General features: G+C 41.4%; 1 protein-coding gene and 1 long non-coding RNA gene across 2 annotated transcripts; one reads left to right on the top strand and one right to left on the bottom strand.

The window, feature by feature from the left end:
- The first annotated feature begins 11,610 nt into the window (after nt 1-11,610).
- Nucleotides 11,611-49,063, top strand: LOC125118664 (uncharacterized). Its single transcript, XR_007132868.1, has 3 exons — nt 11,611-12,051; nt 14,168-14,245; nt 47,542-49,063. It is a non-coding gene; the product is annotated as an uncharacterized LOC125118664 (long non-coding RNA).
- A 19,773-nt stretch (nt 49,064-68,836) lies between these two features.
- On the bottom strand, nt 68,837-69,373 carry LOC125118026 (protein FAM156A/FAM156B-like). The gene has a single exon (XM_047764202.1). The coding sequence runs from the start codon at nt 69,371-69,373 to the stop codon at nt 68,837-68,839; it is 537 nt and encodes a 178-aa protein (XP_047620158.1).
- Between the last annotated feature and the right edge of the window lie 2,716 nt (nt 69,374-72,089).

Raw genomic sequence — 72,089 nt, 5'->3', positions numbered from 1 at the left:
TTCACTATTTCCCACTCGATTTTATAGTCGGAGTTCTCTGTTAGGACCACAGAAAGTACAGTAACTTTCTTCTCTTTGCAGTGGAGCTGATTTTCTAGTTCTTGGGGCCCTGAGGGTGGCAGGGATCAGCTGCCTGCTCAGGATGGGGGGACCCTCCAAGGTCATGTGCCAGTGCCTTCCTGCAGCTCCTCAGGTGTCTGCACAGGGTGCTGTCAACCCCTGGAGGCACCCAGACGATCCAGTTCCTGGAAGGTCCGGGAGAGTGTGTAGGTTCTACCAGCTACACACTCAGCTGTGAGGATCCCCTTCATTCACTACAACTCCTCTAAGCAGAACACACCTAAGTATGAAATGAAGCGTGTGTCTCTGATACGTAAGGTCAAAGAAAAAGATGGAAATGGCACCACCCCCCTACCCCACAGCCACCCCAGTCAGAGGGTGGAGTAGACTCCTGGGGCCGTGGCCTGGATCCCTCCACACTGATGTGTCCCTAACAGGGGTGCAGTGTAAACGGCTCTTCCTCAAGCCTGGCTCTTGAGCTCATGTGAGCAGGGCAGACACGGTTTTATTTCCCCAAGAGCCAGAGAGGTAAGTATCAACCCACTGCCTTCCACAGACAAGGAAATAAGCTCAAAGAGGTTAAGTCGCTGATGCAGTGGAGGGTGGATCTGGGAGTCACGCCCCGGGTCTGTCAGACTCCTGAGCCAGTCTTCTTTGCCGTCACTTCACAACAAACTTGGTTTGGGTTTTTGTTGCTGAGATGCAGATACTGTTCCATGATGGGCAGGTGACGTCCAGGCACCCAGCAGGGCAAAGGCACCGTGAACGGCTCTCAGACCCTCTCTGTGTCGCCTTCAGGGGAGCTGCTCTGAAGCCCAGAGACCCGGAGTCCACTGGTGGGAAGGGCCTGCCTCAGAGCCAACAGGCAGGCAGGACGTTGACTTTTCCTGTGGAGAGGCACTGCACCATGCCAGAGAGGCTTTGCCATCACCCCCCCAGGCCCGGTTACGGCCCAGTTAGGACTCGACCCCGTCTCCCTCTGTTTAGCAGATACTAGGAATTGAGAGGCGAGCAGAGGCAGAGGAGGTGCTTTCAGTGGCCGCATGGCCTCTCGGGAGGTGACCCAGCCGCCATGGTGGTCTGGAGCCCAAAGACTGAGAATGGAAAATGGCTGCGCTGGTTTTGCTGTCGGTGCCCTTCAGCCTGTGTGTCTGTAAACTGGAAGATCACGGTGCCTCCCTCAGGAACCTCCCCACCCTTGACCAAACACCCACAACCCCTCCCCCTGATACTTTGGCAGGGGTCAGCGCCCTCCTCCGTGTTCCTAGGTTTCTAGGACTTAAATCCCGCCATCACTCACACAACAGGTGGCTGTCATCTGCTTGCAGGTTCCAGCCCACATCATCCCTACATCCCCAAACTAGGCCCAGGAGGCTGAGATGTAGTGTCTTGGCAGTGCTGAGACTGTTTCCTCAATGAACAAAGGACCCTGACTCCAGGTCTATTGTTAATAAAGGCGGCTCTTCTTGAGCCAGTTATTTCTGTGTAAAATGACCCGGGAGAATGGGGTAACGAGGACATCTGTGGAGTCAGTCTCTTCCCTGTGAGGGGAGGAGGACTGCATCTGTCATACCCGCCTCTTTCCGGAAACTCCTAATACACGCGGCCCCAATGTCTACTACACACGTGTGTGTCACTCTGGTACCTCCATTGCCCGCAGTTCTGCCCTCACAGTTGAACCTGGGTCACGATGCTTGGAGCACCTGTACTGAACGTTTCCTAAGCATCAAGCGGCCAGTGCTCAGCGTGGGTGTTGCAAGCATGTAGCCAGTGGATGGGCTGTTGAATGAACCTGGCCAAGGCAGATCTGGTGGGAATGCTGGGAGAAGCTGCCACAGAAGCAGCCACGTTGAAGAAAAGGCTGGAGAGCTTTTTTTCCCTTCTTGCCTCGGGTTTATCTGAAGCTTTCACCGTCCCAGAAACAGATTTGTGTCCTCCCAGTTGTAGGAGACAGCAAGTCAAACTTTTAACATTTTTGGCTGACACGAAGGTCACCTTTCCAAGGCCTGGACCCCCCCCCCCCCCCGCCCGGGGCCTAGAGGAAATAACAAACACCAAAGTCCGGTGCTCATGACAGGTACCCCCTCACATCAGGCAGCTCAGCAAAGCAGCCCAGGGATGCAGTGAGCTAACCCTCTGATGCGGGATTTCTTGGTCCTCTTTTTGGCCACACCCATTGCACCTGGAATCTCCCAGGCAGGGATTAAACCCTTGCCGCAGCTGTATCCAGAGGCACAGCAGTGACACCACCAGAGCCTTAACCCGCTGAGCAACCAGGGAACTTCTGGGTCTTTTCCTCTTAACTTAGTAAGGAACGGTTACCTCTCACACCTGTCAGTGGCTCAGTGCTGCTCTATAGCATGGGTACATCCATAGTCACCGAACATGCAAGGATCATCATCCTACCGCTTCGTCCACCCTTCAAACGAGGCTTTCACTGCATATCAATGAGGCAGGAGCTCACTAGTGAATCTCATGGCTTCCCCCACTGTTTCAGACGTCCAAGACCACCCTTGCTTTTGGTGAATCCCTAGGAGGGCTCACAGGACCCAGCATACAGTCATCCCCATGGCTAGGAATCAGTACTGCAAAAGGATAGAAAGACAAACAGCCAGGGGGAGTGGTGCACTGGGCATCATCCAGAGGAAACCAGCGTACGCTTTCGAGAGTCCTTTCTCCCTAGAGTCACACAATCTGTCCCTCCAGCAACGAGTCATGACAGCTCCTTCAAGCACTGTCTGCCAGAGAAGCTCATGAGAAACCAGGGCCCAAGCTTTTAACTGGGGACTGGTCCCTCGCACACTCTCTGCCCAGCACGTACCAGGATTCCAGGGTCCCGGGAGGCAAGCAGGCGTTTAGCATCGAACATATTGTTTGGACAGTTTCGGAAGAGGAACCTACCCTTCTCAGGGAGGGAATGGTGGGAAACCACCTGAAATCCAAGTTCCCGGATGCAAGGTAAGGTCAACAAGCTGCAGTTTCTAAGGATTATCGGTTCGAGCCTGCTACGTTTTATATATATGCATATATATGTGAGTGAAATAAGTCAGAGAGAAAGACAAGTGATGCATGTTCTCTCTTACATGTGAAATCTGAAAACGTCTAGGTTACAGAAATAGAGTTTATTTATTTATCTTTGATAGGCAAGAAATAGATTTATTAAGATAGGACGCTTATGAGAGATGTAAGCAGGCAGGCATGGAAGCTCTACCAGAAGTAGAGTTTGGAAGGGTGCTTGCGAGGGGCTGGGGGAAATGGTGGTCAAAGGGTACAAACTTCTAGCTATAAGATGAATAAGTTATGGGGATCTAACGTAGAGCATGGTGACGATACTTAATATTGTATTATGTACTGAAAATTAAGTGGCACAGTGAGTTAAGGATCCAGTGTTTTCCCTGCCATGGCTCGGGTGGCTGCTGTGGAGTGGGGTCGAGCCCTGGCCCAGGAATGTCCGCTTGCTTCAGGAGCAGCCAAAAACAAAACAAAACAAACAAATAAATGAACGAAAACACAAAGAAATAAAAGAAAGGAATAGAAAAGAATGAGAGAAGAACTGAAATGTTATCACCAAAAAACTTTTTAAAACCATAATGATGTGAGCGGATACAGTGCTAACTAGCCTTATTGTGGTAATCATTTTGCCTTTGTTACCCCGAGGAAAACAGAAACATCCTCACCTCATGCCCCTTCCCCTAATCCAGCCTTTTCCGTTTACATTGCACCTGCCACCTTTGATGTGCTCTATGTGTTTACTGAGCACCTTAGGAAAGGAGAAACTTTGTCAGTTTTGTCCTGTCAGAAACTCCCAGATGCACTCAGGTACGTGATAGGTGCTCAGAAAACACTTGTTGAAGGATGGCTGCGAAGCAGTCCTTTACACATATGGTTCCAGAGATTATACACCGTTAACACCCAGCGACCCAAAAGCTTAGAAAAGACACACCCGGGTATATAAGCACATCAAGGCTAAGGCTCTGTGTACTATGGCTCGCAAAACCCACTCAGATAAAATACCTCTTTCATCAAAAACTCCCGCGAACCCTCAGAGATAGCAGCTGTACCCAAACAGCATCTGTAATGTCAGACGTAACGGTACGCATCTCCAAACTGCATGACACACGTTACCTCTCTATCAATCTCAGAGACCTCTCTCTGCACTTTACACGAATCGGTGCGACTGACGGTGTGGAACCACAAGCTCCAGACTGAAGGCTAAACAAGACGGAAAGAGCTCAACGTGAAGACAGCACGGTCACGCCGCACAACCAGCGACTGAACCTAACCTCGCCACTGACCGGAGCAGCTACGAAGCCACTTCTCGGCAGTCAGCTGCGTCGGACAACTCGGAGAAAAAGCACAGAGACAATCCCCGCCCCCCGTACACGCACGCAAGCCCGCAAAAGGGCGGGGACGCAAACGCAGACGTACACCTCTCACCCCGCCCTCCAACTCTGTGATCACCGTGCCAGTCCCAGACAGGCTGCCAATCGGAACCGAGCCGACCACTAGGAAGGGTGGGAGTAGCGGGCTTACGGAGCGGTTTGGACCCCGGAAGAGCAATCTCTCCATGGCCAATCACCGCCCAGGATACTTTCTGACCCTGTCTCCCATTCCCGGGAGCCAATCTGTTGCCCCGTTGCGATCCCCAGTTGGCTGTGACCATATGGAAACGAAGGGGTGGATTTGGAGTCGGTACAAAGATGGTTGAATCCTGAGACTCGCTGTCCACTCGTGCTCGAATGCCACAGGAAGAGAGCGCGGAAGGAATGGGGTTGTACCCAGCGGCGCCATGCTTGCCTCTCCGGGAAATGCGGTTGATGCCCTACGCGGCGAAAGGGTACCCTCGTGTTGTCACATAATGGATTATTCCAGAACGGACCCCTCCTACCCCCAGTGGTACCTCCCTGAGGGGGATGGTCTCACCTCCGCCCCTCAGTGGTACTTCCCATGACGGATGTTTCATCTCGCGCGCCCCTTGGTGGTGGGATAGGGGAAGAGCAGATGCAGACGTTCGCGTACCATTGCACGTTAGTCCCCAAAGGCAGGGAGGGCCGAGATAGGACGACAACCCCACAACTCAGTGGTGTCTTGGACTTGGGGAAAAGGCTTCCTAAACGGAAAACTTCCTGCTTTTAGTGGTACCATTAAAGAGGGAGCCTTACAAGGGGTTTTCTCTGTGCCGGGCATTGGGCTTGCTTGTGCCTCCCCCGGGTAATACTGAATAGGTCTGGTGGGGGAAGCCAGCCAGTTCCTCAACAGGCAGGACTGGGCTCCGAGATCCTGGTGCAGGGCAGGCCTTTGTTCTTGAATGTGATTACAAGTGAAAAGGACAGCAGGACCGTCTGTACTGTTCGGAAAATGGCCATCTCCCAGGGGTCGCAAGGACAGTGAGTACGTGAGATAAAGTCCATGGGCTTTGTCATGTACCCTGTTGGAATCCTGGGCCCGTCTAGCTATGCCTCGCAGAACAGCTAGGTGTGGAATACAACTCGGAGAAAAAAGGACAACCTGAAAAATCACCGCGGCCACACACGCATGCACGCACAAGCACACAGAGCTCTCAAAATTCTAACTCTGCGACCAGTACCAGAGAGACGGCCAATGGGAATGTGGCACGTGGGACTTAAGGCCCCGCTTTGGGACCCCGAGACCTATTTTTGGCCTCTCGTCGTGGCCAATCGATAACCCAAAACGAATCTTGATCCCGCATCCCGGAGCCAATCTCCTGCTCCGACGCTGACCCCAGTAGGATGTGACCATTTAGAAACGAGGGGGTGAGCTTAGAGCAGATACAAAGAAGGCTGCAGCATGGGACTCGGTGTCCGCTCCGGCTCGAATGCTGTAGGAGGACAGAGTGGAGCAAAGAGAGTTGGACCCAGTGGCACCATGCGTGCCTCTCCCAGGAACTGTGGCTGATGCCCTAGGTGGTGTAAGGGGACCCTCAGTGTTGGAACATAACGCATTATTCCATAATGGAGCCGCCTCCCTAATGGTACCTTCCTGAGTGGATGGCCTTACCTCCGCCCCTCAGTGGTACATCCCAGGACAGAACTGTTTCATCTCGCGCGCCCCGTGGTGGTGGCATCGCAGAAGAGCCCATTCAGATGCCCTTGGACCATTCCAGGCTGATCCAGAGGGAGGGAGGCTATAGCTAGGATGAAAACCTCACAATCCGCTGGAGTGGTGGACTTGGCAAGAAGTCTTCCTAAACAGATACTTACCTCCCTGAAGTGGCACCACTATAACAGGGAGCTTTAACAAGTGTTTTCTCTGTGCTGGGCAGCGGGCTTGTTTATGCCTCACTGGGTCATACAGAACAGGCCTACTGGCGGAAGCCAGCCAAAGTCCCTCAAGGGGCAGGAGGGAGAAAGGTCCCGACTGGGCTCCGAAGTCCTGATGAGGGGCAAGCCTCTGTCCTTGACTGTGAGTACTGGGGGAAAAGGACAACGGGACCTTTGCTTGTTAGGTAAAGTCCATCTCGCAGGGGTTGCTATGCCCCTGAGTATGGAGATAAAGTCCACAGGATTTGTCACTATCCTGTTACCTCTGAACATGTCCTCTGGCAGAATTCTAGGCCTGTCTAGCTCTACTTCTCTGAACAACTTTGAATCTCTCTATTCATTCCTTCCCTCCAAGGATGCGTCAAACTGAATTATGGGTGTCAGGAGAGGAAAAAAAAAAAAACCTCTCATGGAGCTTACATTCTTTTGAAATCATACAGCCCCCAAAGGTACGTGATTTGTCAGGTGTTGGTAACTGCTGTGATTAAAATTAAATCAGAATCGTCAAATAGAGAGGAGGGGGCCTATCTAGAAAGAGCAGTCAAGGAAGGTCTTTCTAAGATTGTGACATTTGAGCAGAAACCTAGAGGAGAGGAACATCTGAAAGAGATGCCCGCCCCTTGCCCCCCCCCCCGAGTTCGGTACGGGTCACTGGAAAAGTTCCGGGGTGTAACTCAGTCTATCATGTGTGAGAAGGTGAGGAGGCTGATTTGGCTGGCTCAGCATGATGGAGGGAGGAGTAGGAGATCTGGTGAAGGGGTCATGAGGGCCAGGTCCTGTAGAGCCTTCTGGGCCATGGTGAGGACTTTGTCTTGAGCCTCCAGGGGCCTTTTTTGTTGTTGTTGTTGTTGTTGCTATTTCTTGGGCCGCTCCCGCGGCATATGGAGGTTCCCAGGCTAGGGGTTGAATCGGAGCTGTAGCCACTGGCCTAAGCCAGAGCCACAGCAACGCGGGATCCGAGCCGCATCTGCAACCTACACCACAGCTCACGGCAACGCCGGATCGTTAACCCACTGAGCAAGGGCAGGGACGGAACCCGCAACCTCATGGTTCCTAGTCGGATTCGTTAACCACTGCGCCACGACGGGAACTCCTCCAGGGGCCTTTTAGCAGAGAATTCCCGTGTGTCTCTCTGAGGCCAGAGGCCCAAGTCGCCCCCTTGATGAGGTGGAGCTCTTGGTTTACCCCAAAGAAGAGCCCCCTCCCCAGCCTCTCTGGGGAAGCTGAACATGCTTTCCTGGAACTCAAGGGGAATCCCCCCAACTGCTCCCCATGAATATCCATGTCCAAAGATGATATGCTCATGTGGGGAAAAGCAAGGGCCCTCATGGTGTGAGCGAGGTCACACCCTGTCCTGTACAAAAGCACAGGAGGGAAACGAATAGAGATTGGAACAGAGAGTAGAAGAAGAATAAATATAATCAACGAAACCGAATGTTGTTTCTTTGAAAAGAGCAGTACGAATTCATAAAATTGTACCCAGAGAGACACAGAAAAGGATAAATCCTGCCTCATAGCACAGGGTCCTATATCTAGTCACTTGTGATGGAACATGATGGAGGATAATTTGGGAAAAGAACATATATACATACACACACATACTTCTGGGTCAGTTTGCTGTACAGCAGAAATTGACAGGACAGTATAAATCATTACAATAGAAAAAATAAAAATCTTAAAGAATGATAAAAAGACACAACAATATGAGGAATGACACAGATGTAAACGTAAAATGATCTAACAAAATGGGGACACATATTGTGTTCATAGGTTGATAAATGCAATATAATTGGGATGTCAACAGTCCCCCAAAAGATCCATCAATGTCATACAATTCCAACGTAAAATGCCAACAGGATGTTTTGGTACATATAGACTGATTACAGACTTTCTGTGGTAAGGCAAAGGCAAATGAACGAGAATAGCCAAATTAATTTTCGAAATGTAAATTGGAGGACTAACACCAACTTTAACATTTACCATGCAGCTTCAGCCAGCATATGTTAACAACTTAAGTGTCCAAGTAAGGATGAATGGGTAAAGAAAACGTGGTGACATACACAATGGAGTATTATTCAGCCATAAAAAGTAGAGTCCTGCCTTTTGCAACAACATGGATGGACTGTGAAGGCTAAGTGAAAGAAGTCAGAGAGAGAAAGGCAAATAATGCATGTTCTCTCTTACATCTGGAATCTGAACAAAGTCGAAGTCACAGAAATAGAGTTTAGAATGGTGCTTGCCAGGGGCTGGGGGAAATCGTGGTCAAAGGGTACAAACTTCTAGCTATAAGATGAATAAGTTATGGGGATCTAACGTAGAGCATGGTGACTATACTTAATATTGTATCATATACTGAAAATTAAGTGGCGCAGTGGGTTAAGGATCCAGTGTTTCCCCTGCCATGGCTCGGGTGGCTGCTGTGGAGTGGGGTCGAGCCCTGGTCCAGGAACTTCCTCATCCTTCAGAGCAGCCAAAAACAAAACAACACACACACACACACACACAGAAAGGAAAAGAGAGAAGAACTGAAATGTTATCACCAAAAAATTCTTAAAACCATAATGATGTGAGTGGATACAGTGCTAACTAACCGTATTGTGGTAATCATTTTGCCATATATGTGTATCAAATCATGATATTGAGCACCTGAAACTTCCATGGTTTGAGTCGGTAATACCTCAATAAACCTGGAAGAATAAAAGAGTCTCTGGTTTTTCAAGTGGGATTGCCTTTGCCTTTAAGCTGTATTCTCTGTCCCCTTGACACATCCTCCTCATTCCTTGAACTTTTCCTTACTGCTGACATGACAAGTGGAGCCAGCCTCATTTATACTCTCCCTCCTCAGCCTGGGAACCCAGCATTTAGTGGAGAATGGACTTTGGAAGCTAGGATCTGGGACGGGGTGTACTTATTGCCATTGGGATCTTGCTGCTTCCACATCTACATGTAAGTATCTGTCTACATGTGCACACTTATCTACTGAAAACCAGGCGTTCTCATGGAGAACTTCAATTCCAGCAGAACACCTCAGAATGTGTTCTGCTTTACTTCTTTTCCATATCAGAAATTCCCTTTTCCAGAAGGGGCAGACGTGGCGCCCACTATCCTCAAACATTTGCTGAGTTGATGAATTCCCAACGTAAACAAGCCATCCCTCCTCCACTGAGGTCCTCCTCACATGCTGCACTGACCCATCCCTTGGCCTTGACGTCCTCACCCCACTCAAGCTTGAATCCCTGAGCCAGTTAGCCTGCACCCTCGCCCAAACCCAGGGGTATTCTCCTTACTGCCTTGCGCTCTGACTCTGCAAGTTGAATGTCCCTACACGCCTACACTTGTCTTGCCCTCAAGCACCAAATGGCTTTAGGACTGAACGGCTCAGGCCCAAGAGAGAGGGAAGGAAAGAAATGGCAGAGACAGGGAAAAGGTGAGTATATCCTCATATGATCAGTTAAACAAGGTGAACTGGGCCAAATCCAAGCAATATGATGAAGCCAGTGGGTTTTTTCTCACTGTCCTCCATCTTCTCCTTCCTGCCCCTCTCCTTTGCCCCAGTCCCTTTCTCATTCCTAAAGCCCTGCCCCCCATCAAGAGTAGAAACGTTATGAGGGGCAGGACTCCCGTGTTATAAGCGATGTTGGCTGTTTGGCTGACATTCAGTGTGGATGGTGTCCTCCCTGTGGCTCTACCACTCAAGCCCTCTGTCTCTCATGACGGACTAGAAGGTTTCACCCCTCTTCGGTAATGTCAAGCATAAGCAGGGAGAAGGTGCAAGGCACACCTTGGAGCCCCGGGTCCTTCATCTGTGAAACGGGGAGGACCACAGGTTGTGGGACAAAGAGCCAGAGCAGCACCAGACACCAGTTCAATGAGTGCTCAGAGCCAAACCCAGTGCATCACAGGACTCCTTCTTGAGATCCAGAAGCACCTCAAGTAGATGTCCTCGCCAGGACTGTTGCATCTGCTCCTTCTTCCGCCTGGAATGCTCTTCCTTCAGGTAATCCCATGGCCTTCTCCCTCGCTTTCTCCAGGTCTCTGCGCGATCGTCACCTTTCAGATAGACCTGCCTTTGCCTTTGTTACCCCGAGGAAAACAGAAACATCCTCACCCCGTGCCCCTTCCCCTGATCCAGCCTTTTCTGTCTACATTGCACCTGCCACCTTTGACGTGCTCTAATGTGTTTACCGAGCACCTACCTCTATGAAAGGAGAGGCTCTGTCAGTTCTGTCCTGTCCGAAACTCCTGGAACAGTACTCAGAAAACACTTGCTGAGCCATGGCTGGGAATCAGCCCTTTACACACCTTGTTACACAGGTACTGTCCATGATGGCCATTGGCCCCATTTAATTCATTATGATACATAGTGCAACTCCAGAAGAGAAGTGACTTGCTCAAGACACACAACCAGCACGTGGGGTTCCAGGCTTTGGAATCCTATCTACCAGGTTCCAAACCCCTCCGTTCCTGGACAGAGACTTTAAGGCCAAAACGGTAAGAGACGTTACTCCTGACACCCAAACCCCAAACAGCTGAGATCCTCTACGCCTTTGGACAAAGCCTTCCCAAAGCAGCTCAGAGACTTCATAAGTTGGTAGCCAGACTCACAAATCGCTCAGACACCTCACAGTCCGGGGTGCACACGCCTACAGAGCAGTCTAAAACCCAGTGACTCCAAAGCTCAGAAAGCGCACACCCAAATATACAAGCACACAAAGCCTAAGGCTCTTTGAACCATCGCTGCCAAAATCCAGTTAGATAAACTATTCCGTTCACCAAAAACTCCCCAAAGCGCTCAAAGACATCACATGCACCCAACTAGCATCTATGGTGTCGGGCGTAGCGATACATAGCTTCGAAGTGCATGACACACGTTACTTCCCAGGGAGAGACACCAAACAAACTCAGAGACCTCTCTCTGGACTTGACGTGAATCTGTGCGATTGACCATGGGGAACCACAAGCTCCAGAATGTGGGCTCGACAAGACTGAAAGAGCTCACGTGAAGACAGCACCGTCACTCCGCACAACCAGCGACTGAGCCTAACCGCGCTACTGACCCGGGCAGCTATGATACCCCTTCGGGACAGTCAGCAGCATAGACCCGCTCGGAGAAAATGTAGCGTGAAATACCCGCACGCGCAAGCGCACGCAAATGCACGCACGCACGCGCAAGCGCAAAGACGCATACGTTCACCTCTCACCCAGCGCTTCAACTCTGCGACCTCGGGGGGCCCCCCCAAACAGACGGCCAATCGGAACTGGGAAGACGACTACGGAGGGTGGGAGTAGAGGACTTCCGTCGCTGGTTGGGACAACGGAAGAGCAATCTCGCCCTGACCAATCATCACTCATAATCCTTTCCGACCCCTCCCACCGCCTCCGGGAGCCAATCCCTTGCCCCGTTGCCGTCAGCCCCAGCTAGAGGTGACCATATAGAAACGAAGGGGTGAACTTGGAGTAGGTAGAAAGAAGGCCGCATCCTGATGTTCCGTGTCTACTCGTGCTCGAATGCTCCAGGAAGACAGAGAGGATACAGTGGGGATGGACCCAGCGGCTCCACGAGAGCCTCCTCCGGGAACTGTGGTTAACGCCCTCCGCAGTGTACGTGAACCCTCAGTATTGGAACACGATGGATTATTCCAGAACGACCGCCTCCTACCCTCTAATGGTACCTTCCGAGTGAATGGTCTCACCTCCGGCCCTGTCAGTGGTACGTCCCATGACAGGTGTTCCATCTCGCGCGCCCCTTGGTGGTGTCATCGGGGAACAGCCGATGCAGATGTTAGTGGACTCTTCCAGGGCGGTCCCCAAAGGGAGGGAGGGCCAAGTTAGTATGAAAACCTCACAATTCGCTGGAGTCTTGGGCCCGGCGAAAAGTCTTGCTAAACAGAAATGTACTTCTTTGTAGTGGCACCAAGCGTTTTCTCTGTGCTGGGCATTGGGCTTGCTTGCACCTCCCTGGGTAATATAGAATAGGTGTAGTGCGGCAAGCCAGCCAGGGTTCCTCAAGGGGCAGGGGGGAGAAGGGTCCCGACGGGGCTCTGATGCCCCGGTGAGGGGCAGGCCTCTGTCCTTGACTGTGAGTACTAGGGGAAAAAGAGAGCAGGACCTTTGGTTCTGTTAGGAAAAAGGCCCTCCTGGAGTTCCCGTCGTGGCGCAGTGGTTAACGAGTCCGACTAGGAACCATGAGGTTGTGGGTTTGATCCCTGGCCTTGCTCAGTGGGTTAAGGATTCGGCGTTGCCCTGAGCTGTGATGTAGGTTGCAGAGGTGGCTCGGATCCTGCCTTGCTGTGGCTCTGGCGTAGGCCGGTGGCTACAAGCTCTGATTGGACCCTTGGCCTGGGAACCTCCATATGCCTCGGGAGCAGACCTAGCAAAGACAAAAAGACAAAAAGACAAAAAAAAAAATGCCATCTCCCAGTGGTCTCTCTGTCCCTGAGGACGTGAGATAAAGTCCACAGGATTTGTCACCATCCTGTTACCTCTGAACATGTTCCCTGGCAGAATTCTTGGCTTGTCTAGCTATGCCTCCCTCAAGAACTTTGCATTTGTTTATTCATTCCTTACCTCATTCATTCCTTCTCTCCAAAGTATATGTCAAGCACAATTATGGGTGTTGGGAAAGAGAAGAAAAACAACCCTTGCTCTCATGGAGGGTCTATTCTATTCAGCCCCCAAATGTATGTGATTTGTCAGGCGTTGGTAACTGCTGTGATTAAAATTAAATCAGAATCGTCAAATAGAGAGGAGGGGGCCTATCTAGAAAGAGCAGTCAAGGAAGGTCTTTCTAAGATTGTGACATTTGAGCAGAAACCTAGAGGAGAGGAACATCTGAAAGAGATTCCCCCCCCGCCCCGAGTTCGGTACGGGTCAGTGGAAAAGTTCCGGGGTGTAACTCAGTCTGTCATGTGTGAGAAGGTGAGGAGGCTGATTTGGCTGGCTCAGCATGATGGAGGGAGGGGTAGGAGATCTGGTGAAGGGGTCATGAGGGCCAGGTCCTGTAGAGCCTTCTGGGCCATGGTGAGGACTTTGTCTTGAGCCTCCAGGGGCCTTTTAGCAGAGAATTCCCATGTGTCTCTCTGAGGCCAGAGGCCCAAGTCGCCCCCTTGATGAGGTGGAGCTCTTGGTTTACCCCAAAGAAGAGCCCCCTCCCCAGCCTCTCTGGGGAAGCTGAACATGCTTTCCTGGAAGATTATGTGGACTCAAGGGGAATCCCCCCAACTGCTCCCCATGAATATCCATGTCCAAAGATGATATGCTCATGTGGGGAAAAGCAAGGGCCCTCATGGTGTGAGCGAGGTCACACCCTGTCCTGTACAAAAGCACAGGAGGGACAATGTAACAGGCACAGAGAAGACAGAAGGAAAGATAAAGCATTAGAGAGACAGGGACGTAGAAACTATTTCTGGGAACACAGTGTCCCCACTTAATTACCACCCTCGCGTGGCCTGCAGCCTTGTCACTGGATGTGGTGTCTGCTCTGCAGGGGATGAGAAGCCCCTCCCGAGGGACTGTCTCTAGGGAATGACTCAGCTGCCTGTGTCCTGGCCTCAGTCACATTACCTTGACACACATCAGGGCCCTCTGCCCCTCAGGACAAAGACATGTTCCCGTTATAGGCTGGTTCATGATGTACTCAAGTTTCCCCACCTCCCTTCTAGCCCTTGACTGGCCTCCTGTTGATCTCAGTGCCAAGAAGGGCTTGAGGGGGAAAGAAGAGTGAAGGATCTCTGCATTTTTGGTGGGTCCTTGGGCGCAGTGATGAATCGGATGTATTTCCCAACCTGCTTGGAGGCTCACCTGTACTTTCACCACCCTCTCCACAGGGAATGTGAGAGTTCCATTCCATACACCAGGAGTCAAGCAGGGTGTTTGATCCAGAGACACAGAAACATATCCTGACGGTGAGTCGGTCCCAGGGTCCTTGTTGTCTCAGGCCAAATCTCCCCCTGCCCATACTCCCACAGCCTGGCCTGGGCTGTGCCGAGCCTTTCCTGCCTCCTCCCAGGAGCCCGAGTTTGCACCCATTTCCTCCCGTCCTCTTGAGCTGAGAACTCCCACCCACCCTGGCCTCGGGCTCCCCATCTGCTAACGGTGACCTCCTCGTTGGGGGTTGGGCAGAGTAACTGCGTGAATATGTGTACATAGGTTTTGTCCCAGGCCCCCTAGCAAGGGTAGGAGTGATGCCAGAATATATTGTCCTTATCCTTATCATTACCGTGGTCTCCTGTGAGGTGTGCATGACTGAGGACGTGCCCTCCCTGAGGATGGGGACCCTAAGCTTTCATTTCCATGGTCCCAGGGCAGGCATGGGAGACTCACAGCAAACGTGAGATCTCACGCCTTCTTCTAGGGCCTGTGAGAGTGAGGCCCATCCTGCCTTCCTCTCCAGAACATTCTGGATTCAGATACGTGAACAGCTCAGAGAACCAACCCTCTGGGAAAAAGACACCCCCCTCCTAAACAGTTCAGAGACCTCATGCCCTGATACAGAGTCCCCCAAAGAGTGCAGACATCTCACATCCTAGACACCACCCACAAACAGCTCAAATACATTACACCTGGCTGCACAGTCCCCAAGCAGCTCAGACAGTTTTTTTTTTTTTTTTTTTGGTCTTTTTGCTATTTCTATGGGCCGCTTCCGCGGCATATGGAGGTTCCCAGGCTAGGGGTCTAATCGGAGCTGTAGCCACCGGCCTACACCAGAGCCACAGCAACGCGGGATTCGAGCCGCGTCTGCAACCTACAGCACAGCTCACGGCAACGCCGGATCGTTAACCCACTGAGCAAGGGCAGGGACCGAACCCACAACCTCATGGTTCCTAGTCGGATTCGTTAACCACTGCGCCACGACGGGAACTCCCAGCTCAGACAGTTTTGAGTGTGGATGCAGAAAAATTAGGATCCCTCAGACAAGGAGAGGCAGTCACCCCCCACGGGTTCTGCAAGGGTTAAGTTGTAAAACCCCTGCAGTTGCTGACCAACAGTGCACTCCGAAGGAATTCTGGGTGAAAAACAGGATGAGGCCCTCTGTGCTCTGGACAAGCAGGCCCTTATTTAGTTATGTGCATGTCTCAGGAAGAAGTTCAGTGACCCAAGATTCTTCCATCCACAGAAAAGCGTGAACCTCCTTAACCTTAGCTATCTGATTTTTGTGGTTAACAGGAATCTTTTTACCAATATGCATGCTTGACTGCTAGCATTTTCTAGCCCCAGATCATCTCGGTTTCTCCCCTACCTCTCCAGAGCTAACCGAGGAGCTGTCTCCCAGGCTGTAGTCCTCAGGACGACTCCGAGTAAAACTTAAGCCCACAACTCTCAAGTTGTGTGTTTTGCTTTATGTGCACACTACTCCAGGCAACAGGTCCCCTTCAGCTTAGAGGCCTCACACACCTCCCCCCAGAGCCTAGAGGCTGCACTCTGGGACACAGAGCCACACATCTCCAGTTCTGGGCTGCTGTGTGGGCAGTGACAGTGAGTCTTTGTTCCAACAGGCCAGGGGAGACACCTGGGGAGTTGCCATACCCCCAGTGTCCTCAGTCTTCCCAGTGCCCAGCGCAGAGTAGGCAATCACCGGATGTTGAATGACTGTGTTTTGACTCAGAAATTCCTCTTAGTCATGTATAGTAAACATGCATTCACAGAGCTGTGTGTCGAAGGAAGGTAGCAGTGATCATTAAAAACCACTAAATGTCCATTAATAGCCAGTGATCATTGGATGACAAGTGATCAGCGATGGTTTCATATTATATCATGGAGAACACTCTGTCCATCAAAAAGGATGAGGGGACTAGTGTGTACTGATCAGAGGCATCTTTTTCCCGGCATGTTGTGGGTTGTAGGGAAGCAAATGTGGATGTTCACAGTGGGGCCTAGTGTGTGTGTGTGTGTGTGTGTGTGTGTGTGTGTGTTTGTGTGTGCGTGTTTGTTCTTGTTGTTGAAATACAGAGTAATATGTTTGAAAGAAACTAGGAAATGCCCATAACTAACCCCAGCTGCAAGCACAGGAAACAGAGAGTATGAAGGAATGTCATGACCTGTGTATTCCATGTACTGATGTACTAATGGAATCTTTCACAGCAACCCCATACTCACCTATCACTGAATAACTCTTTATAAAGCAAAGTCACAGAGCATTTGAGTGAGGGCATCTGCATGGTGTCCAGGACAGTGTTCTTAAACTCACATGCCCCAGAGCCAGGCAGTTAATGTGCAAAGGAGAACCCAGCTCTGGGGAAGGTGAGGAAGAGCAGCACACGGTAAATATTCCCTACCAATCAGCTTCCGGAGTGGGTACTAAAGAAAAGATGGGGCTGGTGCAGACTCCAGACCCTCACAACAACCTTCTCATCATCATGAATAGTAGTAATTGTCAGAATAGCAACATCTACCCTGACAGGACCTCAGAAGTTTCCCCCAACCTCTTCATCTCAGTATGGGCGCACGTGCACACACACACACACCTGCCTCATGAGAAAGATAATGGATCCTCTTCACACAGCATTCAGGAACTAGTTAAGACTTACTTAGGAACTGGTTCTTCCCTGGGTAAATTAACGAGTTTGGGTTTATCTTCCCACTGTAAATAACTAAAAAATTGGAAGTGATGGCTTCCAAACCATGCAGGATGTCGATTTCTAAGAGAAGGGGGGGAAATGAGGTGGGCACTGCAGTTTCCCCCAGCTTACTTCCTGGAGAGAGTTTCCAGGCATCATTGCAGGGAGAAGAGACCTGAACAGAGGCCAGCATTTCTTCCAGAGTTGAGGAAATAGAGTTCAGCATTCAGGGAAGGCAAGGTAGGTATGATGGAGAGGTGAGGGCTGCAGAGAGAAGAGAGATAGTTCTCCAGAGCTTAGCAGTTGGTCCCCTAGAAGTGTCATGCTGTATTCTCCACTTTGGTTTTTTTTTTTTTTTTTTTGGGACCACACCCTGGGCATGTGGAATTTCCCGCCTGCCACAGCAGCCATCCAGCCACTGCAGTGACAATGCCAGATCTTTAATCCCCTGCACCACAAGAGAACTCCCCCTGCTGAATTCTGATCTGTTCATTTGTGTGAAGAAGCTACCCAAGGCCAGGGTAAAAACCTCCACAAAAGAGTGGGTGGAAGAACCCCAGAGCTCACAGAGTGATGGAAATATTTTCTATTCTCACCTGCCAGAAGGGAGAAAATTCTCAGAATATGTGTGTATCTTGCAGGTTATTCAGAAAGATATTACCTCAGTTGTGGATTAAATTAGCCCTAGATTAGTGACTGTTCTTGTCCCATCTAACAATGCCTCAAGGAAAACCTGAAAGAATAAAACCGTTTCCAAGTATTTTAAAAGTATCACAGGATAGATCTTAACTTAAAGGAATTATTACTATTTTTATTTCTACTCTTATAAAATCCAGAACCCGGCAATGTAAAATTCTCAATATCTGGCATCCAAGAAAATTTGTGTTAAAATAGGTATAGCAATTTTTGATATAGAAAAAATTGACTCAATTATCAGCAGTAATTCTCTGATAGAAACAGAGAAGAAAAAAAGACATATTTCATAAAGAGGGACAAAATTAAAAGACAAAAGAATTCTCATCAGAATCTATGCCTCTCAAAATTCTCTAATTAGTGTGTCAATGCTTTTTAAAAATTGAACATGAATTGAAAATGTTTAAGCCAATAATTAAACAAACTAAAAATCTGAGAAAAGTAATTGCCAGAAGATCTGCCCTACAAAGTCTGTTAAGAAGTTCTTTAGGGAGTTCCCGTTGTGGCGTGGTGGTTAACGAATCCGACTAGGAACCATGAGGTTGCGGGTTCGGTCCCTGCCCTTGCTCAGTGGGTTAACGATCCGGTGTTGCCATGAGCTGTGGTGTAGGTCGCAGACGTGGCTCGGATCCCGTGTTGCTGTGGCTCTGGCGTAGGCCCGTGGCTACAGCTCCGATTCGACCCCTAGCCTGGGAACCTCCATATGCCGCAGGAGCGGCCCAAGAAATAGCAAAAAGACAAAAAAAAAAAAAAGTTCTTTAGGGAGAAGGAAAGTGATCTCAGAAGGAAATTTGGATCTATGTAATAAGTTAGCAATGCTGGAAATGGTAAATTTGTCTATAAATATACCTTTAAAATATTTAATTTCTTTAAATAAAAATTGTCTAAAGCAAAAATAGTAGCAGTATATTGTGGTATTTGTTACATTTGTAGATATAAAATGTAAGAGAACAATAGCACAAAAGATGGCAGGAAGGAAAGGGAAATATACAATCATAATGTTCTTATATATGAAGTAGTATAATATTAAGTGAAGCCATAATATAAGAAGTTAAAAATGTATATTATGAACTCTAGAGCCACCACTATCAAGACTTTTAAAATAGATGTACAACTAGTAAGCCAACAGTGGAGATAAAATGGAATAATAAAAAACACTCAACTAATTCAAAAGGAAGGAAAGAAATGGAAAATTGGTTATTAAAAAACAGACGTGATAAATAGGAATGCATAGCCAAATGGTAGATTTCAAATTAAACTGCTGGAGTTACCACTGTGTTTTAGGGGATTATGAGCCCAACTAGTATCCATGAGGATGTGGGTTTGATCTCTGGCCTCACTCAGTGGGTTAAGATCTGGCATTACTTTGGCTGTGGTGTAGACTGGCAGCTGCAGCTCCAATTTGACTTCTAGCCTGGGAACTTTCATATGTCTCAGGTGTGGCCCTAAAAAGCAAATAAATAAATAAATGAATAAATAAGTAAAATTGTTTACATACTAAGCATACTTTGCTTACACATGTCAATTAAAAGACCTAGTTTGTTAGATCACATTATACATGGAAAACAAAAACCCCTTCTTAAATATAAATAAATTAATAATTTAAAATTAAATGAATGGAAAAAGTTTTACTGCCAAATCCTGAATCAAATGGAAGGTGGAGAGGCCAAATTAATATTATCTAAAATATACTTCAGAATAAGGACTTTTACCAAGGATAAATAGGGATAGTACATAATGATGGAGAATTCCATTTATTGAGAAGATATAAAATCATGACTATGTATGCAGTTTCAAAATACAGGAGCCAAAAGCTGGTAGGATGGAAGGAAGAAACAGACAAATCCGCAGTTGTGTTGGAGACTTTAACCTTTCTCACTCAGTAATTAATACAAGTGAGAAAAAAATCAGAAAATTTATAGAAGACTTGAATAACACTATCAACTAACTTGACATAATAGATATTTATAGAAAAACAGCAGCAGAATATATGTTCTTCTAAAGTGCACATGAAATGTTCGCCAAAATTGGTCATTAAAAAAACTCTGAGTTCAAAAGGAATGAAATCACACAAAGTATATTCTATGACTACAGAAGAATTAAATAGAAAATAGCTGTGGAAAGATAACTGGAAAATCACAAACTATTTGTAAATGAAACAGCACTTCAAATGAATGCAAGGATCAAAGAAATTGAAAATACAACAATTTAAAATTTATGAGATAATGCTAAAAATTCATAGTGGGAAATTTATAGCATTAAATGCTTGTATTAGAAAGGAAAAAGGCCAATGATTATTCAAAAATCAATTATCTTCTACCTTAAGAAACTAGTAAAATAAAATCAATTTAACCCCAAAGAGGGGGGTGGGGGAATGTGCCTGGGCTGTGGGATGGAAATCCTGTGAAATCAGATTGTTATGATCATTATACAACTACAGATGTGATAAATTCATTTGAGTAATAAAAAAAAATGGGAAAAAAAACCTAAAGAAAGAGAAGACAAAAATAACAAACATCTTGGCAGAAATCAATTAAATGGAAACATGAAAATCAGTACCAAAAAAAATCAATGAAACCAATGATTGATAACTTTGAATAGATCAATAAAATAACAAACCTTTAGCCAGATTGATAAAACAAAAGAGAGAAAGAAGGGGTGTTGACACAAATTATCAATTTTAGTGATGCCATAAGGGACATCTGTACAGAGTTTTCAGATATTAAATGCACAATAAGGGAAGATTATAAAAATATTATTCATAATTTCTTGAGAGTATATCTTATGTTAGGTATTCTTACTACACACACACACACAAAACCTAAGAAAAAATAAAAAGGGACATAAATTTTGGGAGGTGTTGGATATGTCCATTACCTTGATTTTGATGATGGTATCATACATCCAAACTCATGAAGTTGTACACATTAAATACATACAGTTTGTTGTATATCAATTATACCTTGATAAAGCTGTTTAAAAAAGGACAGCAGAAAAAGACATCCAAAAATTTTGACACTTAAGTAAAATGAGAACATTCCTTGAAAAATGCTGCCTAGCAAAGGCCACTCAAAAAGAAATAAAGATGAATAACCGTATATCTATTAAAGAATTTATATTCCTTTACCCAATTTTATGAGTCCATTGTTACCCTGACACCAAAACCAGACAAAGACAACACAAGAAAAGAAAATCATAGACCAATATTTTAATAAATATAGACATATTAATCCTCAGCAGAATGCTAGCAAGCTAAATTATATAGCATGAGCAAGTGAGATTTATTCCAGGAAGGCAAAGTTGATTTAGCATTAAGAATTTATTATGTTTATACACCATATCAATAGAATAAAGGACAAAAACCACATGATCATCTCAGCTGAATAAAAAGCATTGGACAAAATTCAGCATTCTTTAATGATAAAAACTCAATTAAACTAGAAATAGAAGGAAACATCTTCAACTTAATATGTCATCTACAAACCTCCACAGCTAACACTGTACTTAATGATAAAAGACAGAAATACTTTCCCCTAAAGTCATGCAATGATGTCATCTCCTACCACTTCTTTTTTTTTTCTTTTTCTTCTGACTTATAAATGTATCCATTCTTCATATTCACAATGGGACTTGAAAAAGTCGTCCTTATATTTTATTTTATTTTTTGTCTTTTTGCTATTTCTTTGGGCCGCTCCCGCGGCATATGGAGGTTCCCAGGCTAGGGGTCGAATTGGAGCTGTAGCCACGGGCCTACGCCAGAGCCACAGCAACGCAGGATCCAAGCCGCGTCTGCAACCTACACCACAGCTCACGGCAACGCCGGATCGTTAACCCACTGAACAAGGGCAGGGACCGAACCCGCAACCTCATGGTTCCTAGTCGGATTCGTTAACCACTGCGCCACGACGGGAACTCCCATCCTACCACTTCTATTCCACATTGTTCTGGAGGTTCTGGCCAGGGCAATTCAGCAAGAGAAAGAAATAAAATGAATCTAGACTGGAAAGGAAGTAAAACTTTTCTATTTGCAGATGACATAATACTGTGTATAGAGAATCCTAAAGAGCCCACAGAAAAGCTATTAGATCTAATACAGGAGTTCAACAAGGTTACAGAATACAAAATCATACACAGAAATAAATTATATTTCTATAAACTTGTCATGAATAATTCAAAAGTGAAATTAAGAAAATAGTTCCACTTACAATAGCATCAAAAGGATAATATCAGGAATAAATTTAACAACTGATATACAAGACTTGTACACTGAAAAGTATAAAACATCACTGAGTGAAATTAAAGATCTAAATAAGTGGAATGGTATCTCTGTTCATGGATAGGAAGGCTAACTATTAAGTTAAGATGACAAAAATCTCCCCTATGGAACTACAGATTCAATGCAATCCCTAACAAAATTTGAACTGCTCTTTCCCCCCAGTAATTAACAAGATGATCCTAGATTTGTAATGTATAAAAGGGTACTGGAATAGCAAAAACAGTCTTGGAAAAGAACAAAGCTGAAGTACTTATACTTCCCAATTTCAAAACCTACTAAAAAGCTACTTTATTTATTTATTTTTTCCCTGTCATTTTTTTCTTAATGATTTTATTACATTTATAGGTGTACAGAAATCATCGCAAACAAATTTTAAGGCATTTCCATCCCAAACCCTTGGTGCATCCTCCCTCCCCTCAACCTGTCTCACTGGGAAACCATAAGATTTTCAAAGTCTGTGAGTCAGTATCTGTTCCGAAAAGAAGTTCATTGTGTCCTTTTCTTAGATTCCACATGTTAAGTGATAGCATTTGATGTTGGTTTCTCATTGTTTGACTGACTTCACTTAGCATGATAATTTCTAGGTCCATGTTGCTACAAATGCCATTATTTCTTTCCTTTTAATGGCCGAGTAATATTCCATTGTGTATATGTACTACATCTTCTTTATCCACTCCTCTGTTGATGGACATTTAGGTTGTTTCCATGTCTTGGCTATTGCAAATAGTGCTGCAATGAACATTGGAGTACATGTATCTTTTCGAGCCATGGTTTTCTCTGGATAGATGCTCAGGAGTGGGATTGCTGGACTGAAAAGCTACTTTAGGAGTTCCCATTGTGGCACAGCAGAAACGAATCTGACTAGGAACCATGAGGTTTCGGGTTTGATCCCTGGCCTTGCTCAGTGGGTTAAGGATCTGATGTTGCCATGAGCTGTGGTGTAGGTCACAGACATGGCTTGGATCTGGCGTTGCTGTGGCTCTGGTGTAGGCCGGCAGCTGTAGCTCCGATTAGACCCCTATCCTGGGAACCTCCACATGCCGCAAGTGCAGCCCTAAAAAAAGACAAAAGATGAATAAATAAATAAATAAATAAATAAATAAATAAATAAATAAAAAAGCTACTTTAATCAAGACAGTATGGTACTGACATAGGATAATACACAGACAATGGAATAGAATGGAGAATCCAGAAAAAAACCCATATCCCTATGGTCACTTGATTACTGTCAGGGGTGCCAAGGTCATCCAATGCAAAGGATAATGTTTCAACAAATGGTCTTGGGACAACTGGATGTTCACATGCAAAAGAATGAATTTAGACCTATACCTCACACTATATATAGCAGCTTAAAATTGATCAAAAACTGAAATGTAAGAGCTAAAACTACAAAACACTCAGAAGAAAACACAGAGGACTGGAGCTCATCTTCTCTCAACTGCTGAACAACCTTCAACCAAAGAGGCTGAAAACTATCAAAAAAGATATCCTACTCCAGAAGACAAGGAGGAGGCCACATCAAGACCATAAGTGGGGCAATTATGCAATATAAGAAACCCCATACCCACAGGGTGGATTGCCCACAGATTGGAAAGTAACTGTATCACAGAGACTCACCTATGGAAGTGAGAGTTCTGAGCCCCACATTAGGTTCCCATGCCTGGGGACCTGGCATTGGAAGAAAGAGCCCTCAGAGAATTTGGTGTTGAAGGCCAGCAGATCTTGTACACAAGAACTCCACAGGACTGGGGGAAATGAAGAAACTATTCATGACAGGTGCACACACACTTTCATGTGCACTGGGTCCATGGGCAAAACAGAGATTCCATAGGATTCTTGGGCAGATATGACTGCAGTTCTTTGAGGCTTTCCTGGGAAAAAAGCGGGTTAATGGGTCTCATTGTGGGGGAAGGACATTGGAGGCAAAGTTCTCAGGAATAACCATCGGTGTGTGTTCCTCTAGAGGTGGCCACTTTGGAAAAATCTGGCCCCACCCATCAGGGCTGAGAAACCCCAGGCCAAACAATAATCTGGGTGGGATCACAGCCCCACACATTATCAAACAGACTGCTTAAAGAACTCCCCTTCCAGGCAGACAGCCACCCCTTATCTCACCCAGAGACAAAGCCCCACCCACCAGATGGATAAGAATCAGCTGCACCTACTGGTGGGCAGGCACCAGTCTCTCCCATTAGGAAGCCTATAGCAAGCCCCCATACCAGATTCAGCCACAAGGGGGTGGACATCAGAATCAAGATAGGCTAAATTCTATTGTCTGCAAAAAGGGAACAATACAAAAAATCTATACAAAATGAAAAGGCAGAGAATTATGACTCAGATAAGGGAGCAGGAAAAAACCCCAGAAAAACAGCTAAGTGACTGGAGATTACCAACCCCTATGAAAAAGATTTTAGACTGATGATAGCGAAGGCAATTCAAAATCTTGGAAATAAACTGGAGGCAAAGATTAATAAGTTACAAGAAACATTGAGCAAAGAAATACAAGATTTAAGGATTAAGCAAGTAGAAATGTAAAATACAATAACTGAAATAAAAACTTCATTAGAAGAAACCAACAGCAGAATACAGGAGGCAGAAGAATGAATAAGTGAGGTGGAGGACAGACTGGTGGAAATCACTTATGTGGAACAGAAAAGAGAAAAAAGATTTATTTATTTATTTATTTCCACTGTACAGCATGGGGACCAAGTTACACATTCACATATACATATATTTTCCTCCCATCGTTGTATTGCGATTTAAGTATCTAGACGTAGTTCTCAATGCTACACAGCAGGATCTCATTGTAAATCCAGTCCAAGAGCAATAGATTGTATCCATTAACTCCAAGCTCCCAGTTAATCCTACTCCCTCCCCCTCCCCCTTGGCAACCACAAGTCTGTTCTCCAAGTCCGTGAGTTTCTTTTCTGTGGAACCATTCTTTTGTGCTGTATATTAGATTCCAGTTATAACTGATATCATAAGGTATTTGTCTTTCTCTTTCTGACTTATTTCACTCAATATGAGAGTCTCTAGTTCCATCCTTGTTGCTGCAAATGGCATGATGTTGTTCTTTTTTATGGCTGAGTAGTATTCCATTGTGTATATATACCACATCTTCCTAATCCAATCATCTGTTGATGGACATTTGGGTTGATTCCATGTCTTGGCTATTGTGAATAGTGCTGCAGTAACCATCTGGGTGCATGTGTCTTTTTCAAGGAAAGTTTTGTCTGGATATATGCCCAAGAGTGGGATGGCTGGGTCATATGGTAGTTCTATGTATAGTTTTGTAAGATACCCCCCATACTCTTCTCCATAGTGGTTGTACCAGCTTACATTCCCACCACCAGTGCAGGAGGGTTCCCTTTTCTCCACACACCCTCTAGCATTTGTTATTTGTGGACTTATTAATGGTGGCCATTCTGAGTGGTGTGAGGTGGTATCTTGTGGTAGTTTTGATTTGCATTTCTCTAATAATCAGGGATGTTGAGCATTTTTTCATGTGCTTGTTGGCCATCTGTATATCTTCCTTGGAGACATGTCTATTCAGGTCTTTTGCCCATTTTTCCATTGGGTGGTTGGCTTTTTTGCTGTTGAGTTGCAGATGTTGCTTGTATATTCTAGAGATTAGGCCCTTGTCCATTGCATCGTTTGAAACTATTTTCTCCCATTCTGTAAGTTGTCTTTTTGTTTTCTTTTTGGTTTCCTTTGCTGTGCAAAAGCTTGTCAGTTTGATTAGGTCCCACTGGTTTATTGTTGCTCTTATTTCTATTGCCTTGGGAGAATGACCTGATAAAATATTCATGAGGTTGATGTCAGAGAATGTTTTGCCTATGTTCTCTTCCAGGAGTTTGGTGGTTTCTGGTCTTATATTTCAGTCTTTCAGCCATTTTGAGTTTATTTTGGTGCATGGTATGGGGTGTGCTCTAGTTTCATTGCTTTGCATGCAGCTGTCCAGGTTTCCCAACAATTCTTGCTGAAAAAACTGTCTTTTTCCCGTTTTATGCTCTTGCCTCCTTTGTCAAAGATCAATTTACCATAGGTGTCTGGGTTTATTTCCGTGTTTTCTATTCTGTTCCATTGGTCTGTCTGTCTGTTTTGGTACCAGTACCACCCTGTCTTGATGACTATGCCTTTGTAATAGTGCCTGAAGTCTGGGAGAGGTATGCCTCCTGCTTGGTTTTTGTTTCTCAGGATTGCTTTGGAAATTCTGGGTGTTTTGAGGTTCCATATAAAATTTTGGATTGTTTTAGTTTTGTGCAAATGGTCATGGGTAATTTTATAGGGATTGCATTTAATCTGTAGATTGCTTTGGGTAGTATGGCCATTTTTACAGTATTATTTTTTCCAACCAAGGAGCATGGAATATCTTTCCATTTCTTTACAGCTTCTTTAATTTCCTTGATTAATATTTTATAGTTCTTGGCATATAAGTCTTTCACCTCCTTCGTCAAGTGTATACCCATGTATTTGATTTTTTGGGTGCAATTTTAAAAGATATTGTGTTTTTGTATTCCTTTTCTAATATTTCATTGTTAGTACACAGAAATGCGACTGATTTCTGAATGTTAATCTTATGCCCTGCTACTCTGCTGAATTTGTTGATCAGTTCAAGTAGTTTTTGGGTTGAGTCCTTAGGGTTTTCTGTATGTTGTATCATGTCATCTACATACGGTGACAGTTTCTTTAAAATATACAAGCAACTTCTGCAACTCAACAGCAAAAAAGCTAACCACCCAATGGAAAAATGGGCAAAAGACCTGAATAGACATGTCTCCAAGGAAGATATACAGATGGCCAACAAGCACATGAAAAAATGCTCAACATCCCTGATTATTAGAGAAATGCAAATCAAAACTACCACAAGATACCACCTCACACCACTCAGAATGGCCACCATTAATAAGTCCACAAATAACAAATGCTAGAGGGTGTGTGGAGAAAAGGGAACCCTCCTGCACTGGTGGTGGGAATGTAAGCTGGTACAACCACTATGGAGAAGAGTATGGGGGGTATCTTACAAAACTATACATAGAACTACCATATGACCCAGCCATCCCACTCTTGGGCATATATCCAGACAAAACTTTCCTTGAAAAAGACACATGCACCCAGATGGTTACTGCAGCACTATTCACAATAGCCAAGACATGGAATCAACCCAAATGTCCATCAACAGATGATTGGATTAGGAAGATGTGGTATATATACACAATGGAATACTACTCAGCCATAAAAAAGAACAACATCATGCCATTTGCAGCAACAAGGATGGAACTAGAGACTCTCATATTGAGTGAAATAAGTCAGAAAGAGAAAGACAAATACCTTATGATATCAGTTATAACTGGAATCTAATATACAGCACAAAAGAATGGTTCCACAGAAAAGAAACTCACGGACTTGGAGAACAGACTTGTGGTTGCCAAGGGGGAGGGGGAGGGAGTAGGATTAACTGGGAGCTTGGAGTTAATGGATACAATCTATTGCTCTTGGACTGGATTTACAATGAGATCCTGCTGTGTGGCACTGGGAACTCTGTCTAGTCACATATGATGGAACACGTAATGTGAGAAAAATGAATGTATACATGTTAGTGTAACTGGGACACCATGTTGTACAGTAAAAAAAGGTTAAACAATAAAATAAAACAAAAGAAAATAAAATATGCAAACACACACACACAAAAAATACCTAGAAGCATATGACAACAAAAAGACAACAATCCAAAACCTATGGGGTCCAGCAGAAGCAGTTCTAAGAGGGAAGTTTATAGCAATACAGGCCTACCTCAGGAAACAAGGAAAACCTCAAATAAAATACCTAACTTTGTACCTAAAGCAACTAGAGAGAGAAGAATGGACAAGACCCAAACTTAGCAGAAGGAAAGAAATCATAAAGATCAGAGCAGAAATACATGAAATGGAATGAAGAAAACAGAGTTCCTGCTGTGGCTCAGTGGTTAATGAACCCGACCAGTATCCATGAGGACATGGGTTCTATCCCTGGTCTTGCTTAGTGGGTTAAGGATCCGGCATTGCCATGAGCTGTGGTGTAGATCACAGACTTGGTTTGGATCCCATGCTGCTGTGGCTGTCCAATTCAGTCCCTAGCTTGGGCACTTCCATGTGCTGTGGGTATGGCCCTAAAAAGACAAAAAAACAAACAGAAACCCCCCCAAAAAAAACAAAACAAAAAAATGAAGAAAACCACAGAAAAGATCAATGTAACTAAAAGCTGCTTTTTCAACAAATTAAACAATTTTGATAAACCCTTAGCCAGACTCATCAAGAAAAAAAGAGAGAGGACTTAAATCAATAATATTAGAAATGAAAAAGGAGAAGTTACAACGGACATCGCAGAAATACAAAGGATTTTAAGAGACTACTACCAACAACTATATACCAATAAAATGGACAGCCTCAAAGAAATGGACAAATTCTTAGATAAGTACAATCTTCCAAGACTAAATCAAGATGAATTAGAAAAGATGAACAGACTAATCACAAGTACTGAAATTGAAACTGTGATTTAAAAAATTCCAATAAACCAAAGTCCAGGACCAGATGGCTTCCCAGGCAAATTATATCAAACACTTAGGGAACAGCTAACACTTATCTTTCTGAAACTATTCCAATAAATTGCAGATGAAGGAACACTCCCAAACTTAATCTATGAGGCCACCATCATGATGATACTAAAATCAGACAAAGAGACACAGAGAAGAAAATTACAGGCCAATATCACTGATGAACATAGATGCAAAGTTCCTCAACAAAATACTAGCAAACTGAATCCAACAATACATTAAAAGGATTGTACACCATGATCTAGTGGGATTTATCTCAGGGATGCAAGAATTTTTCAATATTTGCAAATCAATCAGTGTGATACACCACATTATCAAATTGAAGAACAAAAACCATACGATGCCCTCAACATTTGCAAAAAAGCTTTTGACAAAATCTAACACCAATTTCTGATAACAACCTTCCAGAAAGTGGTTACAGAGGGAACCTACCTCAACGTAATAGAGGCCATATATGACAAACCCAGAGCTAACATCATTCTCAATGGTGAAAAGCTGAAAGAATTGCCATCAAGATCAGGAACAAAACAAGGATACCCGCTATCACCATTACTATTCAACATAAGTTTTGGCAGTCCTAGCCATGGCAATCAGAGAAGAAAAAGAAATAAAAGAATCCATATAGGAAAGGAAAAAGTAAAACTATCACTGTTTGTAGATGACATGAAAATCCTAAAGATGCTATCAGAAAACTGTTAGAGCTCATCAATGAATTTGGTAAACGCAAAGGATGCAAAATTTATATACAGAAATTGACTGCATTTCTGTATGCCAACAATGGACTATTAGAAAGAGAATTTAGGGAAACAATCCCATTTACCATTATATCAAAAAAAAAAAAATACCTAGAAATAAACCAACCTAAAGAGACAAAAGACCTGTACTCTGAAAACCTTAAGATGCTGATGAAAGAAATCAAAGATGACACAAATAGATGGCAAGACATACCATGCTCTTGGACTGGAGTAATCAATATTGTTAAAATGATTATGCTACCCAAGGCAATCTACAGATTCAATGCAATCCCTATCAAATTACCAAGGACATTTTTCACAGAACTCGAACAAAATTTTTTTTTTATAATTTTTTTAATTTTCCCACTGTACAGCAAGGGGGTCAGGTTATCCTTACATGTATACATTACAATTACATTTTCCCCCCACCCTTTCTTCTGTTGCAACATGAGTATCTAGACAAAGTTCTCAATGCTATTCAGCAGGATCTCCTTGTAAATCTATTCTAAGTTGTGTCTGATAAGCCCAAGCTCCCGATCCCTCCCACTCCCTCCGCCTCCCATCAGGCAGCCACAAGTCTCTTCTCCAAGTCCATGATTTTCTTTTCTGAGGAGATGTTCATTTGTGCTGGATATTAGATTCCAGTTATAAGTGATATCATATGGTATTTGTCTTTGTCTTCCTGGCTCATTTCACTCAGTATGAGATTCTCTAGTTCCATCCATGTTGCTGCAAATGGCATTATGTCATTCTTTTTTATGGCTGAGTAGTATTCCATTGTGTGTATATACCACTTCTTCCGAATCCAATCCTCTGTCGATGGACATTTGGGTTGTTTCCATGTCCTGGCTATTGTGAATAGTGCTGCAATGAACATGCGGGTGCACGTGTCTCTTTTAAGTCGAGTTTTGTCCGGATAGATGCCCAAGAGTGGGATTGCGGGGTCATATGGAAGTTCTATGTATAGATTTCTAAGGTATCTCCAAACTGTTCTCCATAGTGGCTGTACTAGTTGACATTCCCACCACCAGTGCAGGAGGGTTCCCTTTTCTCCACACCCCCTCCAGCACTTGTTATTTGTGGATTTATTAATGATGGCCATTCTGACTGGTGTGAGGTGGTATCTCGTGGTAGTTTTGATTTGCATTTCTCTAATAATCAGGGATGTTGAGCATTTTTTCATGTGTTTGTTGACCATCTGTATATCTTCTTTGGAGAATCGAACAAAATTTTTAAAAGTTTGTTTAGAAGCACAAAAGACTCAGAATAGCTAAAACCATTCTGAGAACGAATAATGGAGTTGAAGAATCAGGCTTCCTGACTTCAGACTGTACTACAAAGTTATAGTCATCAAAACAGTATGGTACTGGCACAAAGACAGAAATACAGATCTGTGGAACAGGATAGAAAGCCCAGAATTAAATCCATGAACCTATAGGCAACTATCTATGGCAAAGGAGGCAAGAATATACAATGGAAAAAAGACAGCTCCTTCAATAAGTGGTGCTGGGAAAACTGGACAGCTACATGTAAAAGAATGAAATTAGAATACTTCCTAACACCATACAAAAAATAAATTCAAAATGGACTAAAGACCTAAATATAAGACTGTATACAATAAAACTCTTAGAGAAAAACTTAGTCTGAACACACTCTGACATAAGCCACAGCAATATCTTCTCAGATCTACCTCCTAGAGTAATGACAACAAAAACAAAAATAAGCAAATGGGACCTAATTAAACTTAAAAGTTTTGACACACATGGTTCTTCCTTGTGACCAGCTTTTGCCCTTCTTTTAAAAGCCTTAGGAAGGTGAGATGCAGGCCTTCCTGGCTACAGAGGGAGATAGGAATAAGATGGCGGAGTAGAAGGACTGGAGCTCAACTTCTCTCCTGAAAACAACAAAATTTACAACCAAATGTTGAGCAATCTTCAAGCAAATGGACTGGAAACATTCAAAAAGATGTCCTACTCTGAAAGACAAAGAGGAGGCCACATCAAGAGGTAGGAGGGGCGATTATGTGATAGAAGCAGCCCCATACATCCCAGGTGGGAAGCCCCAAAGACTGGAAAGCAACTGGTTCACAGAGAATCACCTACAGGAGTGAGAGTTCTAAGCCCCACATCAAACCCTCATGTGTAGGGATATGGCACTGGGAGAAAGAGATCCCAGAGCATCTGGCATTGAAGGCCAGTGGGGCTGGTGTGCAGGAGCTTCACAGGACTGGGGGAATCAGAGACCCCATTCTTAAAAGGCACACACAGATTTTCACAGGCACTGGGTCCCAGGGCAAAGCAACATCTCCATAGGAATCTGGGTCAAACCTGACTGCAGTTCTTGGAGGACCTCCTGGGAAAACAGGGGTGAATGTGGCTTGTTGTGGGGGAAGGACATTGGAAGCAAAGCTCTTGGGAATATTCATCAGCATACCTTTCTATGGAGGTGGCTATTTTGGGAAAATCTGGCCTCACCTATCAGCGCTGAGAAGCCCCAGGCCAAACAGCAATCCAGGTGGGATCACAGCCCCACCCATCAGTAAACAGGCTGCCTAAAGACCCCCCAGGTATACAATAGCCTCTAATCTCACCTAGAGACAAAGCCCCACCAACCAGAGGGATCAGAATAAGCTCCACCTACCAGTGGGCAGGCATCAGTCCCTTCCTTCAGGAAGCCTAAATCAAGTCCCTGTACTGACTTCAGCCACAAGGGAGGCAGACACCAGAAGTAAGAGAGGCTACAACTCTATTATCTGTAAAAAGGACACCACACCAAAAACCTATAAAAATGAAAAGACAGAGAACTATAACTCAGATAAGGGAGAAAGAAAAAAAAAAACCAGCAAAACAGCTAAGTGATCAGGAGATTCTCAGCCTCCAAGAAAAAGACTTTAGACTGTTGATGCTGAAGATGATGCAAGACATTGGAAATAAACTGGAGGCAAAGATGGATAATTTACAGGACACACTGAGCAAATAAATACAAATTTAAAACTTAAGCAAGAAGAGATGCAAAATATAATAACTGAAATAAAAAATTCATTAGAAGCATCCAACAGCAGAATACAGGAGGCAGAAGAACAAATAAGTGAGGTGTAGGACAGATTAATGGAAAAAAATCTAAGGCAGAACAGAAAAGAGAAAAAAGATTGAAAACAAATAAAGAGAGTCTCAGAGAACTCTGGGACAATGTGGAACACACCAAACGTGGGTGCCAGAAGGAGAAGAGAGAGAGAAAGGGTCAGCAAAAATATTCCAAGAGATAATAGCCAAACACTTCCCTAACATGGGAAAGAAACCACTCACTCAAATCCAGGAAGCACAACGAGTACGATATAAAATAAACCCAAGGAGGAACACACCGATACACATATTAATCGAACTGACCAAAATTAAGAACAAAGAGAAAATGTTGAAAGCAGCTAGGGAAAAGAAACAATAATATACAAGGGAACTCTGATATGGTTATGGGTAGATTTTTCAGCAGAAACTCTGCAGGCCAGAAGGGAGTGGCATGATATACTTCATGTGATGAAAGGAAAAAACCTCCAACCAAGATTACTTTACCCAGCAAGGCTCTCATTCAGATTTGAAGCAGAAATCAAAAGCTTCACAGTTAAGCAAAAGTTAAGAGAATTCAGCAATAGTAAACCAGCTTTACAACAAATACTAAAGGAACTTCTCTAGGCAGAAAAGAAAAGGCCTCAACCAGAATCAAAATACCACAAATGACTAGGCTCACCAATAAAGGTATATATACAGTAAAGATTTGAAATCATTCACACACAATTATGCCACCAAAATCAGAAATCGTGAGAAGAGGTGGATACAAATGCAGGACACTGGAGATGCACTTGCAGGTAAGAGACCAACAACTTAAAACAATCTTGTATATATATAGACTCATATCAAAACTTCAGAAAAACTGCAAACCAAAAATCTACGAGAGATACACAAAGAAATAAAAAAAATCAATGCAGATACAACAGTAAAGATAGTTATCAAACCACAAGAGGAAAGAACAATAGAAGTAGGGAAGAAAAAAGAGCAACAAAAACAAATCCAAAGCAATGAATAAAATGGCAATAAGAACATACACATCAATAATTACCTTAAATGTCAATGGACTAAACACCCTAACCAAAAGATATAGACTGGCTGAATGGATACAAAACCAAGACCCACATATATGCTTTCTTCAAGAGACGCTTTTCACTTCTGGGGACACATACAAATTGAACATGAGAGGATGGAAGAAAATATTCCATGCAAACGGGAATCAAAAGGAAGCTGGAGTAGAAATACTCATATCAGACAAAATAGACTTTAAAATGAATATTTTACGAGACAAGGAAGGACACTACATAATGATCAAAGGATCAATCCATTAGGAATATATAACAATTTTAAATATCTACACACCCAACATAGGTTCACCACAATACATAAGGCTAACAACTACTAACAACCGTAAAAGGACCAATTGACAATAACACAATAATAGTGGGGAACTTTAACACCTCACTTACAGCAATGGACAGATCATCCAGACATAGTAGATATTTATAGGACATTCCATCTAAAAGTAACACAATACATATTCTTCTCAAGTGCACATGGAACATTCTCTAAGATTGATCACATCCTGGGCTACAAATCCAACCTCGGTAACTTTAAGAAAATTGAAATCCTATCAAGCATCTTTTCCTATCACAAAACTATACGACTGGAAATCAACAACAAGAAAATGCAAAAACACAAACCTGTGGAGACTAAACAACATGCTACTAAACAACCAATGGATCACTGAAGAAATCAAAGAGGAAATTAAAGAATACCTAGAAGCAAACGACAAAGATACAATGCTCCAAAACTTATGGGATGCAGCAAAAGCCGTTCTAAGAGGAAAGTTTAAAGCAATACAAGCCCACCTCAGGAGATAAGAAAAAGCTCTAATAAACTAATTTTACATCTACAGTAGCTCAAGAGAAAAGAACAGACAAGGCCTAAAGTTAGTAGAAGGAAGGAAATCATAAAGATCAGAGCTGAAATAAATGAAATAGTAACAAAGAAAACCATAGAAAAGATCAATGAAACGAAAAGCTGGTTCTTTGAAAAGATCAACAAAATTGATGAACCCCTAGCCAGGCTTATTAAGCAAAAAAGAGAGAGTACTCAAATCAATAAAATTAGAAATGAAAAAGGAGAACTAACAATGGACATCACAGAAATGCAAAGGGTAACTTAGAACATAAGAGTATATTCACAAAACACACAAGCTATCAATACTGAATAATGAAGAATCAGAAAATATGAAATACCAATAAACAAGCTAGGAAATTGAATCAGTAATTTAAAACTTCCCAACAACAAAAAAAGCTCAGGACCAGATGGCTTCACTGGTGGATTTTACCAAACAATTAAAGAAGAATTATTAATGTCAATTCTTCTCAAACTCTGACAAAAAATCAAAGAGGAGGGAACACTTCCAAACTCATTCTGCATGACCAGCATTATCCAAAAATGCTGGCATTATCCAAAGCCAGATAAGCACACTACAAGAAAGTAAAACTATATAGACCAATATCCCTGATTACTACATATGTAAAAATTCTCAACAAAATATTTGAAAACTACAAAAATATTTGCAAACTGAATTAATAAACATATTAAAAGTATTATACACCACAACCAGGTGGGATTTATTCCTAGGATGCACATATGCAAATCAACAAATATAACACATAGAATTAATAGTATGAAAGATAAAAATCACATGATCATTGCAATAGGTACATAGAAAGCATTTGACAAAATACAACAGATTTTCATGATAAAAAGCCTCAAAAGATTGGGAATACAAGTAGCATACCTCAGTATAATAAAGGCTGCATTCCACAAAATGACTGTTAGCATTATACTCAACAGAAAAAACTGAAAGCTTTTCTTCTAAGATCAGGAACCCACTCTTCAAGGGTCAAGGATGCCTACTCTTACCAGTTTTATTAAATATAGTACTGGAAGTCCTAGCTAAAGCAACTAGGCAAGACAAAGAAATAAAAGGTACTCAAACAGAAAGGGAGAAGTAAAATTGTTGCCATTTGCAGATGATATAATTTTGTATACAGCAAATCCCAAAGACTGAACCAAAAGTTTGTTGGAACTAATCAATGATTTCAGTAAAGTTACAGGATATAAAATCAATATACAGAAATCAGTTGCATTTCTATAAACTGATAATGAAATATCTGAAAAAGAAATAAAACTGTCCCATTCACAATAGTATCAAAAAGAATGAAATACTGGAGTTCCCATTGGCATAGATGCAAGGCTAGATTGCAGGCTGAACTGAGTCTTGGCAGAACACCTTATGATTCCTCCGTGAGCAAAGAGAGATAAGCAGCTTGGTTGTAACAGAGCAGGATCTATGGGGTCTTCCCAGGACAGACTCCCACTCCCATTTCCTCTACCTGACTTTTGTCTGTAGAAAAACTTTAGCCAAAGGATAAATTTAACCAGAGAAGTGAGAAAACACAGAAGCAAAGGAAAACAAATACAACCAGGTAATAATAGTTTAGTCATTAAACAAAGTCAGGGACCTTTATTTTCTCTTCAAAGGCTATAGATAATCTTCTGAGCCATTATCTTTTGAGCTGTTTTACAGATACTGAAACCCTTACCAGGTAGAAGTTAACTATATGACTAGACTGTAGCCATGACATAAGCTGCTTCATCTTACACAGTTCTGAGAACTGGTCTCAAGAAAACGGGAACAAACCCACCCTGGAATCAAAGATTAACTGTACTTAAAACAATCAAAATGATGCTGATCAGACCACCACATGACTAATTTCAAGATGACTGTCAGAGCTGACTGTGCTGTGTTGCATGTATCCCCCTTCTTCTGCCTCTCCGTGAAACCACCCTTTAAAAGGTCTTGCTCCCTGATAGGCAGTGTGGGTTGGCTTTTGGACATGAGTCCACCTTCTTCCCAGGTTACCAGCCTCATGAGTAAAGCAACATTTTTTTTCCTGCCAATACTCATCTCTCCAGTATTGGCCTATGAGCAGTGAACAGCCAAACCTGAGTTCAGTGACATGGCGAGGAACTGCTTCTCACTTGCCTCCCTATCTGGCTGGAGGCTGATATAAGGTTATAACTCATCTGTTTCCAGTTTCAGTTGAGTGAAGAGCAATACCCACCCCACCCTGCATCTGAGAGTACAGCTGTAGACTACAGAACTGCTCACTGCCTTACGGTTTAGCTGTGGGCTCCTTAGCAGTAGAGACACTCATCACCTGTGATGTTTGTCATTGAGCACTTCTGATTCAGTGTCAAACTGTGGGACTAGGGACAAAGGGAACTGACACCAAGGTCATCTTGCTTTTGCTCTGTCTCTAAGTTAACTGTTTGAATACTCTTGGGCTCACTGTCTACTGGTCATCTATGGAAGGATGACAAGTCAACCTAACAACTACAGTAGTGCACCATGTGGCTGCAGTGCCACTTAGAGACTGACCACTTGCCAGACTCTGGTGTTGAGTTGCATGAACAGAATATTGGCTTATTTTCTTTGACATCACACACAGCAAGGAGCAGTTTTTGGAACATACCATGATGTAAGGCAGCCTTATTTACAAACCAGCTTTAGAGTGGATGCCATGTCTGACACCAGCTACACTGCTATTTAATCAATATATTTATCTAAACAAAATATATTTATGAACTCAAATTGATTTATTTTTTTTGTCTTTTTGTCCTTTTTAGGGCCGCACCAACAGCATATGGAGGTTCCCAGGCTAGGGGTCTAATTGGGGCTGTAGGCGCCGTCCTACACCATAGCCACAGCAACGTGGGATCCAAGCCACGTCTGTGACCTACATCACAGCTCATGGCAACGCCAGATCCTTAACCCACTGAGCGAGGCCAGGGATTGAACCCGCAACCTCATGGTTCCTAGTTGGATTCGTTTCCGCTGCTCTAAGACGGGAACTCCCTCAAATTAATTTTAAAAGTTAGCCTTATACCCTACTTGATATTCAACAACAGTATCACTTGTAATTGTAAAGGCATATGAAATTAAAAATATTTGAAAGTTTAAATAAGATAGAATACACCACATCCATTTGCAATGCAATGACTTCTTCATACATGTTATTTATTCTTCATAGCAATGATTTAGGGTAAATATTGTCATTTTCATTTTAGAAATGGGGAAACATATCCAAAGTATGTAAACGTTTTTCTCACCATCACACCGTGTGTGTCAGGGGCAGCATTGAAACCCATAGTTGTTTCATGCTATAGCTAATAAGGAGACAGAACAGATGAGATGCAAGTCATTTTGCCTCAGCAAGTTTCTCTGGTTCATTTTCCTTTTCTTAGGAGCTGCATTTTTCAGGCAGCTTCACAACCTAGGTGTTTGTCATATATTTTGTGGTAAAATGGGATACTCTACCTTTAAGTCTCACACTAGATTTGAATCTTAGTCCGTTTGGACCTGGAAAGATTTTTAAACCTCTTTAAGGGGGGGGGACAACTACTGCTTATAATAATCCCCTGTCATTTCCTGAGCAGAGCGAATTCTGGGTAGGGCCCTTTGTTGTAGAAGTAGTTTTTGGTGCGTGAGGGTGTAAATGATGCCTCAGAGATGTAATTCTTGTACTGTATACAGTAATAAAGGTATAAGGCTAGAACAAAGCCTCTGGAGGTACTTTAAGATGTGATTGTTAGGCTGATGGAGTTTTATGTGGAGGGAGAAAGATTTGTGGCTTCTCCCTCACTGCCTTTAACTTTTGAAGAAAAGCAAACTTTTTGCAGATGTTATGGCATTTTGCCATGGGGCTTATGACATCAGCTCTTTTTTTTCCCCCCACAAACGGTTGCAGATATATTTAGTGTTCTAGTTATATTTTTAATAGCATGGTAAAATATGTTTTTATTAAAACTTAAAAATTTTTTTTTCTGTCAGTGATTTCATCCGGAACACCATGTGAGGTCTGTGTGCCATATTTTGGGAAACATTTCTTTCAAGAGAAGAACAAAGGCTTTATGGCAAGCACTGAAAAAATATTATGTTAAGCTTTTATGAAAATATCATATTACCACTATAGTCATCATGTACACTAGTTCTTCTGTATTCAACATTTTCAGAAATATTTACTTTGCAAAGGAGCAAGTGCTTATAACTTACAACTTGAATACCCCAATTTGCTTCTTACTGGAATCAGAAATAAATGTTGTGTATACTCTGGCCTTGTGAGGATTAAATGAGGTCATATATGTATGGAATCTAGCACAGGGAAGTAGGTGAAAGCACAAACCCTATAAATGTGAGTTATTATTCCTGTTGTTATAAAAGAACTCAGTAAATAGCATTATTATCAAAACTATACACAGGTTTGAGTTTGGTGAGCCATTCGTGACCATACAGCACAGATCAAAATCATCTAGGCAAGTTAATAGAGTTTAGCAAGTTAAAAGGCTTTTAACTTTCTGTGTACAGAAGATTATTATCAGCACAGATACAGGAGCAGGTAGTTTTGAGAGTGACATCATTATTACTGGTATCTTGCAGGGAAGATGGATACCTCACAAAGTTTGAAGGGGTGGGAACCTGGAGCTGCTCCTTCTATCTCTGCCTTTTAAGTAAAGTCCAATCTTAAAAGAGGGAAGCAATCCAGAAACAAATGATCACAGGAAAGCCTGGCCCTATATTACTCACAGCCTTGCAGACTTCAGTTGTAGAGAACAAAAAGAGGTTTTACATCCCAATTCATTGTATGAAGCTAGCATAACATTGATACCAAAGTTGAAGAAAGAGTACATAAACTAGAAGTATAGGTTAGTGCCACTCATGAGGACACACACAAAAATCCTAAACAAATTATTAGAACATAGATTATTCAGAAGGATATTGTAACCAATCCCCCGCCCCCACACCAGTAATGTGCAAAGTTGGTTTAAACAGAGGAATTTACCTACATAATTCACATTAACAGATTAGTGGAGGAAAAAAAAATCCTATGATCATCTCAATAAAGTATTTGATGAATGACAACATATATTCAAGATAAACATTCTTAGCAAACTACGATTAAAGTGGAATTTCCTTTACTTCACAGTAAACATGGTTAAATGTCAAAACCTTTCTAATTCCATTATAAAAAGTATAATATTTAAAACAGCAGAAACAAACTGATAGCACTCAAAGAAGATATGATTGAGTATGTTGAAGTCAGAAAGGAGCTAGACAAACTTTTGGAAGTGATAAGCATATTTAGCAAGATTGCTGGAGAGAATACCAATGTACAAATATATCTGTATATACCAGCTCAATCAAAACATAAAATTTCAAAAATGATATAATTTTCTTTTTTTAACTGATATAATTTTCAATAGCATAAAATGCTAAGGAATAAGTTTAACAAAAGATTTGCAAAATTCTTTGGAGAAAGTTGTGAAACTTTATTGAGAGAATTTTAATAGTCAAATATCCAGCTTAAGAACAGTTTGCATGCCTTCAGCTTGTCTTTTGTGGCTCCCCTTCACCTGTAAGATAAACATAACATTACTTAGCAGAATTTTATTTAGATTGCATTAAAACTATACAAAGGACACTACAGGTTTGGTTTTATAAGACAGACTTCCAAGTATATATTTTACTAATATTTTTTAAACACGTTACTCTTTCCATTGGTACAAGGAAACAAAAAATAATGTTCAGGTTCAGAATACATTTAATAAAATGAACTTACTGGAATGCACTTTTAAATGGAAAAAAATCACACATACTTTTACTAAAAGTCCAAACAATACACACAGAAAAACCTAATGAAAGAAGTTTACAAAAAACTATCATTTAGGAGTTCCTACCATGGTGCAGTGGGTTAAGAATCTGACTGCAGTGGCTTGGGTTGCTGCAGAGGTGTGGGTTCGATCCCTGACCCAGTGCAATGGGTTAAAGGATCCCATGTTGCTGCAGCTGCATTGTAGGTCGCAGCTGTGGCTCAGATTCAATCTCTGGCCTGGGAATTTGCATATGCCACAAGTGCAACCATAAAATTAAAAAAACAAAAACAAAAAAACCCCCCAAAAGACCTACCCCCCCAAAAGCCTATCATTTTAGTGCTTCAATTTGAAATAACATTCTGAATATAAGATAGCAAAAACAGTAAAGCCATATTTGTTACTGCTTAAGTGAACTAAATAGAAAGCCAGTACTACATTTCTTTTTTTCCTCTATTGTGTAGAAGCATAAATGTTTCTTTGGGCTGGTTTAACACTTATGGGATTGTTTAAGTAGGGTAACCATTTGTCCCCATTTTCACCTGTAGTCCTGGTGCAATTATGAGTAATGCCTTTTAACACTTGAAAGTGTTCCAATTTGTATAGTATGCAATCACACTAGTTTTAAGTCATTAGCATCCGTTTTGACATCAAAATGTGAAGCACATACATACCATTTCTTACTGCCTGACAAAAAGAAGGGAGAAACAAATGGAGAGAGGGAAAAAGAAAGGGAGAGGGCAAGAAAAGGCCCTAGACAAGCCAAACATTTGTTTCTAAAAGTTAAGCGCTTTTCAAAAAAATATTTACTGAGGAATAATTGACAAATACAACTCTGTATATTTAAAGTGTACAACATGATGATATACATATATCTATGTGGACATATACATACACACACATTATGGAATGACTACCAAGATAAAAATAAGTAATTAAAACATCCATCGTCTCAAAGAGTTAACTTTTTTTGTGGTAAGAATGCTTAAGATATAACTCTCATCAACTTTCAAGTATACAATACTGTCTTATTAGCTAAATGTTTTTGAGGGACAACCCCTATAAATTTTAGAAAATTTCCCATGGTATTTGTGATGTTTAGATATTCAGGTTCTACTGGGATATCTTAAATAATATATGTTTTCCTAGTATATCAACTGTTTCATCAATATTTTAAAAATATTAGCGTTCAAGAATATATTCACTTTCAATTATATAAAATACTGTTAGCATCTTGTTCATATTCCTTATTGTGTACACTTCTGCTTTTTCAATTTTCTTCAAGGTTATGTAAACTAGCGGATCTGCTTTATAAATCTTTTTTATGGACGTCCTGTGGCAGATGGGGTTCCCAGGCCAGGGATCAGATCTGAGCTGCAGCTGCGGCAATGCTGCATCCTTAACCCATTGTACCTGGCCAGGGACTGAACCTGTGTCCCAGTGCTCCCAAGAAGCTGCCGATTCCGTTGCAGTACCGTGGGAACTTCTATAGATGTTTTTTCAAAAAGTAGTCTTTCTGATTTATTAGTTGCATTACTTTTCCTTTTACCAAGGATCCATACCTTTTATTAAGTACCTCTTTCTGTTTTCCTTAGGTTTATTCTGTTGTTCTTTTTTTATCTTACCTTTTATATTAGATGCTCCCATAATTATCTATATAACATATCCATTTAAAGGCTAGGATCTTTCTTTGAGGACGTTTTAGTCATGCTCAGTAGGCTCCTGGAAGTAGTCTGAAAACTAATCTAAATATTCTAATGAATGGTTTAGCAATGTAAAATAAAAAAGTTTAGTGAAAGATTAATGAAAGTTAATTTCTGACCTAAACATCAAGTCCTTGGGTTAGGGATCCTGCGTTGCTGTGGCTGTGGTGTAGGCCAGCAGTTGCAGCTCCGCTTCAACCCCTAGCCTGGGAACTTCCATATGCCAAGGGTGCAGCCCTAAAAAGACAAAAACAAATAAAAAAATAAAACATTAAGTCTTTCCTTTAAATTCAGAAGCTCTTAAACTTCTGCAAGGATTAGCAATTTTGAAAACACATATGTAAAATATACTTAGATTGATTATGCAGGAATTCCTAAGGTTGTAGTTCTTGAACTTCAAATCCTATCAACTGATGTCCCAAGGCAGAAACTGCTGATATGCCACTTTTGATATGGTTAGAAGTGATTCTATCATAGTGTCTGCATTTTTCTTAGGAATGGTGGTGGTTCATTAAGACTGACAATGTGAAGAGGGAGCATGCTTTGCATATGAAGCTTACTTACACCTGCTTTGAGCATCACTGACAAAATGCAGTCTCTCAACTTGATCAGCCACAGAAGCGAGATACTAGACTATCTCTTGCCATTTTATGATTCTGTCATTTAAGGCTTCATTGATGAAAGGATTTCAAGAGCTAGAGAATGCAGAATTTGACGGAATCTAAGAACAGGAATCCATGTCTCCATTCATAAAAATAAACATCAAGCAGAGTGTTGACTCATTACCCTTAGTAGCAATGAAATCTCAATTCAGATGTTAAAATTTGACTCAAGATGATATTTTATGGTACACAAATCATGCAAAACAGAATATCTCTGTATTCTATCCAACATAATCAGAGAATGCAAAAAGCAGCATTGAAAATGATTTTGTATTTGATTGGAAGTCACTATATAAGAGTAAACCTGGGTTTAGAAGTTAAGGGATTTCCCAGAATCACACCACACAAATTATGTTTGAGCTGGTACTAGAACCTACTTCAGTGCCTCAGCATATTTCATAGAAACTGATATTAAGTAGCAGTAATGTTATCTCCATATTATTAAAGATATAATATTCTGTAAAACAGAAACCACATAAATTGCACTCTTAGTGGATAAATAACATACCTCCTTCCAGCACTCTAATGGGCTCAGAACATAATGGAATCTCCTCCCTGACAGCAGGATTATCTCTGCCCCTACCCTCAGTCTTTGTTGGAGCTGGTTTCTGGAGATCAGTTTCCAGGTCAGACCCTTAAAAAAGGTATCAATTAAAGTAGTAAATATTAAATATAAATAAGTAAATGATAATGTTCTTTTAGATATATGAAACAAAAGCCTGTAGGCTAGTGTAAAAATAATTGTGATGGAAAGATGGACTCTTTGTTCTCCTGTATTATGAGACCTTATTTTAAATAACCACCTAAACCACACTGCAGCTACATTTCCTATTTATTACCATAGTGTCTTAAAAGTAGAGAGTATCAGCTATCTAAGAAATCTAACGTTTATACCGTGGATAGGATTTTAATTGCAACTAAAATGTAATTTTCTGGAGGATTAGCTGAGTGCATTTGTGGGTCTGTGAAAAATCTTATCGTAGTGACACTCATCCCCTATTGAAGTAATCTGAAACTTATTTTGTTAAAATTAACTACTACCTATGCTTAGGTGCAAAGGCCCTATATGTAACTATCCATAAATGAGTTCCATTTAGAATAAAGTATCAAAAATAACAGCAAATTATTAGTGACAAAGAGCAACAGTTCTGTCTTACAGTGAGAATAAAGGAAGAAGAGTGGAAAGAAATTCATGAACTTTGTTGTCAGTCATATCATAGAAACCTCTTACTAGTGAGTGGCTAAAGTAATCCATGGTCTGAATTATGTAAATAACTGACCATAAGTGTTTGATGAGAATACTATATTTGGAAGAAATAATTTGTTTCATGATAATTTTAAGATATCTTTGATTTTCCTAATCATAAAACTATTTAAACACCTTTTAAAGACACTTAAAAACCATACTGATATAGTTACCTATATGCCAATATCCTGAATTATCCAGCTTTTACCAAATTGACCATACCAAAATATCAGTCAAAGGACACAGTAGCTATCATTCATTGAGCTCTTTTCTGGAGTCTCTGTCCTGCTCCTTTGAACTCTATTTATTCCTGGGCCAATACCAGAAGAGTATTTATTCCTGGGCCAATACCATAGAGACACAATTGAGTATTGAGCATTTTATACAAAACAATTCAGTTTTTTTGTACGACATAGATGGCAGGAAAAACACAAGCCTTGGAACTATGTCCTAATGAGTCAAGTACTCTTTGGCAAGCCACAATCCCAGAGCCTCAGTTTTCTCATTTATAAATAGGGCTAACACCTCTATGCGAATAAGCTTTATCCCAGGTATTATAAGATATGTTGACTAGGCACCCTGCACATGATATTCAAAGTTGCTTATGCTTCTGACTGAAAAGACCACACAATATTCAAAGAAGAAAAATATTAAACTACTGAAATAATGTTCATTTTGTAGTTAAAATTATCCTCTGATTTATCAAAGACTGTATTTTCAAGCACAGAAATAGGGAAGGACTGCATGAAGCTGCAAACTCTAATCTCTTCACATTTTCAACTAATTTTTAGAAATTTCTACTATTTTCTTTCCTCCTGTTATGTAATAATGCATGATGTACACATACACCCCTGCCCCACCCAGGCACTCTTCTTCCTCTTCCTTTCACCTTGAACCACAGGTGCTCCTCCATCCTCTTTCTCTTGATCAGGTGTAATGTCCTGACTCTTAGATGGTGGTTCCTCCTGTTGAGGTTGCTCATCACTGGGCTGCTGGGCCTAAAGGTTGTGTGTGTGCACAAATAAAGATTTCTATTTATCCATGCCAATAATATATATATATATATATATATATATATATATATATATATATATACACACACACATCTAGTTATAAATAAGTATAAAGACATTTAAAAACATTCTATATACTTATTTGTAATGAAGTTACTCTTCCCACAGGGTGTTTACTCCAAGAAAAGTTACCCACAAGGACTTTAGAAGCTATTTTAAACTTCACTGGGATGGATGTATACAGTCTGTTGCTAATAAGCACGAGAAAAAAGAGTGCATATTTCCACAGGCAACACCATAATGTAATCCTCTTTATTTTGTTTTGGCTTTGCTTATGGCATGTGGAAGTTCCTGGGCTAGGGATTGAACCTGAACCAAGCAGCGACCAGAGCCACAGCAGTGAAAACTTTGGATCTTTAACCCATTGAGCCACCAGGGAACTCCCAGAATGTAATTCTCCTGGATCAATGTTTCTTTCAGGAAGAATCTTCCTGGATTAATATTCCATTCCCCTTATCAGCATGGAAAACTTTTATTGCTGTATCTCTAGTAGCTGTACAAAATTTTCAAAAATACTTTCTGGTAAAAGAAAACCTCAAATATCAAAACACTCACAACAGGTTCAACTGGCTGGGAAGATTCTTTTTTTAAAAAAATTAAGTCACTATCTCGGAGTTCCCGTCCTGGCGCAGTGGTTAACGAATCCGACTAGGAACCATGAGGTTGCGGGTTCGATCCCTGGCCTTGCTCAGTGGGTTAACGATCTGGCGTTGCCATGACCTGTGGTGTCGGTTGTATATGTGGCTCGGATCCCGTGTTGCTGTGGCTCTGGCGTAGGCTGGTGGCTACAGCTCCGATCAGACCCCTAGCCTGGGAACCTTCAAATGCCATGAGAGCAGCCCTAGAAAAGGCAAAAAGCCAAAAAAAAAAGTTACTATCTCCAGAAAAAAATACATTTCAAAATTTTTAAAAAAGCTTAATATATATTAATAGCTGTATTGAGATATAATCCACATACTATAACATTTACCATTTCAAAATACACAATTCAGTGATTATTAATGTATTCACAGAGTGCACAACAACCATCATTGTCTAATTTCAGAACATTTTTTGTCACCCCAAAAGAAATCCCATGCCCATTAGTAATCACTCTTCATTCTCCTCACCCCAGCCCCTTGGAAGCCGCTAGTCCACTTTTTTGTCTCTATGGATTTGTTTTGGACATTTAATATAGATAGAATTGTTTAACATGCAGTCGTTTGTGATCAGCTTCTTTCACTTAGCATAATATTGTCAAGGTTTATCCATATTGAGATCTCGTGTACCAGTACTTCATTTTCCTAGTGGCTAATGATGTTAAGCATCTTTACATATACTAACTGGCCATTTGTAGATCTTCTTTGGAGAAAGGTGAATTTAAATCCTTTGCTTGTTTTGTAAAAATTGGGTTGTCTCTTTATTTTTTATTTACAGCTGCACCTGCAGCATATGGAAATTCCCAGGCTAGGGGTTGAATTGAAGCTGCAGCTGCTGGCCTACACCACAGCAACACCAGATCCAAGCCACTTCTGCAACCCATGCCACTGAGTGAGGCCAAGGATCAAACCCGCATCCTCATGGACACTATGTTGGGTTCTTAACCCACTGAGCCACAATGGGAACTCCTTTCTCTTTATTTCTGAGTTGTAAAAGTTCTTTGTAGATTCTGATGTAAGTAAATTATCAAAGGATTTGCAAATATTTTCTCTCATTCTGTGAGTTTTTTCACTTTCTTGATGGTGTCTTTTGACATACAGAAGTTTTTAATTTTGATAAAGTCCAATTTGTATTTTTTTCCCTTGTTTGTGTTTTGGAATTGTATCTAGGAAACCATCAGCTAATCCAGGGTCATGAAGATTTACTACTATGTTTTCTTGTGAGCATTTTATAATTTTACCCTTACATATAGGTCTTTGATAAAGTTTGAGTTAATTTTTGTAGATGGTGTGGTGGTTAGAGGTCCAATGTCATGTAAAAGCATGTAGATATCCAGTTGAATCAGTGCCATTTGCTGAAAAGATATCTTTTCAACAATGAGTTGTCTTGGCACCCCACTGAAAATAAATTAATTATAAGAGTTTTTTGGACTCCCAATTCTATTCTGTTGATCCATATGTCTACCTCTAATGCTAGTCTTGATTAAGGTAGCTTTGTACTAAGCTTAAAGAAACTGTGGTAAAATATACATAACCTAAATTTACCATCTTAATAATTTTTAAGTGTAGAGTTCAATAGTGTTAAGGGTATTCACATTGCTATATGGCTGGTAAGATTCTTCATCATCTTGTCTTCCTTCAGGTATGGCTCTCGATCTCACATGCCCACTCATATTTCACACTGAAAACAGAATACTGTGATTCAGAAAATGTACTTAAGAGGACAGTTATACCATTTCCATTGTTAAATGTTCTTTTAATTCTTTTTTTACTTTGAAAATAGCTTCAAAATAAGTTCCAGAGTACGTATAATTGTATGTGCTTTCTGTACACACCAGACACAAGGACTTGAAAAACCACTGACCTTTGCCACGTTGGCGGTGAAATCACCTTAAAGGCACCTGACAAAAAATGCGGTTTGGTTTAACAACTGGATTCCCATAGAAGACATTTAAGATTTTTGCCCCACCCATGGCATATCGAGGTTCCCGAGCTAGGAATTGGATCCATGCTTCAGCCGCAACCTGAGCCGCTGCAGAGATAATGTCGGATTCTTAACTGCCATGCCACAGCAGGAACACCTGAAGACATTTAGTGAAATGCTGCTGGAAATTTACAACTTGAGTGACTATTGTTTTTGTCACACTCCCACTTACGAGACCCATTTATTCCCCTTAAAGTTATGTCGTAACACACAGAAAGCCTCAACCCTTTACACATTGCCTATGGCTGTTTTCTAGTGTCTATGGCTGAGGCGAGTCTGCATACAGACTAATGGGCCCGCTTCTTCCTTGGCACCCAGCGCGGGACACTACAGATCTCAGGACGCAGCCACAACCTCACAGTGCTCCCCGTTTCTAGGCCTTTCCTTGACCACCCGCCCCACCACCTGCCGTGCGAAACTGTGGACTCTGGATTCTGTGCCGTCAGCAGTTCCAGGGCCTCCAGGACCCAGACAACCTCAAGAAAGACCCCCCAAGACTCTCCTCACCTTCACCTGACCCCCCCCCCCCGCCCTTCAGCACCCACCCTCCTCCCTTTCCTGCCACCACGAAGAGAGCCATGGAGGCTGCAAAACCTGCGAGGAAAAGGACGACGACCTCAAGGACTTTCCTCAGAGGCCCCAGAGCGCACCACCTGGACCCACTAGCTCGCCACCCCCTCGCACACCCTAAACTCTCGGCAGTTCGAGTCTGGGGACCTACCTGCTGAGTTTCACTAGTCAGAAAGAACGGAAGAGATGAACAAACACGTCCAACACTGGCCCAGCTTTGCCAACGTAAAGTGCACGGCAAGGTGCATGCGCAACAATGGGCGCACACGCCCCGCGCATGTGCCCTGGCTGAAGGTGTACTGTACATATTGAACTTTTTATGCCACTGAGGCTGAAAGCCTGAACTGCAAGGTGTCCTGAGGACGCGAAAGGGGGCTGGAAGAGTGGGTTTTTGAAAAAAATTTTAAAAGTGTTTTTTCTTTTTGGTTTGTTTCTTTCCCTCCAACCCAGTCTTATGCATCCACAGACTTTGGTGACAGCCCCAGGTTACCCTTAGTGGAGAATGTCTCAGAAAGATGGCCATGATAGAAATAGATATTATAGGATTTTAATACCTATTTTAATACATGCTTTGATTAACTGTTTCTTTGCCTCTGGGTTTTCTGTCATACTGGCAATGACTTTGCTCACATCTGTAGGATGAATACATTCACCTGTTTCTTTTTTTGCTTGGAGAAATGCACATTCAAATCACTGTACTGGTAACTGATTTCTCTGAATATACTTATTGTCATTCGGTCAGTGTATGGTCCAGTAATATCTATAGATATTGGCTTTAGGATCTAAGCTCAGTCCTCTGTGACATGATGTACAGCAGTGTGACTATGATCTTCATATACTGTACTTCCCAAATATCAGCCAAACAACTTGATAAGCAAAGCTGATTTTATTGCATGACACTGCCAGGAAAGCACTCTCTGGACAGAACTTTCTTAGAGTCTCAGAGGTGGCAGGGCAGGAGGGCTATTTATTTAGATGTTGAAGTCTGGTGTAGAGCAGGTCTTTCATTGAGGTGGCAGGGTGTGATTAGGATTGAGTAAGAATTGTGATATAATGGTTTAGGTTTAGTGGACACCAAAAGGCAAGAATTTTAAGACAGTTCAGAGGGTCTTGGAGTTGAAAAATGTCATTTGGAACTTTTTATTGAAGAGTTGGTGGGTCTTTCAAGTAGTTCTTGGAATGAACAATAAAGTTATTTTGAACTTTTATCTTCTTAAATGAGCAATTTCTGTGTTAGTAGTTATATTGTTGAAGCCAGTAGAATATAAACTCTTGTGAATGTAGTCAGGAAGCTGTGAGCAGGTTTCTAATTACTTTTATATAACATACCAGTTTTTGTGTGGGAAATAGTATACAGAAAGGAAGGAAGCCCTAATCAGAAAGTAGCTTTTGTAAATGTATAAGGACATATTGTTGAGCTGACATCCACTTGGGTATCTTTTAAGGAAATACCTTGAGCTGGACAAGGGAGGACTTTCAATGTGGGGGCAGGGTTGAATAGGAATTGTAGTTCTGTAACAGAGAAGAAACCTGAAATATAATGATAGCCTGTTCTTAAGGTTCTGCCTTCCAGGCTTGACTCTTAAAGGTATAACACTTTCCCATTCATATAGAGATACAAATCTGCAGAATGGAGACTAACAATTGTCTTGTTGCATTTTTTAAAATTTTTTAAAAAATTTTTTTGTCTTTTGTTGTTGTTGCTATTTCTTGGGCCGCTCCTGCGGCATATGGAGGTTCCCAGGCTACGGGTTGAATCGGAGCTGTAGCCACTGGCCTACGCCAGAGCCACAGCAACTCGGGATCCGAGCCGCGTCTGCAACCTACACCACAGCTCACGGCAACGCCGGATCGTTAACCCACTGAGCAAGGGCAGGGACGGAACCCGCAACCTCATGGTTCCTAGTCGGATTCGTTAACCACTGCGCCACGACGGGAACTCCGTCTTGTTGCATTTTTACAGGAACATGACCAGATGTATGTGGACAGCTGCAAGAACAAAGGATTCTGGCACTAAGAAGTTTGCAACAACCAGCAACACCTCCTCTCCTTTTGGTATGAAAGATGTCTGAATTCTAACTCAGGTAAGATAATTCTTTGGGACACTAGTCCACCACCTTCTCAGTCTGCTGGCTTACTGAATAAAGTTGCTATTCCTTGCCCCAGCACCCTGTCTCTTGATTTATTGGTCTGTCTTGTGGTGAGCAGTATGAGCTTGGACTTAACAGTTCTTCAATTTTTTAAAAGTGAGAACGCATAATCTTTTATCTCTTATTTAGTTTATCTCTTATCCTTTTTGATCCTTTTCAGCAAATACACTATCATTATCAAATTTTATTTGCTTTTTTTCCCTTCAAGTCCTTTTTTTCTTTGTGGAGTTCACTGAAGAAATGCTCCAAGAATGGGAGCTAGTAATTTCTGGACTTAGGCGTTCTGTGAGCACCTATCCAGCAAACGGTCAAATTCATGCTCTCAGATGGCTGGACAGCTGCGGGTCATGAGGACCTAGGCTTTGATTGCTGAATTGTTCCATCCACTTCATAAGGCAGACTTCAACTTGATGCCAATCTTTAGCTTTTTCCCACCATTCCTGTGGGAGATCTGGCTAACCTGATAAAGGACCATCCTTGGATTTGGGCAGAAGAAGCAAGTTGTGAAGTAGCTCTGGTGACACACAATAAGCAGTAGAAAGTATGAAAGAACTGCCCAATACATGACTCTGGGAACTCTCTGTGTGCTGCTAAACAAGGAGAGCTGGGCTTACCAGCAGCTCCTCTACCTGCAGTTTTCCATATGAGTACAGCTTTCCTTCTTTCAAGCAGGAGAATCTATGAAGAGGTTTATATTTCCACAGGATCACCATTGAGTGGGGGATAGGACAAGTTCTGCAGATTCTGGGAAGCTGCCTTTTTCCAGAGTATCACATACAGTTGGCATCTAAGTTTGGACTGCTTGGTGGTTGGGGTCAAATTATTAATTACTTGTCATGTGAAATGCAACTCTCACGCTTGCCTTGTAAGATTGGAACACAGTAGGAGTTAGGGTCCTTTTGCTATAGCACAGCAGTACATGCCCTTCAGCTATGCCCAAGCCCAGGGACAGTTTCCACAGCATCCAAAAGAACAGCATGCCCTAGGAACCTGCTGACCCTTTTGCCTGTGAGTTCCCTTTTGTATCAAGTGGTAGTTGTCTTGCGCAAAATAAACACTGTTATCTGAATTTTTATGTGAAGCTTTACAAATGGCACTTACATTTCCTAAGTAATTATATATTTTGTAGTGACCCTGGTGGCATATATCAAAGATGGCCTTTTTGTCTGAACATACTGAATTTTTAAGGATGAGGACAAAATGAGTGTTCTCACATGTATTTGCATGTGCTTCAATAGCAGCATTTATTAATCATTGGAGATGTTCTGTGAGAAGACTTTACTGTTTACCAAACTGTGTTTTGTGATTCATAGTGGGTTATAAGATTAATGTTATCAAGCACAAATAGCATTTTGTTTTATTTTATTTTATTTTTTTTGTCGTTTCTAGGGCCGCACCCATGGCATATGGAGGCTCCCAGGCTAGGGGTCTAATCAGAGCTGTAGCTGCCAGCCTACGCCACAGCCACAGCAATGTCAGATCCGAGCCACATCTGTGACCTACACCACAGCTCACAGCAACACCGGATCCTTAACCCACTGAGCAAGGCCAGTGATCAAACCTGCAACCTCATGGTTCCTAGTCAGATTCGTTAACCAGTGAGCCACAACGGGAAATCCACAAATAGCATTTTAAATAAAAGAGTTAAAGTAAGTAGTAAATATCAGCCTGAACTGCATATAGAATATGAAAATAGACTACACACGTACATATTTTTATATACCTACTGAATTATCTACAAAAGGTGTATTTTTCATGCATTGCAGTAGAAAAGTTTGAAGATCACTACTTTAGAGGGTATCAGATAAGTGCTTATAGGCCATTTCTTTGGCTATCTATGAGAATGATGAACTAGGACAGTAACTTCATTCTTATCAGTGTCTTTCTACATAATCCTGCAAATAGTTCTTGATGTAATTTATGTTGGTTCAACTTTGACCCTCAGCAGACTTACTTGTGGAATCCCGTGTTTGTGAGAAGAAAGTCTGATTAGTGGTGGGGCTTTGTGGTTCATCATCTCTGTAATGCCAAGATTCTTTCCTCTTGTATCTTTCTACAGCTGCAGGATTTGTTCATGTGTGTGATTTTGCACTTGTATGGTGCTGCCTTGACCAGTCTCTTTTCTCCCTGAATTTATTGAGCCTTTCTGTGTATTTAATTAGCATAAGGTGACAGTGGCAACTGTGGTGTTTGGTTTTGTCCCATTTTACACATACTCAAAATATTTTCAATATGAGTATTCTTTCCAATTTTCTCATAATGTACTTGGAAACGTTCAATGCAAATAAATATCAGTGTTTACTGTCAGGTCTTACTAGGCAGTAATCCTGATAAATTTTTAAACAAATTAATAGTTTGTTACATTGGAGCTTTTGTATCACCATACACTTTAGATAAATGACACATTTACTAAGACACAGAATCAAAGATTCTGAGATATTGGCATTTTAATATATTAACTTGAGAAATATAAAGTCATGGAATAGTTAGAAAAGTTTCCAAGTTGAAACTACAGAGGGTATGCAAGATATTCTTTCTTATTAAAATCATGTGTTCCTTTCATGTTCCTTTATTCCTAAAAAGTTTCCTATGGCATGTATTCATCCAAACACAGTTTGCATGTTACACAAATACTTGGCCTTAGTCTACCATTCAGCTTCACTTCAGTTTAGGATGCTTAGGAAGACCAAGTAGCCAAATAATGTATGCCAACAAGATTTCTGGCATCCCTGTACTAGAGTGTGGTCCCTGATAATTCTTAGAAAAAAATCATCATATCTAGCCAATGTCACATCATTAGCAATCTAAAAAAAAAAAACAACACTTGAAGTTATGGTTATCGTCTGAACATACTCTTTCAATTATAGTGCAATGGACTATATGTTTCTTTCTCTCCAAAATTTATATGTTGAAACCTAATCCTCATTGTGACAGCATTAGAAACTAGGGCCTTTGGGAGATAATTAGGTCATGAGAGTGGAGCCCTTATGAATGGGATTAGTGCCCCTATAAAAAGGATCCCAGAGAACTCTCTCATCTTCTTTCTTCCATGTGAGGATAGTACAAGAATTCTGCAACCCAGGAGAGGGCTCTCACCAGACTCCAATCATGCTGGCACTCTGATCTCAAACTTCCAACCATCAGAACCTTGAGAAGTAAATTTCTGTTGTTATAAGTATCCAGTCTATAATGCTTTGTTATGGCAGTTTTGTTAAGACAGATAGGTAACATTTCCAGACGCAACTTTGAATAAAAATCTATTAGTAGATACACTGCTAGCCAGTGAAAGTATAAACTTATTTAATCATAGTTATAATAATATTCTGCAAAAATGAATGATGGTTGTGACAACAATATTATGTTATGAAAAAGAGTTTTCAAATAATTTATAGGGAAATAGATTGAGATTGAAGCAAACTATTGAGAGTGTTTGTGAACTAGAAAATGTCTGGAAGGGTTGTATTCTTTTGCCCCCAGCTTTATTGAGGTTTAACTGAGAAACATTTTATATACTAAGTTGTGTAATGTGATTTTTTAAATGGCTGCATTCACAGTTTACAGAAGTTCGTGGGCTAGAGATTGGATCTCCAAGCTGCAGCTCTGACCTATGCTGCAGCTGTGACCTATGGTGAAGCTGCAGCAACACCAGATCCTTTAACCCATTGCATCAGGCCAGGCTGGGGATCCTGTGCCTTCTTGGTGACCCAAGCTTCTGTAGTCGGATTCTTAACCCACTGTGCCACAGCAGGAACTCCTGTTTTTTTTTTTTGTTTGTTTGTTTTAAAATTTTTCAAATGGAGTATAGCATGATGATTTAAAATACATATGCATTGTGAAATGACTACTACCAATTTGTAAAAACATGCAATTATTGAAAGCAGAATAAGAGATATTAGAATCATATTGGATCACCAACCTTTTCTTTAAAGGGCCCAGAAGTAAATATGTTAGTCTTTGTGGACCACAGATAGTCTTTCCAACATATGGTTCTATTTTTTTTCCAAAAAAAAAAATCCTTTGAAAAAGTAAAAAGCATTCAAGGGCCTATACAAAAACAAGCCATGGGCTGAATTTAGCTTGCAAGCCCTATTTGGATTATATTTTAATTCAAATATTTGAATATAATTTTTCTGCTAGTAGTCATAGTTTTAGCAAGTGAGAGTTCTACACTCACATAGGATGAAGAAAGCCTCAAGAGAAAGTCACTTTCACTCTGACAGTAAGAAAAAGTCCAATGATCTGTAACATTATAAATTTTTTAAAAAATTATTTATTTAGAGCAGTTGTTGGTTCACTGCAAAATTAAGAGGAAGGTATAGAGACTTCCCATATGCCCCCTGCCTCCACACGTGCATAACCTCCACCATTATAAACATCCCTCACCACACAGGACACTTATTAAATTTGATGAACCTACCAGTTTTTTTTAAACTGTTAGAGAGCTGAGGCAACAAGGCAGCCATGTAAACTGAAACTAAGGGGTAACAAGTCCCTCTGAAGAGAGTTGGGACATACAAAATTCTTCACTTCTGGAAAAGCACGTGTGGAAGAAGTGACATTCATAAAAGCAAGTGAGAAAAAGGCAACTGAAATTGTATCAAATTCATAATGGACAAATATAAGCTAATGAGAGAGTTTGGATTCCCTGAAAGTCTCAGACCCCCCCCCCCAAAAAAAATCCAAGTTCATCTGCCAGCTGTGTTTTGCAGACCTCTGCTTGCATTCATGGTGAAGATTGAGGGAATTCCTAGAGACCTGAGAGAGCCACCTCCATAGCACATACATAAGAAATCCTGGAGTTCCTGTCGTGGCGCAGTGGTTAACGAATCCGACTAGGAACCATGAGGTTGCGGGTTCCGTCCCTGCCCTTGCTCAGTGGGTTAACGATCCGGCATTGCCGTGAGCTGTGGTGTAGGTTGCAGACGCGGCTCGGATCCCGCGTTGCTGTGGCTCTGGCGTAGGCCAGTGGCTACAGCTCCGATTCAACCCGTAGCCTGGGAACCTCCATATGCCGTGGGAGCGGCCCAAGAAATAGCAAGACAAAAGACAAAAGACAAAAAAAAAAAAAAAAAAAGAAATCCTGCTTGCTTCCTCAAACCTTGTCCTGTTGAAACAGAGACATCAGCCACTGTGGGAGGGACAGGAAAAACCTTTTCATCTTGGGTCCCTAGCGAAGGTTTAGTGATGTCGAGGGAGGGGTGAAAGCAACGAATGTGTCTGGAAGAGAAGCGAAAAGGCTCCTTTGGTTCCAAACCCCATACTGATGTTAGGCGGAGGTCTGCTGCTCTGGGGGAGAGGCAGATAACTTGCTTGCATTCAAGATCCCCATTGATACAGGGAAAAATTCAGCTAACACAAAGAGGGTGCAGGAAGCTGAGAAAGCCCCACCCCACAGGTTAGGCATAAAGGACCTGTCTAAGATTGAGGTTGGAGGACAAAAATAAGAAACCTCTCTGCCTCCACCAAGAGCATCTGTCATCAGCTGCTGAGGGAGAGCCCCCTGTGGCCCAGGTATACATGTCATGCTGAAAGTTGAATGAGGAATAAGATTACTGAGAGAGCCTCCAGTGCTCCAGATGCTACATTAACACAAAGTGGCACTGCCCACTGCTGAAGGAATGTCAAGTCTGTGGAGTATTGAAAATAACTATAGGAATTCCCATTGTGGCTCAGTTGTAATGAACCTGACTAGTAGTCATGAAGATGTGGGTTCAAACCCTGGTCCCACTCAGTGGGTTAAGGATCTGGCACTGCTGTGAGCAGTGGTATAGGCCACAGATGCAGCTTGGATATGGTGTTGCTGTAGCTGTGGTGTAGGCCGGTATCTGCAACTCCAATTCGACCCCTAGCCTGGGAACTTCCATATGTCACAGGTGTGGCCTTAAAAAGCAAAAACAAAACAAAGCAAAACAAAACAAAAAAACAAAAAAAACTCAACAACAACCCAAAACACAAAAAAACTATAGAAATAACTAAAGTGAAGCCCAGATAAACTACTGGTGAGGCTGACTCAAACACCAACATTAGTGCCCTCACAGAAGAAGAGAAGGAAAAAAAAAGACACATTACATACAGAGGAACAGACTTAAGGAGGACAGCAGACTTCTCCCCAGAATCCATGCAATCCAGAACTCTGTAGAATTTTCAAAAATGAAGATGAAATAAAAATACCTACACAAGTGAGTAAATAAAAAGCCATTTAATTCATTCCCAGAGGATTTACTTTACAAATACAGTATAAGAAGTTCTTTAGGCAGAAATATTATATCAGAAGGAAATTTGGATCTGCACGAAGGATTGAGTAGTACAGGAAATGGTAAAATGGTGGGTAAATACAAATACTTTTCACTGATCTTTTAAAGAAAAGATAATTGTTTACAATGTATTATGGGATTTATCACATGTATAGAATTAAAACTTAAAGGCAACTATAGTAAAAAGGATGGATGGAAGGAAAGAAAAGTGAAGATATCACACTGTCCATGTACTGATGTAGTACTATTTATTTATTTATTCATTTATTTATATATATTTTTCCTTTTAGGGCCACACCCAGAGGATATGAAAGTTCTCAGGCTAGGGGCGAATCAGAGCTGTGGCTGCCAGCCTATGCTACAGCCACAGCAATGCCAGATCTAAGCTGTGTCTGTAATCTGTCCCACATCTCATGGCATTGCTGGATCCTTAACCCAATGAGCAAGGCTTGGGATTGAACCTGCATCCTCATGGATACTAGTTGGATTAGTTTCTGCTGTGCCACAAAGGGAACTCATTCATTATTCAAATAATGATGTAATATTATTTAAAGGAATATTGTGAATTGAATATATTTATGTTGTAACCTCTAGAGCAAGTTCCAAATAATGTTAAGCAAATATATACATAACTAATAAGCCAGTAGTGAAGATAAACTGGTATGATATTAACTGGTAAACAGATGCATAAGAAGGGAGGAAACAGGACAAACTGAACAAAAAGCAGATGTGATAAATAGAAAAATATAACAAGACAGTAGATAAAAGGCATACTCTTTCCATGCTAAATGTAATTTGCTTACACATGTTGATTAAAAATCACAATTAGTTAGACTGGATAAAAAAGCAAAATCAAATTATATAGTGTTAAAAACCCTTCACTTTAAATAAAAAGAAATAAATAAGTTAAAAGTATAAGGATAGAAAAAGACAAATCAAACACGAATCAAAAGCAAGTTGGGAATCCTAACCGAGGGGAGATGGGATCAAGATGGTGGAATAGAAGGACTGGAGCTCAACTTTGCACCTAAAAACAACAAAATTCACAACTAAAGGCTGAGCAATCTTCACCCAAATGGAACAGAAACCCTAAAAAAGATATCCTACTCCAGAAGAAAAAGAGGAGGACACATCAAGACGTAGGAGGGGCGATTTCACGATATAAACAACCCCATACCTCCTGGGTGTGAAGCCTCACAGACTGGAAACTAACTGGTTCACAGACAATCACCTACAGGAGTGAGAGTTCTGAGCCCCACATCAAACTCTAACGTGTGGGGATCTGGCATGGGGAGAAAGAGCCCCAGAGCATCTGGCATTGAAGGCCAGTGGGTCTTCTGCCCAGGAGCTCCACAGGACTGGGGGAAATGGAGACCCCATTCTCAAAAGGTGCACACGGACTTTCACGTGCACTGGGTCCCAGGGGAAAGTCTCCATGGGAGACTGGGTCAAAACTGACCACAGTTCTTGGAGGACCTCCTGGGAACACAGGGGTGAACGTGGCTTGTTGTGAGGGAAGGACATGGAAAGCAAAGCTCTCGGGAATATTCAGCAGCCCATGCCTTTCTATGGAGGGTGGCCATTTTGGAAAAATCTGGCCCACCCATCACTCAGTTGCTGAGAAGCCCCAGGGCAAACAACAATCCAAGTGGGATCACAGCCCCACCCCTCAGTAAACAGGCTACCAAAAGACCCCTCAGGCACACAGCTGCCTCTAATCCCATCCAGAGACAAAGCCCCACCCACCAGAGGGGTTAGAATCAGCTCCACCTACCAGTGGGCAGGCATCAGCCCCTCCCATCAGGAAGCCTACAGCAAGCCCCATACCAACTTCAGGCACATGGGGACAGATATAAGTAAGAGAAGCTACAACGCTATTATCTGTAAAAAGGTCACCACACCAAAAACCTATAAAAATGAAGAGACAGAGAACTATAACTCAGATGAGGGAGAAAGGAAAAACCCCAGAAAAACAGCTAAGCCATGAGGAGATTCTTAGCCTCCAGGAAAAAGACTTTAGACTGTTGGATGTTGAAGATGAAGCAAGACATTGGAAATAAACTGGAGGCAAAGATGGATACCTTACAGGACACACTGACCAAAGAGATACAAGATATAAAACTTAAGCAAGAAGAGATGCAAAATACAATAACTGAAATAATAAATTCACTAGAAGCAGCTAACAGCACAATACAGGAGGCAGAAGAATGAATAAGTGAGGTGGAGGACAGATCAATGGAAATCACTGAGGCAGAACAGAAAAGAGAAAAAAGATTGAAAACAAATGAAGAGGGTCTCAGAGAACTCTGGGACAACGTTAAACGCACCAACATCTGTATTATAGGGGTGCCAGAAGGAGAAGAGAGAGAGAAGGAGACAGAAAAAATATTCCAAGAGATAATAGCCGAAAACTTCCCTAACATGGGAAAGGAATCACTCACTCAAATCCAGCAAGCACAACGAGTACCATATAAAATAAACCCAAGGAGGGACACCCAGAGACAGAGTTAATTAAAGACAAAGAGAAATCAAAATTAAAGACAAAGAGAAAATCTTGAAAGCAGCTGGGAAAAGAAACAAGTCACATATAAGGGAACCCCAATAACGTTATCGGCAGATTTGTCAGCAGAAACTCTGCAGGCCAGAAGGGAGTGGCATGATATACTTAACGCGATGAACGGAAACAGCCTCCAACCAAGATTATGCTACCCAGAAAGGCTCTCATTCAGATTTGAAGGAGAAATCAAAAGCTTCACAGATAAGCAAAAGCTGAGAGAATTCAGCAATACTAAACCAGCCTTACAACAAATACTAATGCAACTTCTCTAGGCAGAAAAGAACAAGAGAAGAAGGAAAGAAAAAAGAGCAACAACAACAAAAAATCTAAAGCAATGAATAAAATGGCAATAAGAACATACATATCAATAATTACCTTAAGTGTTAATGGACTAAACGCCCCAACCAAAAGACATAGACTGGCTGAATGGATGCAAAAACAAGACCCATATATATGCTTTCTTCAAGAGACCCATTTCACTTCTAGGGACACATACAAATTGAAAGTGAGAGGATGGAAGAAAATATTTCATGCAAATGGGGATCAAAAGAAAGCTGGAGTAGCAATACTCATATCAGACAAAATAGACTTTAAAATGAAGAATCTTTTAAGAAACAAGGAAGGGCATTACATAATGATCAAAGGATCAATCTGAGAAGAAGATGTAACAATTTTAAATATGTATGCACCCAACATAAGTTCACCACAATATATAAGGCAACTGCTAACAACCTTAAAAGGACAAATCGACAATAACACAATAATAGTGGGGGACTTTCACACCCCACCTACAGCAATGGACAGATCAGCCAGACAGAAAATCAATAAGGAAACACGGGTCCGGAATGATGCATTAAACCACATGGACATAATAGACATTTATAGGACATTCCATCCAAAAGCAGCAGAATACATATTCTTCTCAAGTGCACATGGAACATTCTCTAAGATTCATCACATCCTGGGATACAAATCCAACCTTGGTAACTTTAAGAAAATTGAAATCATATCAGGCAACTCTTCTGACCACAATGCTATACCACTGGAAATCAACAACAAGAAAAAATCTTCAAAAAACACAAACATGTAGAGACTAAACAACATGCTACTGGGGGAAAAAATGTATACATGTAAGAACAACTTGATCTCCATGCCGTAAAGCAGGAAAAAAATAAATAAAATAAATAAAATAAAAAACTGGAAAAAAAAAAACAACATGCTACTGAACAACCAATGGATCACTGACGAAATCAAAGAGGAAATTACAGAATACCTAGAAGCAAATGAAAATGAAGATACGACACTCCAAAACCTATGGGATGCAGCAAAAGCCGTTCTAAGAGGAAAGTTTATAGCAATACAAGCCCACCTCAGGAAACAAGAAAAAGCTCAAATAAACAAGCTAATTTTACATCTAAAGCAGCTTTACAGAGAAGAACAGACAAGACCTAAAGTTAGTAGAAGGAAAGAAATCATAAAGATCAGAGCAGAAATCAATGAACTAGAAACAAAGAAAACCATAGAAAAGATCAATAAAATGAAAAGCTGGTTCTTGGAAAAGATCAACAAAATTGATGAACCCCTAGCCAGGCTTATCAAGCAAAAAAGAGGACTCAAATCAATAAAATTAGAAATGAAAAAGGAGAAGTGACAATGGGCATCACAGAAATACAAAGGATCCTAAGAGACTACTATATGCAACTATATGCCAATAAAACAGAAAACCTAGGAGAAATGGACAAATTCTTAGAAAAGTACGATCTTCCAAGACTAAACCAAGATGAAATAGAAAAGATGAATGGACCCATCACAAGATCTGAAATTGAAACTGTGATTAAAAAACTCCCAACAAACAAAAGTCCAGGATCAGATGGCCTCACAGGCGAATTCTATCAAACATTTAGAGAAGAGCTGACACCTCTCCTTCTGAAACTATTTCAAAAAATTGCAGAGGAAGGGATTCTCCCAAACTCATCCTAGGAGGCCGCCATCAGCCTGATACCAAAACCAGACAAAGATACCACAAAAAAAGAAAACTACAGGCCAATTTCACTGATGAACATCGATGCAAAAATCCTGAACAAAATACTAGCAAACCACATCCAACAATCCATTAAAAGGATTGTACATCAGGATCAAGTGGGATTTATCCCAGGGATGCAAGGGTTCTTCAATATTCACACATCCATCAGTGTGATACACCACATTAACAAACTGAAGAATAACAACCATATGATCCTCTCAATAGACACGGAAGAAGCCTTTGACAAAATCCAACACCCATTTCTGATAAAAACCCTCCAGAAAGTGGGCATAGTGGGAACCTACCTCAACGTGATAAAGGCCATATATGACAAACCCACAGCGAACATCATTCTCAATGGTGAAAAGCTGAAAGCATTCCCACTGAGATCAGGAACAAGACAAGGATGTTGACTCCCACCACTACTCTTCAACATAGTTCTGGAAGTCCTAGCCACAGCAATCAGAGAAGTAAAAGGAATGAAAGGAATCCAAATTGGAAAGGCAGAAGTCAAACTATCACTATTTGCAGATGGCGTGATACTATACCTAGAGAACCCTAAAGACTCTACCAGAAAACTGTTAGAGCTCATCCACGAATTTGGCAAAGTCGCAGGATACAAAATTAATACACACAAATCGATGGCATTTCTATACACTAACAATGAAAGAGCAGAAAGAGAAATTAGGGAAGCAATCCCATTTACCACCGCATCCAAAAGAATAAAATACCTACGAGTAAACCTACATAAAGTGACAAAAGACCTGTACTCTGAAAACTGTAAGACACTGATGAAAGAAATCAAAGAGGACACAAATAGATGCTCTTGGATTGGAAGTGTTAATATTATCAAAATGACTATACTACCCAAGGCAATCTATAGATTCAATGCAATCCCTATCAAATTTCCAAGACATACTTCACAGAACTCGAACAAAATAGTTTAAAGTTTGTTTGGAAGCACAAAAGACCCAGAATAGCCAAAGACATCCTGAAAAAGAAAAATGGAGCTGGAGGAATCAGGCTCCCTGACTTCAGACTCTACTACAAAGCAACAAACATCAAAACCATATGCTACTGGCACAAAGACAGAAATATAGATCCGTGGAACAGGATAGAAAGCCCAGAATTCAACCCATGCACCTACAGCCAACTCATCTATGACAAAGGAGGCAGGAATATACAATGGAGAAAAGACAGCCTGTTCAGTAAGTGGTGCTGTGAATACTGGACAACCACATGGAAAAGAATGAAATTAGAACACTCCCTAACACCATCCACAAAAATAAACTCCAAATGGATCTAAGACCTAGATATAAGACCAGACACTATCAAACTCTTAGAGGAAAACAGAGGCCAAACACTCTCTGACATAAACGACAGCAACATCTTCTCAGATCCACCTCTCAGAGTATTGACCACAAAAACAAAAATAAACAAATGGGACCTAGTCAAACTTAAAAGTTTCTGCACAGCAAAGGAAACCCTAAACAAAATAAAGAGACCACCCACAGAATGGGAGAACATCTTTGCAAGTGAATCAACTGACAAGGGATTCATCTCCAAAATTTATAAACACTTTCCACAGCTCCATACCAAAAAAACAAACAACCCCATCCAAAAATGGGCAGAAGATCTAAATAGACAGTTCTCCAAAGAAGACATACAGATGGTCAAAAAACACATGAAAAGATGTTCAACATCAGTCATTATTAGAGAAATGCAAATCAAAACCACTCTGAGGTACCACCTGACACCAGCCAGAATGGCCGTCATCCAAAAGTCTGCAAACAATAAGTGCCGGAGAGGGTGTGGAGAAAAAGGAACCCCAGTACACTGTTGGTGGGATTGTAAATTGGTGCAACCACTGTGGAAAGCAGTATGGAGATTCCTCAGAAAACTACAAATAGAACTATCACTTGATCCAGCAATCCCACTCTTGGGCATCTACCCTGAGAAAACCATGACTCGCAAAGACACATGTACTCCGATGTTCATTGCAGCACTATTTGCAATAGCCAAGACATGGAAACAACCTAAATGTCCATCGACAGAGGAGTGGATCAAGAAGATGTGGTATAGGAGTTCCCGTGGTGATGCAGTAGTTAACGAATCCGACTGGGAACCATGAGGTTGCGGGTTCGGTCCCTGCCCTTGCTCAGTGGGTTGATGATCCAGCGTTGCCGTGAGCTGTGGTGTATGTTGCAGACGTGGCTCGGATCCTGCGTTGCTGTGGCTCTGGCGTAGGCCGGTGGCTACAGCTCCGATTCAACCCGTAGCCTGGGAACCTCCATATGCCGCGGGAGCAGCCCAAGAAATAGCAAAAAGAAAAAATAAATAAATAAATAAAATAAAAATAACAGCAGCTTAAAAAAAAAGATGTGGTACATATACACGATGGAATATTACTCAGCCTTTAAAATGAATGAAATACCAGCATTTTTAGCAACATGAATGGACCTAGAAATTATCATGCTAAGTGAAGTCAGCCGTAGAATGAGACACCAACATCAAATGCTTTCCCTGACGTGTGCAATCTGAAAAAAGGGCAGACTGAACTTCTTTGCAGAACAGATGCTGCCTCACAGACATTGAAAGACTTATGGTCTCTGGAGGAGACATTTTGGGGGGTGGGAGGATGTGCTTGGGTTGTGGGATGGAAATCCTGGAAATTGGATTGTTATGATCATTATATAACTACAGATGTGATAAATTCATTTGAGTAATTAAAAAAAAGTCCTCAAAATAACCCCCTCCCAAAAAGAAGACTATTCCTAAGCATTTAATTTTTGGTGGAGCAATTTTAAAAGACTGTTTGTTTTTTATTCCTTTTCTAATATGTCATTCTTAGTATACAGAATGGCAACCGATTTTTGAATATTATATATTTTTTGGAAGATCTGTATCCCTAGGAGTGTACCTCTAAGAACTGATTTGGCAGCATCCCATAAATTTAGAATGAAGTTGTAAAAAAAAAAAAGCAAGTTGGAAGTGCTAACTTAATGTCTCACAAAGCATATAAGAAGTACATTCCATAATGATAGAGGGGTGCAAACTAGACTGTACTGGGCCAAAAACCACATCTTGACAAATTCAAAAGACTGAAATTATACACAATATGTTTTTTGAATACAGAAGAATTAAAATAGGAAATCATTTTAGAAATATATCTGGAAACTCTGAAATACTGGAAGTTAAGTAATGTAGGAATCAAAGAAATCTCAAGGAAAATTAGAAAAGGAACATACAACAGGTCAAAATTTGCTAGATGAAGCTAAAGCAGTGCATATAGATGGGAATTTGTACTATCAAATGCTTATATTAGAAAAGAAGCAAAGTCTCAAAAATCAATGACCTAAACTTCCACGTGAAGAAATTGGAAAAATATATTGAAATTATACCCAAAGCAAGAAGAAGGAAAAGTAATAAATATAAAAATAGAGGGGAGGGAGTGGGATGGACTGGGAGTTTGGGGTTAGTAGATGTGAACTATTACATTTAGGATGGATAAGCAGTGAGATCCTGCTGTAGAGCACAGGGAATTATATCCAATCGCTTGTGATAAAACATGATGGATGATAATATGGGAAAAAGAATGTATATACATGTATAACTGGGTCTCTGCTGTGTAGCAGAAATTGACAGAACTTTGGAATCAACTATAGTAAAAAATTTTTTAAAAAGAATAGAAACAAATTAGATAGAAACCAGGAAATCAATAGAAAAAGATCAGTGAACCCAGAAGCTGTTTCTTTAAATTAATATACATTTAGTGAGACTGATATGACAGAGAGAGAGAGAGAGAGAAATGAAGGCACACAAATTACCAAAATCAGTAATTCCAGAGGTCATATCAATATAGAATCTTCAGATATTAAATGTATGACAGAAAACATTATAGAAAATATTTCCCTCCAAACTTGTTCAATAGATGAAATGGGAAGATTCCTTGACTGACACTAGCTAGGAAAGCTCATTCAAGAAGAGATAAATAACATGTATAGTCTCATACTGATCAAAGACATTGAATTCACTAAAAAAAGAACAAAGAATAAAACAACAAAAAAACCCCAAAATATTTTGCTTAAATGAGATTCAAGTCTTTTGTGGCTTTACTGGTGTGATAATTGATTTTATGTGTCAACTTGACTGGGCTAAGGAATGCCCAGATATCTTGCAAGACATAGTTTCTGTGTGTGTCTGTGAGAGTGTCTCCTGAGTAGATTGTCTGAATCAGTAGACTTCTTCAACATTGCATTCACCTATGTTGTGGGCATCATCCAATCCATTGAGGTCCTAAATAGAACAAAAAAGCAGAGTAAGGGAGAGTTTGTTCTCTCTGCTTGTGCTGGGACAGCCATCCTCTCCTGCTCTCAGACGTCAGTGCTCCTGGTTCTCTTGCTTTTGGATAGAGAGTGGGACTTACCATCAGACCCATGAATCTCAGGACTTCAGACTTGGACTGAATTACACCACTGACTTTCCTGTTCTCCAGCTCGCAGAGAGTAAATCATGGAACTTCTCAGCCTCCATGATCACATGAGGTGATTCCATAACTATCTATCTGTCTGTCTGTCTGTCTGTCTGTCTGTCTGTCTGTCTATCTATCTATCTATCTATCTATCTATCTATCTATCTATCTATCTATCTATCTATCTATCTATCTTTCTATCTTTCTATTTGTCCATCCATGCTATTGTTTCTGTTTCTGTGGAGAACTCTGGATAATGCATATTTGGGTACTGAGAGTGATTATATTTTATTATTTTTATTTTTGGCTGGACCCATGGCATCCCGGGTGAGGGATTGAATCTGCATCACAGCAGTGACCCAAGTCACAGCAGTGACAATGATGGATCCTTAACTTACTGTGCCACCTGGGAACTGTGAAAGTGGTTCTAGAAGAACCACATTTTTTAAAAAATTCAATTATTTATTTATTTATTTGGTCTTTTTGCTATTTCTTTGGGCTGCTCCCGAGGCATATGGAGGTTCCCAGGCTAGGGTCAAATCGGAACTGTAGCCCCTGGCCTACGCCAGAGCCACAGCAATGCGGGATCCGAGCCGCGTCTGCAACCTACACCACAGCTCACTGCAACGCTGGATCATCAACCCACTGAGCAAGGGCAGGGACCGAACCCGCAACCTCATGGTTCCTAGTCGGATTCTTTAACTACTGCGCCACGACGGGAACTCCCTAGAAGAACCACATTTTTAAGGAAGAGTTTTCTGAATTTTTACTTGGGTTATTGGAATTGGCTGTCTAATATGATTACATTTAAAAATGCTAATGGATCTATTTCTTCTTTTTTTGTCTTTTTAGGGCCACACCCTGGGCATATGGAAGTTCCCAGGCAGGGGGTCAAATCAGAGTTGCAGCTGCCAGCCTACGCACAACCACAGCAACAACAGATCTGAGTCGTGTCTGCAACCTACCCCACAGTGCATGGCAACACTGGATCCTTAACCCACTGAGCATTTAGCCATAGCCATGGTCAAGATTCACGGGTGCAGAATCCTACCAAAGGGTAGAAATGGGAGTGGCACTACCCCTTTTTACCTCTAGTGATCTGCTGACAAAATTTTTATCTCCTATCCTTGTGACCTTATGCTCTGATGCCCTAGAGGCCTCAGTTCCAAGGGGAGGAATGATTCCACTAGGAGGTGCAATGGCAATTTCATTAAAAGGAAAGTAAAGACTGCTGCCCCACCACTCTGGTCTTATTGTGGCTCCGAAGCAATAGGCAAAGAAGGGAGTTACTGTGCTGGCTGAGGTGACTGATCCTGACTACCAGGGGGATATTGGACCATTTCTCCACAGTGGAGGTAAGGAAGAGTATGGTTTTTTTAAAAATTATTTTTTTTCCATTATAGATGGTTTATAGTGTTTTGTCAATTTTCTACAGTACAGGAAAGAGACCCAGTCATACATATATATATACATTCTTTTTCTCACATTATCCTCCATCATGCTCCATCATAGGTGACTAGATATAGTTCCCAGTGCTATACAGCAGGATCTCATTGCCTATGTATTCCAAAGGCAATAGTTTGCATCTATTAACCCCAGATTCTCAGTCCATCCCACTCCCTCCCCTTAGGCAACCACAAGTCTATTCTCCAAGTCCATGAGTTTCTTTTCTGTGGAAAGTTTAATTTGTGCTGTATATTAGATTCTGGATGTGTGATATCATATGGTATTGGTCTTTCTTTTAAGGAAGAATATGTTTTGAATACAGGAAATTCCTTAGTATTATATTACCATGCCTTGTGATTAAAGACAACGGAAAATTATAAGAATCCAATTCAGGCAGAACTACTAATATCCCAGACCATTCAAAAATGAAGGTTTCAGCCATCCCATCAAGCAATATTGATGTATTTGTGAGTTCATTTATTCTATATATCTTTGTGCCTTCATAAAGATAAAATTCACCTATATTTTTCTAAAAAAATATATAGGAATTCTCTGTATATCCTTTACATGAGTAATGCATGGTTTCCTTTCAAAGGTTCCTTTTGAGGAATAAAATTGTTAATTTCAAGTAATTACAATTCATCAAAATTTAATTTCAAAGGTCGTGCATTTTGTAACCTGTTAAAAGATCTTTGCAGGCCCCAAATCATGAAGATATATGATCCTGTTTTTTTTTTCTAGTGATGTTATCGAATTGTTCATCCCATTAGTTTGGTGACCGATTTGAAATTAATATTTAGTGTGTTGTAAGATAATAGTCAAGGTTTGTTTCTTTCCAAATTGAAAAGAACAGTCTTTCCCCACTGAACTACAGTGGCATGTAAAAAAAAATACACAGTTTTTAGAAGTATTTCTAGACTTTCTATTTTGTTGCACTGTTCTATGTGTCTATTCTTAATGCAGACACAAAACTGAGTTACTACAGACTTGTAGCAATGCTTGGTAAATGATAGTGTAATATAACAACTTTGTTCTTCAAGATTGGGTTTGCTATGCTTTGCATTTACATATAAATTTTAGCAGTGGCACGTCAATATCCACACCAGTAAAATCTGATTTGATTTTAATCAATTCCAGTTTAGTTGCATATCTAAATGGACATGTACCTATAAATATTTAGAATAGTGCCAGAGTCATAAGAAGCAATCAAACCATTATATTTCTCCAGAACTGTACCTCAATTTATATACTCAAACCACCAGCAAATATCAAATGTATAAAATCATTTTTTTGAATGATAGTTTTTTTTATACATACAGTGCAGACAATTGAGACAACGCATTATAAATTTTTTCAGGAGGAAGATTAGTACTTAATTGTAAAGGAGCATAAAATATATTCTTAAACTTGCCTATGGGTATAGGTAAAGCATACCCAAACACTTCAATGTGAAGCCCACAATTATATTCACACATCCATTTGCAACACATTCAAAACCTTAAAAATGGGTCTTATTTACTGTTAACTTCAGAATTGCAAAACATACTGGCATTTCATCAGACATAGTGCCTTTCCCTGTGAGCAATCCATAAAATAGTAATAAAAAGCACTTTGCAACCAGCAAGAAATTCATATTGCATGGCTCCTTTATACCTTATTGGCAATGGGATAAGGGACCTAGAAATCCAAAGTGGGAAAAAGACAGGTTGAAGCTGAAAACCAAATAATGGGCAGTTAATACCATTGTATACCAATCTTTCTTGCCACAGATTAACTCCTCCTAGCATTTCCTAGAATGACCCTAAAATCACTAGAAGAACAACTGTTGCTTGCTAATAAGATTTTTTTTTTCATTAACACACTGGGTCTTGCTGCTCCTATTGACCATTCTTAATTGTGTGATTCCCCAAAAGTTCCAACGAAGGAACTGGCGAAAAATAAATATTCACACATCTGAATCAAGTCTAACCTCCTCACATGAGGATGACATGCTCAGGTTTATTTCAATTGCTATTTTTGGAGCCTCTGAGGAATTCTTTTGCTTTTCCTCCTTCCTCTTTTGATGGCTCTTCTCTTTTTCCTACTCATGTGGTAGCTCTTCTTCTGGTACACAGCGGGCCTGTGTGGTATCAGGGCTGAGGTTCAATTGACTGAGGTCCTGTACTAGCGTTTTCCAAGAGGATGAATTCTGCCCTTCAGGATTCCCAGAAACAGTCTCTTTTTGGATCTGGCAGTAATGACATTTACATTTATTCCAATCTTTATTATATAAGGAAGAGATTTTTCCTTCCCTTCCAGCTCGAAAAGGTGACTTATAATTGAGGGTTTTCTGTCTCTTGTTCTCCACGAGTGTCTTTTTCCTCTGAGGGGATTCTGGCTTTTCCCATTGCTTCTCTTGTTCAGCCATCTCATCTCTGTACTGCTCCTGGCGGAGTTCTTGTGGTAGAGGGCTGAGGTACTTGCTACTAGGACTGCGGTTGAAGTTAGTGAGATTGCAGCTTTGCACTTGAGAGAAGGATGGCTGGGAGGTGGATGTAACTTCTTGGGATGTTTCTTTAGGTGGAACCAGTGAGGACTCAGATTTCAAAGTAGGGGTAATTCGCCGTGATGGATCCATAGCTTGAATCTACTCTTGAATCTCAGGGCTGGATAAGAATTTTGAAATTTGAGGGTCTCAAAAGGCTTGAAATTTGTGCAAAAAGAACTATAGCAACTGAAGCCAAATGTTGCAAAACTGCAAAAAAAAAAAAAACATAGAGATAGAAGAAAAAACAGGGAGAGTCACAAAACAGTTATATTTTTAAATGAGAAAAAATATCCCTATATTTCAAGTTGAAATGATACATATATGGTGAAATATGCTAATCATTAAACATAACGTGAAAGCCATATTACTTGAGGTACTTTTTCCAGGGTTGATTCTTCCCCTGAAAACATGGATGCCAAGATTTACTAATTTTCCAATTATTATCCTCTGTCTTGGAGAGTTTTGTATGGTGAGTCACAAAGAGCACAGTCAGGACCCAGACCTTGTTTCTTATATTATTCTCTAATAAATGGATCCATGACTCATGGGTGAAATGGCTGAGAATAGAAAACAAGGAGGAGTTCCCTGGTGGCACAGTGTGTTAAAAATCCATCCTTGCTGTGAGCTGTGGTGTAGGTCACAACCGCGGCTTGGATCTGGCATTGCTGTGGCTCTGGCATAGGCTGGCAGCTGTAGCTCTGGGAACCTGGAAACCTCCATATGCTGCGGGTGCGGCCCTGAAAAGACAAAAGACAAAAAAATAAAATAAAATAAAATAAAATAAAATAAAATAAAATAAAATAAAATAAAAGGGAGTTCCTGTCGTGGCGCAGTGGTTAACGAATCTGACTAGGAACCATGAGGTTGCAGGTTCGATCTCTGGCCTTCCTCAGTGGGTTAAGGATCCGGCGTTGCTGTGAGCTGTGGTGTAGGTCGCAGATGCGGCTCGGATCTCACGTTGCTGTAGCTCTGGCATAGGCCAGCAGCTACAGCTCTGATTAGATCCCTAGCCTGGGAACCTCCATATGCCGTGACAGCGGCCCAAGAAATGACAAAAAGACAAAAAAAAAAAAAAAGAAAAGAAAAAAAGAATCCATTCTTGTCACTGCAGTGGCTTGGCTTGCTGCTGTGGTGTGAATTCAATCCCTGGCCTGGGAATTTCCATGTGCTTCTGAAGTGGCAAAAAATAGAAGACAAAGAGATACAACTTCTAAATATAATATGGTGTTCTGAAAATGTCTGAGGAACTGTTACAGATGAGTGCCCACACAAATAACCATTCAGTATTGTTACAAGAAATGAATGTTCTTCCCATCAGGATCATTACAAAAGATTATTCAAAACAAAAAACACTCAGTAAGATCACAATGTTTTAGGCATTCAGTATCTTGAATCAACATCCCATATTGTCTGTTCCAGTCAATTGGAACCTCTTTCTGTTCATCACATGGCCCATGCCCTCTCTGATCTTCACAGTCTCATAATCCTCCATCAGGAATGCATCCCTCCATCTTCATCTGGCCATTTATACTTGCCTTCAGCTCTCCAGTTACACCTCCTTCTCTAGGAGGCTTCCTCTGTCCCTCTGAAACTAGGTTATTCCCTGCTGTGTGCAGATAAGTCCATACCATTGCCTTCTTTCTAACAGAAAGCATTTATCCCTGTTACTTATCAGTGCTTGTTTTATTCAATGCCTCCCAACAGACTGGGCGTCCTTGACCATAGAGGCTGGGCATGTCTTTTCCTCCCTTGAAGCCCAGAACCTACCATAATCTGGGAGGCACTGTTTCACATATCCAGTGTCATAGCTAAATATCATATGTTAGAATGGGGAAATAATCAAAATATGAAATCAAACATCAAATTCCTTTTCACCCAACAAAGGTTAAATCTGAATGGAGGCGTGCAGTTAAGAAATCTGACATTTTAAATGGGAACATGATAGGCATTCATTATAAAATCCACAAATATACCAACATTTAATCAGGTTCAGAATGTGTTAACTGGAAAGAAATACAGTCAGAGATCTGAGTGTCTTGGGGAAGGATTTCGTTGCTCAGAATAGGATACACACAGCAAGGGCCAAGCCCTTGTATTCCAATGAAAGTTGTTGTGTCTGGATATGGTGCCTGAAAATTTGGCCATAGTTTTTGTACCAAAACAGGACCCAGGCTTAGGAGAAACCTGTCCAATGATGGTAGAAGCCCAGAAATAGAAATTTGTTATTTTATGGCATCATTGAGATGCAAAATTGGCCATGCTTAGAACCACTCTGTCCATGGACTTTTTGTTGGATAATTTTTCATCGTATGTTAAAACAATTTAGTCATGTTTTCCGCCATCTCAAGACTGTATCCTAATTAAGTTATCCTCAGGCCCATCTGTGATACCAGAGCAACAGGATGGGTCCTCTGCCGACTCGTGGAGACACTCTGAGGGACTCTGACAAACCTCATCCATCCCCTTTGATGCCCCTTAAAACCACCCAGGCTGAGCCAGTTCCTATAATGTCAACTTAGAAGCTGGGACCCTGCTGTCGGTACAGTTGGTTACAGAACAAACTCTGAGGGATAGCTCCATGTTTTTTCAACATATAATTGTATCTCCCCTTACACAACTCACCTAAGGATAAAAAGTGTGTACCCTGGACGTGTAAACTAAAAGAAGAGCATGGAGATGGCACCCACTCCCTCAGCCCCAGCCTGATGCCAGTGCACTGATAAACTGGCTTTGGTGGGAGTGCAGGAGGGCAGCCCTGGTCTGTGGCACTTGCTGGCTAATTTCTGTGGTGTAAATACTCCTGCCA

Source organism: Phacochoerus africanus, chromosome X (genome assembly GCF_016906955.1).
Source record: "Phacochoerus africanus isolate WHEZ1 chromosome X, ROS_Pafr_v1, whole genome shotgun sequence".
Taxonomy (NCBI): domain Eukaryota; kingdom Metazoa; phylum Chordata; class Mammalia; order Artiodactyla; family Suidae; genus Phacochoerus; species Phacochoerus africanus.
Note: the sequence above shows the minus strand (reverse complement) of the source record. Positions and strands in the feature narration are given on the sequence as shown.

Excerpts from the sequence above, each read along its gene's own strand:
- LOC125118026 (XM_047764202.1), bottom strand. The coding sequence starts at position 69,373 with ATGGATCCATCACGGCGAATTACCCCTACTTTGAAATCTGAGTCCTCA.